Source organism: Oncorhynchus masou, chromosome 9 (assembly GCF_036934945.1).
Source record: "Oncorhynchus masou masou isolate Uvic2021 chromosome 9, UVic_Omas_1.1, whole genome shotgun sequence".
NCBI classification, from domain to species: domain Eukaryota; kingdom Metazoa; phylum Chordata; class Actinopteri; order Salmoniformes; family Salmonidae; genus Oncorhynchus; species Oncorhynchus masou.
The window spans coordinates 62,765,719-62,825,826 of NC_088220.1; the positions used below are offsets into that span (position 1 = coordinate 62,765,719).

The 60,108-nt window shown below is 42.5% G+C and overlaps 3 protein-coding genes and 2 pseudogenes across 5 annotated transcripts; 3 read left to right on the forward strand and 2 right to left on the reverse strand.

Annotated features, from left to right (window-relative positions):
- Positions 1–1,838: 1,838 nt before the first annotated feature.
- LOC135546429 (P2X purinoceptor 5-like) lies at positions 1,839–21,219 on the reverse strand. Its single transcript, XM_064974847.1, has 14 exons — positions 20,581–21,219; positions 20,187–20,358; positions 19,782–19,932; positions 17,592–17,663; positions 17,382–17,457; positions 17,259–17,279; positions 12,041–12,116; positions 11,806–11,901; positions 11,468–11,609; positions 5,795–5,925; positions 5,618–5,711; positions 5,445–5,510; positions 3,358–3,440; positions 1,839–3,232 (listed from the first exon to the last, which is right to left on the reverse strand). Exons 2-14 carry the CDS (start codon positions 20,333–20,335, stop codon positions 3,163–3,165), a joined length of 1,227 nt encoding a protein of 408 aa, XP_064830919.1. The 5' UTR covers positions 20,336–20,358; positions 20,581–21,219; the 3' UTR covers positions 1,839–3,162.
- A 64-nt stretch (positions 21,220–21,283) lies between these two features.
- On the reverse strand, positions 21,284–35,443 carry itgae.2 (integrin, alpha E, tandem duplicate 2). The gene is made up of 31 exons (XM_064974846.1): positions 35,250–35,443; positions 35,044–35,146; positions 34,830–34,912; positions 34,636–34,712; positions 33,545–33,653; positions 33,199–33,309; positions 32,990–33,111; positions 32,703–32,851; positions 31,840–31,996; positions 31,568–31,703; positions 31,316–31,386; positions 31,020–31,146; positions 29,246–29,382; positions 28,941–29,078; positions 28,635–28,859; positions 27,766–27,905; positions 27,406–27,548; positions 27,140–27,291; positions 26,881–26,994; positions 26,698–26,771; positions 26,409–26,544; positions 26,168–26,263; positions 25,957–26,036; positions 25,756–25,836; positions 25,543–25,615; positions 23,279–23,380; positions 23,162–23,188; positions 22,860–22,946; positions 22,655–22,741; positions 22,375–22,485; positions 21,284–22,106 (listed from the first exon to the last, which is right to left on the reverse strand). The coding sequence occupies exons 1-31, from the start codon at positions 35,275–35,277 to the stop codon at positions 22,053–22,055; spliced, it is 3,330 nt and encodes a 1,109-aa protein (XP_064830918.1). The 5' UTR covers positions 35,278–35,443; the 3' UTR covers positions 21,284–22,052.
- A 3,677-nt stretch (positions 35,444–39,120) lies between these two features.
- On the forward strand, positions 39,121–43,568 carry LOC135546430 (uncharacterized). 3 transcript variants are annotated; one of them, XM_064974848.1, is made up of 11 exons: positions 39,121–39,397; positions 39,709–39,849; positions 40,032–40,218; positions 40,642–40,737; positions 41,594–41,671; positions 42,240–42,266; positions 42,376–42,603; positions 42,917–42,964; positions 43,056–43,169; positions 43,265–43,294; positions 43,386–43,568. In XM_064974848.1, exons 1-11 carry the CDS (start codon positions 39,260–39,262, stop codon positions 43,439–43,441), a joined length of 1,143 nt encoding a protein of 380 aa, XP_064830920.1. In that variant the 5' UTR covers positions 39,121–39,259; the 3' UTR covers positions 43,442–43,568. The 3 variants fall into 3 exon arrangements, with proteins under 3 accessions (XP_064830920.1, XP_064830921.1, XP_064830922.1); XM_064974849.1 differs by having other exon boundaries at positions 39,123–39,397; positions 41,594–41,662; XM_064974850.1 differs by having other exon boundaries at positions 39,124–39,397; positions 39,665–39,849.
- A 2,575-nt stretch (positions 43,569–46,143) lies between these two features.
- LOC135545055 (probable ATP-dependent RNA helicase DHX40) lies at positions 46,144–54,972 on the forward strand (annotated as a pseudogene).
- Positions 54,973–55,674: 702 nt separating this feature from the next.
- LOC135545056 (ribosomal RNA-processing protein 8-like) lies at positions 55,675–57,988 on the forward strand (annotated as a pseudogene).
- Positions 57,989–60,108: the final 2,120 nt, after the last annotated feature.

Here is a 60,108-nt window from a genome sequence, read left to right on the forward strand (position 1 = left end):
CTCCAAGAGGGCTGTCATGTGCTTTTTTACTGAGGAGTGGCTACTCAACAATAAAGGGGGTGGCAGGTAGCCTAGTGGCTAGAGCGTTGGACTGATAACCGAGAGGTTGCAAGATCGAATCCACAAGATGAAAATCTGTTGTTCTGCCCCTGAACAAGGCTGTTAACCCACTGTTCCTAGGCCGTCATTGAAAATAAGAATTTGTTCTTAACTGACTTGTCGAGTTAAATAAAGTAAAAAAAAATAAGAAAGAAAGGCCTGATTGGTGGAGTGCTGCAGAGATGTTTGTCCTTCTGGAAGGTTCTCCCATCTCCACAAAGGAACTCTTGGGTTCTTGTTCACCTAATGGGCCAAGGCCCTCCTCCCCCAATTGCTCAGTTTGGCAGCCAGCTCTAGGAAGAGTCTTGGTGGTTCTAAACTTCTTCCATTTAAGAATTATGGTGGTCAATGTGTTCTTGTGGACCTTCAATGCTGCAGAAATATTTTGGCACCCTTCCCCAGATCTGTGCCTAGACATTGGCCCCCCAATGGTGGAACAAACTCCCTCACGACGCCAGGACAGCAGAGTCAATCACCACCTTCCGGAGACACCTGAAACCCCACCTCTTCAAGGAATACCTAGGATAGGATAAAGTAATCCTTCTCACCCCCCCTTAAATGATTTAGATGCACTATTGTAAAGTGGCTGTTCCACTGGATGTCAGAAGGTGAATTCACCAATTTGTAAGTCGCTCTGGATAAGAGCGTCTGCTAAATGACTTAAATGTCTCTGAGATCTACGGACAATTCCTTCGACCTCATGGCTTGGTTTTTGCTCTGACGTGCACTGTCAACTGTGGGACCTTATATAGACGTGTGTGCCTTTCCAAATCATGTCCAATCAATTTAATTTACCACAGGTGGACTCCAATCAAGTTGTAGAAACTTCTCAAGGATGATCAATGGAAACAGGATGCACCTCAGCTCAATTTTGAGTCTCATAGCAAAGGGTCTAAATATTTATGTAAATAAGGCATTTCTGGTTTGTTTTGTAATACATTTGCAGAACAGAAAAACCTGTTTTCACTTGGTCATTATGCAAAATTGTGAGTAGATTGATGGAAAAAATTGAATCCATTCATCCAATAAGGCTGTAATGTAACAAAATGTGGAAAAAGTCAAGGGGTCTGAACACCTTCCGAATGCACTGTACGTGTTTTTCTATCCAACTGGCCGCCTTTGTGGATCACCTGCCTTTTAGGCACCTAACTTCCACTGACCTTATCACAAAACATTGTCATATAAAAGAGTTGTTAAAAAGTGAATTACTTATGTTGTAATTTTTTTTTTAAATTGTACCTTTTTTACTAGGCAAGTTTATTGATACCTGTAAGGTTACTTGAATATCTTAATTTAATTCTATCTTCATATGTAGTCTATTGGTGTGCCATCATCTTTCACTAATTCAGCTAAAGAATGATAACTGAGATTTATGTAATAAGGTGTTACCTCACAAGTGATCAGTGACCAGACAAGAAATACATTTGCTCATTCAATCGATTATTCTCTAATCTTGACTCTAGAGAGATAGATTCATTGCAAAACCGTCAAGTTCATTAGCATATGATACTTTATGGTGTTCTATACTGTACCTTACTATGTATGTGTTGCCATAGTTATTGTACTAAACCCTTACATTGCCCTAACCAACACTGATATGACCAACTGATCTGCCCCCAGAACCATAAATTTGCCCAATTCATGTGAGTCTGCCAACAGCAGTGAATGTGGTTTTTGTCATTAGTCCCATATTTCAAACCCACAGTTAACAAATTAAGAATACATTTAAGAGTAATATATGTGCTTAAATGAAACAAATATTTTTATTAGTAAAAAAAATAATAATGAAATATTCAAACAAATGAACTCATATGGCCATGAAGACGACAGTTGTAACTTGAAAGTAGGACAAAGGTAAAACATAGATTAACTGTATATGTAAACTGAAGATTATACAGGTTATCAGAAATTACAAAAAAAATCGCAAACTATGTATGCTAAAATCACACAATATTCAGTGATAAAACAAACAAGGGTAAAACAAATGTGATAAAACAAACTATCCATCAGTGAATAACACAAGAATAGTTCTACAGAGGAAGCCTATATGCTGTCACACATGATGTCGAGTTTAATTCCATAAGGAGTTGCCACTTTCAGCGAGGTCGAAGGAATCCAGAACCATCTTGTTTTAAGGAGATACGGCCCAATTTTGGACGTGTGCCTCGCTGTTTACAGTCCCGGTGAAACATATAGCAAATGCCTATAGGTCAGTGGAAGCTGGTGAGGGGAGGACCAGTCATAATAATGGCTGGAACAGAGCAAATGGAATGGCATCATACCATGTGTTTGATGTACTTTGCAAGAGGTTGCAAGATTGAATCCCCGAGCTGACAAGGTACAAATCTGTCGTTCTGCCCACTGAACAAGGCAGTTAACCCACTGTTCCTAGGCCGTCATTGAAAATAAGAATTTGTTGTTTAAACGGACTTGCCTAGTTAAATAAAGGTTAAATATTTTTTTTATACTATTCCACTGATTCTGCTCCAGCCATTACAATGAGCATGTCCTCCCCAATTACGGTGCCACCAACCTCCTGTCTTTCCTCGAGATTAAGTTCGTGCCACAAAGTCGACAGACACCACATACCAATTTTGTTGATGTCAACTTTGTCAGAGATTCCATTATCTCTCAACAACGCTAGCTAATATCTGTCTCGTAGCTAGCTACGGCACGTGCTTGCTTGCTCTTTACATTTGTTTCAATCTGGAATATCAACAAGGCAACACTCCATCTTAACTCCCCCTCCACATTTACTGCACTCTTAGGAAAAAAAAGGTGCTATCTAGAACCTAACAGGGTTCTTCGCCTGTCCCCATAGGATAACCCTTTGAAGAACCATTTTTTGTTCTACATGGCACCCAAAAGGGTTCTGCCTGGACCCTAAAAGAGTATGGATTAGTTGAACAGTGAAGAAGAGAACCTCCGACAGTTTCTCTCTCTCTCCTCATGACCAGAATGTGTGGCATCCCGCTCAGGCATGTCTTTTACGTCGGCTTCTTTTGTTTTTCTATTTAACCATTGTTTAACTAGGCAAGGCGAGCTGCTGCCATGGTGTTAAACCTAAACCTCAGGCGATGGGTCAGTGACCTGCTGCTCTTCTGGGGTTTGTTTTATATCCTCTGTAGTATTGCTATGGTAAAATGGGAGAGTGAAAAATAACATTACATTTAAAGTCTCTCTTAATCTCCATTAGCAGAAAAAAATATTTCCAAATGTCTTGTAACTCAAGACTAATATTTATTGTAAATGCCGTACTTCACATTTTCAAACTTCCAGTCCTTATAGAACTCCCTATTTTTCATCAGGTAAAGAAGAATCCAGTCACAGAACCAGGCCCCCTGTAACAAAATGAGATCCATTAACAAATATAATATAATCTTATATAATAAAATATACAGAATATACTACACTGCTCAAAAAAATAAAGGGAACACTTATACAACACAATGTAACTCCAAGTCAATCACACTTCTGTGAAATCAAACTGTGCACTCACATGCTGTTGTGCAAATGGAATAGACAACAGGTGGAAATGGGCAATTAGCAAGACACCCCCAATAAAGGAGTGGTTCTGCAGGTGGGGACCACAGACCACTTCTCAGTTCCTATGCTTCCTGGCTGATGTTTTGGTCACTTTTGAATGCTGGCGGTGCTTTCACTCTAGTGGTAGCATGAAACAGAGTCTACAACCCACACAAGTGGCTCAGGTAGTGCAGCTCATCCAGGATGGAACATCAATACGAGCTGTGGCAAGAAGGTTTGCGGTGTCTGTCAGTGTAGTGTCCAGAGCACGGAGGCGCTACCAGGACAGGCCAGTACATCAGGAGACGTGGAGGAGGCCGTAGGAGGGCAACAACCCAGCAGCAGGACCGCTACCTCCGCCTTTGTGCAAGGAGGAGCACCACAAAATGACCTCCAGCAGGCCACAAATGTGCATGTGTCTGCTCAAACGGTGAGAAACAGACTCCATGAGGGTGGTAGAGGGCCCGACGTCCACAGGTGGGGGTTGTGCTTACAGCCCAACACAGTGTTGGACGTTTGGCATTTGCCAGAGAACACCAAGATTGGCAAATTCGCCACTGGTGCCCTGTGCTCTTCACAGATGAAAGCAGGTTCACACTGAGCACGTGACAGACATGAACGAGACTGGAGATGCCGTGGAGAACGTTCTGCTGCCTACAACATCCTCCAGCATGACCGGTTTGGCATTCAGACCAGTCATGGTGTGGGGTGGCATTTCTTTGGGGGGGGCCGCACAGCCCTCCATGTGTTCGCCAGAGGTAGCCTGACTGCCAGTAGGTACCGAGATGAGATCCTCAGACCCCTTGTGAGACCATATGCTGGTGCGGTTGGCCCTGGGTTCCTCCTGGGTTCTTCCTAATGCAAGACAATGCTAGACCTCATGTGGCTGGAGTGTGTCAGCAGTTCCTGCAGCCCTCCATGTGTTCGCCAGAGGTAGCCTGACTGCCAGTAGGTACCGAGATGAGATCCTCAGACCCCTTGTGAGACCATATGCTGGTGCGGTTGGCCCTGGGTTCCTCCTGGGTTCCTCCTAATGCAAGACAATGCTAGACCTCATGTGGCTGGAGTGTGTCAGCAGTTCCTGCAAGAGGCAGGAATTGATGCTATGGACTGGCCCGCCCCGCCCGTTCCCCAGACCTGAATCCAATTGAGCACATCTGGTACATCCTGTCTCACTCCATCCACCAATGCCACATTGCACCACAGACTGTCCAGGAGTTGGCAGATGCTTTAGTCCAAGTCTGGGAGGAGATCCTTCAGGAGACCATCCGCCACCTCATCAGGAGCATGCCCAGGCGTTGTAGGGAGGTCATACAGGAACGTGGAGGCCACACACACTACTGAGCCTAAGTTTTACTTGTTTTAAGGACATTACATCAAAGTTGGATCAGCCGGTAGTGTGGTTTTCCACTTTAATTTTGAGTGTGACTCCAAATCCAGACCTCCATGGGTTGATACATTTGATTTCCATTGATAATTTTAGTGTGATTTTGTGGTCAGCACATTCAACTATGTAAAGAAAAAAGTATTTAATAAGAATATTTCATTAATTCAGATCTAGGATGTGTTATTTTAGTGTTCCCTTTATTTTTGTGAGCAGTGTAGATACCTGTATTGCAGAGGAGGCTGGTGGGAGGAGCTATAGGAAGATGGGCTCATTGTAATGAATGGAATAAATGAAACGGATACCATTCAATTTATTCCATTACAATGAGCCTGTCCTCCTATAGCTCCTCCCACCAGCCTCCTCGGTTATACTGATACTCAAGTCCATAAGTATAGCCAATACAAATGTCATCTTTAAAAAAAATAATACTTACACCACCAATACAAGCTAGTCCTGAGCCTATATGGATAATGGTGGGTATGATACAGAACTTTCCAGCCTGCAGTAGAAAATAGAAGGAAGTAACAATAAGAGAATGAAAACATCAGGAAACAAAATAGATGCATTTATCCTAAAAAGCCATTAAATAATACATATTTCTCATACCTTCCCATGCACCATAACGTTGATGCGTATACCAAACACTTTGAAATGTGTTCGGTAGCTTTCTCCAGACCCAGTTTTAAAATAGCGAGCATGTCTGTTATGAGAGTACCAAAGATGTGGAAGATTAAAGTATGACTTCAAATTAAGTATTATGTGTCAACCTCGTGTGTGTGTTACCTGAAGTTGAATCCTGAGGACTCTCTGGACACATTAACGGCAATGTGAGTAAAGTCGTACCGTGGCTGGCATTCTGAGGGATCTCTGTCAAGGTCGCACTCCCACCCAATCAGAATTCCAATTGAACCACCCTGGAGGGGGGGGGGGGGGAAGAAAGAAAGATTATTTACTTAAACAATCTCATTTCATTTAAAACTCACCCCCCCCATTAAAAATAAAAAAGCAAATATATATCCTGTACTGCATACATTTACCATACTCCCCTTTCTATCTACCACATGAAACAAACCAACATCACCATACCCACTCCTACAACCGTATATCCAAAACATCTTTCCCAGCTATACAGACAGCCCCCCCAACACACCATATCTCCTCAAACATCTCTACACATTTGATCATTTTATAGAACTCAAACCCTAAGGCGCGCAGAGACCATCCCATTTAACCATAGTAAAGAGTCTGTTATCCCCCCACTTTTGACCCTGTTCCTCCTTGTTAGCTAACTTCGTAGCTGAACAAACAGAAAATTCAACAAAACACATTTGGCTTTCTCCTTACTCAAATACCTGTATCCCATTATAAACATCCCAACAGTAAAAACCACCCCAACCTCTCACACAGACATTCCAGAGACATTAAAGGCATTAACCTGGTGCACACAAAACACATGAATCACAGTTTCTTTCATTTTACAGAAAAGACACCCCTACCCGACTCCTGGTTCAACCCGTGCCAACCAGCTGTTAGTGGCCAGGGCTCCATGTAGAACCCTCCACTGGAGGTCCCCTGACCTCTTTGGTACTGGGGGTTTGTAGAGCCCCCTCCATCCAAAACACACCATAATCTCCACCCCACATACCCCCTGCCACTCATGTGCCTTCACTCCTGTTAGGTTCCTAATGTTCCTAATGTAACAGGGTTACATTGGTGATTCCCCTTGCCACTTTGTTGTTAAGCCAATGGGTTTTTGGTTTGAGTTTTTCTTGCCTTCACCTACTCAACATGGCATCTTATTGGCTGGTTTGCGTGGCTTGCTTACGAGGGGGGATGTTCCAGTGAGAATCGTCCCAGTGAACAAGCACCAAACCAGCGGTAAGTTGTTGGTTGCAAAGCACTGTACATCAAAAGTGATTTTTATACTCTCAAGTGATGATTTAAATCTACAATTTGTATCAAATTGTTTGTAAATGTTATTTGAACATGACACATAAGATGCAGCGGTTTTTGGAGAATATTTGTTGTGCATTTTGTTGTAAAGAATTCCCGCCAGTACTAGCTAGCAACTTACTGTGTCTGGTGGGGGGGGTCATATATTTTGTACAGTGCGTGAGTACAGAGTTGGATGGTGAGATGTGCATTGCATGACGTGCAATTGTGCCGTTCCTATCAGAATAAATCTGCATGACTGGTGCTACATGTTGGAGTTCCGTGTCGATGACTGATTGTACACAACGCAAGAAGAGTACTGTTACACTAACCTTAACGCAGAGGTTGTAGAGGGCTTTACCTCCCACACCCTCAAACATATTCTAGGTCGGAACCATCCAGGGTGGTGATGCTAGTCGGGCGTGCGGGTGCAGGCAGCGAACGATTGAAAAGCATGCATTTGGTTTTACTAGCGTTTAAGAGCAGTTGGAGGCCACGGAAGGAGTGTTGTATGGCATTGAAGCTTGTTTGGAGGTTAGATAGCACAGTGTCCAAGGAATGGCCAGAAGTATACAGAATGGTGTTGTCTGCGTAGAGGTGGATCAGGGAATCACCCACACCAAGAGCAACATCATTGATATATACAGAGAAAAGAGTCAGCCCGAGAATTGAACCCTGTGGCACCCCCATAGAGACTGCCAGAGGACCGGACAACATGCCCTCCGATTTGAGACTCTGAACTCTGTCTGCAAAGTAGTTGGAGAACCAGGCAAGGCAGTCATTAGAAAAACCGAGGCTACTGAGTCTGCCGATAAGAATATGGTGATTGACAGAGTTGAAAGCCTTGGCCAGGTCGATGAAGACGGCTGCACAGTAGTCTTTTATTGATGGCGGTTATATCGTTTAGTAGCTTTAGCGTGGCTGAGGTGCACCCGTGACCGGCTCGGAAACCAGATTGCACAGCGGAACAGGTACGGTGGGATTTGAGATAGTAAGTGATCTGTTTGTTGACTTGGCTTTCGAAGACCTTAGACCTATATCCATCCATTGGCCAGCCGTTGAGAAATGCTTGTTGAAGTTTGATTATCATGGATTTATCGGTGGTGGCCGTGTTACCTAGCCTCAGTGCAGTGGGCAGTTGGGAGGAGGTGCTCTTGTTCTCCATGGACTTTAGTGTCCCATAACGTTTTGGAGTTAGAGCTACAGGATGCAAATTTCTGCTTGAAAAAGCTGGCCTTTGCTTTCCTGACTGACTGCGTGTATTGGTTCTTGACTTCCCTGAACAGTTGCATATTGCAGGGACTATTCGATGCTATTGCAGTCCGTCACAGAATGTTTTTGTGCTGGTCGAGGGCAGTCAGGTCTGGAGTGAACCAGGGGCTATATCTGTTCTTAGTTCTGCCGTTTTTGAACGGAGCATGCTTATCTAAGATGGTGAGGAAGTTACTTTGAAAGAATGACTGGGCATCCTCAACTGACGGGATGAGGTCAATATCCTTCCAGGATACCCGGGCCAGGTCGATTAGAAAGGCCTGCTCGCAGAAGTGTTTTAGGGAGCGTTTGACAGTGATTAGGGGTGGTCGTTTGACTGCCGACCCATAGTGGACACAGGCAATGAGGCAGTGATCCTGATTGAAGACAGCGGAGGTGGATTTGGAAGGCCAGTTGGTCAGGAAAACATCTATGAGGGTGGCCTTGTTAACAGATTTAGGGTTGTACCTGGTGGGTTCCTTGATGATTTATGTGAGATTGAGGGCAGCTAGCTTAGATTGTAGGACTGTCGGGGTGTTAAGCATATCCCAGTTTAGGTCACCTAACAGAACAAACTCTGAAGCTAGATGGGGGAGGGAGGGGGGCGATCAATTCACAAATGGTGTCCAGGGCACAGCTGGGAGCTGAGGGGGGCAACAGTGAGAGACTTATTTCTGGAGAGATTAATTTTTAAAATTAGAAGTTCGAACTGTTTGGGTATGGACCTGGAAAGTATGACATTACTTTGCAGGCTATCTTGACGGAAAATGTTATAGTTGGGTATGGAAATCTCTGAATTTTTGGTGGCCTTCCTAAGCCAGGATTCAGACACAGCAAGGACATCAGGGTTGACAGTGTGTGCTAAAGCAGTGAGTAAAACAAACTTAGGGAGGAGGCTTCTGATGTTGACATGCATGAAACCAAGGCTTTTTCAATCACAGAAGTCAACAAATGAGGGTGCCTGGGGACATGCAGGGCCTGGGTTTACCTCCACATCACCCGCGGAACAGAGGAGTAGTAGAATGAGGGTGCGGCTAAAGGCTATCAAAACTGGTCGCCTAGAGCGTTGGGGACAAAGAATAAAAGGAGCAGATTTCTGGGCATGGTAGAATATATTCAGGGCATAATGCGCAGACAGGGGTATGGTGGGGTGCGGGTACAGCGGAGGTAAGCCCAGACACTGGGTGATGATAAGAGAGGTTGTATTTCTGGACATGCTGGTTGTAATGGGTGAGGTCACTGCATGTGTGGGAGGTGGGAGAAAGGAGGTATCAGAGCTATGAAGAGTGGAAGTAGGGGGTCCATTGTAAACTAAAACAATGATAACTAACCTGAACAGTATACAAGGCATATTGACATTTGAGAGAGACATACAGCGAGGCATAAAGTAATCACAGGTGTTGATTGGGAGAGCTAGCTAAAACAACAGCTAATCAGCTAACACAACAACAGCAGGTAAAATGGCGATGACTAGGCAGAGCGGGTCGGATTAACTACACACAGAGCCTTTGCGGCTGGGGCCGACAAATAAAAAATAAATAAACAGAATGGAGTACCGTGACTAATGGACAGTCCAGTAGGCATCAGCTATGTAGCCAAGTGATCATAGTGTCATAGGGGGCAGCAGTAGATGGAACAGGGGAGCCCCACTACGCTAGCGACACGGCGTTTAAAGTTAGTAGCGTCTGCTCCAACGGAGGCCGGATGAAGGCACAGCAGATGGTGTATTCGTCGGCAGACCAGTCGTGGTGGTGCGGCGGGGTGCCGTGTCGACAGATAATCCAAGCCAGATGGCGAAAGAGGTATTGTGGAATTTAGTTTGCTAGCCAGGAGATGTGCCTGGCTCACGGCTAACTGGTGCTAGCTTTGTGGCAATGGCGTTAGCCACTATATCCAATCCGTAGCAGCGGTGATCCGGTGCCAAGGTCCATAGTTTACAGCAAGGATCCGGTCGAGTTTGTGGGGTTCGGGTGAACAGCTGAGTAGGCCGGGAGGTGGGCCTCGGGGAATAGCTTCGGTACTAGGTGCCACAGTGAGTGAAAGCTAGCTGTGAGCTAGCTAGCTGTGAGGATCAGAAGTAGTGGTCCAGGGATTACGGCAGGAATCCGACATTCCGATATTGGTAGACAGGCGAGTATTATCCAGGCTAAAAACAGGGCTGGTATCTGTGCAGAAGGTAAAAGCCACGAGCAGTAGCTAACAATGACTAAATAGCTTGTAGTGAATGTGAACATGTTCTAAAATTGAAAATAATAGCGATTCCGTATCACAATGGGTGAGGCAGGTTACCGGAAGGTATAATCTAATAAATAAATATCGAGAAGAGATTGAAAATAAATTGAAATATACAAAAAATATGAAAAAATACAAAAGTACACAAGAGGACAAAACAAACATGTCTTCACTGCTACGCCATCTTGGATTCTACACCACCATCTCTAGCCTGACTAGGCCCAGCTTCTGCATCTCCTTACCCCCTGCACTTTGACCTCGATTTCCACCACTGGCACTTGTACCCTCACCTTGTCTACGGGGTTTATGTGGGCACGCAAAGCTCTTATGCTCCAAATCCCCACACTCAAAACACCATAGACAATCTGTGCTGGCAAACCCTGCATAGAGCCCCTCCCCGTGCCTCACTTTAAAATGCACATTTAGTTGTTGTTCAGATTCCGCTAGCAATAAACCTAACAACCAAATTAGCCTTTTTCATGAACACAACCACAGCGCTGTTCATTCTAGGAGCAGAATGTATAAATTCAGCTCCTACCTGTTCACCGACCGCGAGCAGAACCTACTCCACCTTAACTCCATTCTCAGGAACACACCTGAATCCATGCCGTATCGACAGCGTCTCCTCCGCGCTAAACTGGGAAGCCATCGCGCACACCACACCTTACAAACCCCAGGAAAGTTACTCTGTCCTCTTCCACCCTAACTTTGAAAAAACTGTGGATACCGCTAAAACAAATATTGCATTAACCCTCCACCATAGAAAAATACAATTGAAAGAAAAGACCAAGAAAACAATCAATAAAGTTAGTTAGGACAGAGCCCTCGACATCAAACATTAAAAAAAAAAAACTACCAGCATGCACTGCGAGAGAAGTATTGATTGCGAAATGCTATATTATTTACAATATTTATGTATTTTGTGGCTTACTCTTTGATGGTATGGACATCGTACAGAGTATCCATTTAACTGCTTAAGGTAATTGAAATCAACATCATCAATAACAACAACAAATAAACTTTTAAATTGTGAAAACTGACCTTCAAAGCCATGTCCTGAAAGCTGTGTCCAGTTTGGTTAACAATGTCTCCCAGACGGAATATGGGGCAGTAGGGTTCAAGAGCTTCATCGTAGCGACATTTCTTCAGATGGAATTTATCAGCCGTGTCCTGAACGTTGGCCCTGATAATTGGGTGAAACATTTCAAAGTTTTTATTTATCAAAATGCAGACAGCAAACACTTTCTGCAATATGTAATATTAACAGATTAAAAGACTCCAGCTCCAGTTTATACATTTAAACATTTAAAGAAAACTCTGGCAGTTTGAAAACCACATGCCTGTCCATTTTTTAGGTGGTGTTAATATAGACAACTTACTTTGAGAAACTGAATTTGGGGAATCGGATGACATTTTTTATGTAGATGGTGAAGTTTTCAGCTTCTCTTAACATATTATTGTGTTTATGTCTATCCCTGAAGGAATAAAAGGGAATGACGATTACTACTGTGGACACATGCTCATGCGTATGTATTTGCCTGTGTGTGTGTGTTCATGCATGTTTGTTTATGAGTGTGTATGGCTATGTAATTGAAAGTGTGTGAATGCACTTACTGTGGTTGGCATCTTCTCTCAATGGGGCACCAGCTATATATCTCACATGTACCATTGGATTTTCCATTGTCTCTCAAGCAGCTGTCATGTCTTGTTATGTCTGTTCCTGTCCTTTCTCTTCACTCTGTCTCTCTCTGCTGGTCTTTTTAGGTTACCTTCTCTGTCTCTCATTCTTCAGCTGTTCTACATCTCCCCTAACTAGCTCATGCACTCTTTCCCACCTGTTCTCTCTTCCCCCTCTGATTAGGTCTCTATTTCTCTCTCTGTTCCTGCTACTTTCAGTGTCTGATTCTTGTTTGTGTTTTTCATGCCAGAAGCAAGCTGTCGTCTCGTTTGCTTCCACCTTGTCCTATCCTGTCGGAGTCTGCCTGGCAGGTGCATCCTGCATTATACTAACGTTCTTTTTGTTCCATTGACAACGTTGGAAGAGGATTTATGCCATTCCTGTTTTTTCATTAAAGAACTCTGTTTTCTGTTAAAACCGCTTTTGGGTCTTCACTCAAGTACATAACAGAAGAATCAGACCAAGAATGGACCCAGCGGCTCCGGACCCTTTTCACTCCGCCGTCGAGATCCAGGGAGCGATGCTAGGCAGACACGAGGAGGAATTGTCTGCTGCTCGACATGCCGTTGAGACCCTGGCCGTCCAAGTCTCCGACCTCACAAGACGGGTTCACCAACTCCACCTCGATCCACCGCCCACTTCCAGGGTTTCCGAGTCTCCGGAGCCCAGGATCAACAACCCGTCGTGTTACTCTGGGGAGCCCACTGAGTGCCGCTCATTCCTCACTCAGTGTGACGTGGTGTTCTCTCTCCAGCCCAACACTTACTCCAGGAGCGCAGCCCGCATCGCCTACGTCATTTCTCTCCTTACCGGACGGGCGCGTGAGTGGGGCACGGCAATCTGGGAGGCGAGGGCTGAGTGTATTAACCAGTATCAGGACTTTAAGGAGGAAATGATACGGGTTTTTGACCGTTCTGTTTTTGGGGAGGAGGCTTCCAGGGCCCTGTCTTCCCTATGTCAGGGGAATCGATCCATAACGGATTATTCTATTGAGTTTCGCACTCTCGCTGCCTCTAGTGACTGGAACGAGCCGGCTTTGCTCGCTCGTTTTCTGGAGGGTCTCCTCGTCGAGGTTAAGGATGAGATCCTCTCCCGGGAGGTTCCTTCCAGTCTGGACTCCTTAATAGCTCTCGCTATTCGCATAGAGCGACGGTTTGATCTTCGTCGCCGAGCACGTGGAAAGGAGTTCGCGTTCTCCGTTGCTCCCTCTCCACATCACTGCCACCTGCCGCATCACTGCCACCCTCCTCCGCCGGCTCGGATGCTGAGCCTATGCAGCTGGGGGTATCCGCATCTCGGCCAAGGAGAAGGAACGGAGAATCACCAATCGCCTCTGTCTCTACTGCGGCTCCGCTGGTCATTTTGTCACCTCATGTCCAGTAAAAGCCAGAGCTCATCAGTAAGAGGAGGGCTACTGGTGAGCGCAACTACTCAGGCCTCTCCTTCTGGATCACGCACTACCTTTCCGGTCCATCTCCGCTGGCCCGGTTCATCTGCTTCCTGCAGTGCCTTGATAGACTCTGGGGCGGAGGGCTGTTTTATGGACGAGACCTGGGCTCGGGAACATGACATTCCTCTCAGACAGTTAGGGGAGCCCACGGCCTTGTTCGCTTTAGATGGTAGTTCTCTCCCCAAGATTCAGCGTGAGACGCTGCCTTTAACCCTCACTGTCTCTGGTAATCATAGCGAAACCATTTCTTTTTTAATTTTTCGTTCACCTTTTACACCTGTTGTTTTGGGTCATCCCTGGCTAGTGCGCCATAACCCTTCTATTAATTGGTCTAGTAATACTATCCTATCCTGGAATGTTTCTTGTCATGTGACCTGTTTAATGTCTGCTATCCCTCCTGTTTCCTCTGTCTCTTCTTCACAGGAGGAGCCTGGCGATTTGACAGGGGTGCCGGAGGAGTATCACGATCTGCGCACGGTGTTCAGTCGTTCCAAGGCCACTTCTCTCCCTCCACACCGGTCGTATGACTGTAGTATTGATCTCCTTCCGGGAACTACTCCCCCCCGGGGTAGATTATACTCTCTGTCGGCTCCCGAACGTAAGGCTCTCGAGGATTATTTGTCTGTTTCACTCGACGCTGGTACCATAGTCTCCTCCTCCTCTCCCGCCGGAGCGGGGTTTTTTTTTGTTCAGAAGAAGGACGGGTCCCTGCGCCCATGCGTGGATTATCGAGGGCTGAATGACATAACAGTTAAGAATCGTTATCCGCTTCCTCTTATGTCTTCAGCCTTCGAGATCCTGCAGGGAGCCAGGTTTTTCACCAAATTGGACCTTCGTAACGCCTACCATCTCGTGCGCATCAGGGAGGGGGACGAGTGGAAGACGGCGTTTAACACTCCGTTAGGGCACTTTGAATACCGGGTTCTTCCTTTCGGCCTCGTTAACGCTCCAGCTGTCTTTCAGGCACTAGTTAACGACGTCCTGAGAGACATGCTGAACATTTTTGTTTTCGTTTACATGGACGATATCCTGATTTTTTCACCGTCTCTCCCGATTCATGTTCAGCACGTGCGACGCGTCCTCCAGCGCCTTTTGGAGAACTGTCTTTATGTGAAGGCTGAGAAGTGCACTTTTCATGCCGCCTCTGTCCCTTTTCTCGGTTCCGTTATTTCCGCTGAGGGCATTAAGATGGATCCCGCTAAGGTCCAGGCTGTCATTGATTGGCCCGTTCCTAAGTCACGCGTCGAGCTGCAGCGCTTTCTGGGCTTCGCTAATTTCTATCGTCGTTTCATCCGTAATTTCGGTCAGGTGGCAGCTCCCCTCACAGCCCTTACTTCTGTTAAGACGTGCTTTAAGTGGTCCGTTTCCGCCCAGGGAGCTTTTGATCTTCTTAAGAATCGTTTTACATCCGCACCTATTCTTGTTACACCTGACATCTCTAGACAGTTTGTTGTTGAGGTTGACGCGTCAGAGGTGGGCGTGGGAGCCATTCTTTCTCAGCTCTCTCTCTGACGGCAAGGTCCATCCTTGCGCGTTTTTCTCTCATCGCTTATCGCCGTCAGAACGTAACTATGATGTTGGTAATCGCGAACTGCTCGCCATCCGCTTAGCCCTAGGCGAATGGCGACAGTGGTTGGAGGGGGCGACCGTTCCTTTTGTCGTTTGGACTGACCATAGGAACCTTGAGTACATCCGTTCAGCCAAACGACTTAATGCGCGTCAGGCTCGTTGGGCTCTGTTTTTCGCTCGTTTCGAGTTTGTTATTTCTTATCGTCCGGGCTCAAAAACACCAAGCCTGATGCTTTATCTCGTCTCTTCAGTTCTTCTGAGGTCTCCACCGACCCCGAGGGGATTCTCCCTGGGGGCGTGTTGTCGGGTTGACTGTCTGGGGAATTGAGAGGCAGGTAAAGCAAGCACTCGCTCACACTCCGTCGCCGCGAGCTTGTCCTAGGAACCTTCTGTTCGTTCCCGTTCCTACTCGTCCGGCCGTTCTTCAGTGGGCCCACTCTGCCAAGTTAGCCGGCCACCCCGGCGTTCGGGGTACGCTCGCTTCCATTCGCCAGCGTTTCTGGTGGCCCACTCGGGAACGTGACGCGCGTCGATTTGTCGCCGCTTGTTCGGTCTGCGCGCAGACTAAATCTGGGAACTCTCCTCCTGCCGGCCGTCTCAGACCGCTTCCCATTCCCTCTCGACCGTGGTCTCACATCGCTTTAGATTTTATCACCGGACTGCCTTCATCAGCGGGGAAGACAGTTATTCTTACGGTTGTCGATAGATTCTCTAAGGCGGCTCATTTCATTCCTCTCGCTAAGCTCCCTTCTGCTAAGGAGACGGCTCAGATCATTATCGAGAATGTTTTCCGAATTCATGGCCTTCCGTCTGACGTCGTTTCCGACAGAGGCCCGCAGTTCACGTCTCAATTTTGGAGGGAGTTTTGCCGTTTGATTGGGGCTTCCGTCAGTCTCTCGTCCGGCTTTCATCCCCAGTCTAACGGTCAAGCCGAACGGGCCAATCAGACTGTTGGTCGCATTTTACGCAGTCTTTCTTTTCGTAACCCTGCGTCTTGGTCAGAACAGCTCCCCTGGGCAGAGTACGCCCACAACTCGCTTCCCTCGTCTGCTACCGGTCTATCTCCTTTTCAGAGTAGCCTCGGGTACCAGCCTCCGCTGTTCTCATCTCAGCTCGCCGAGTCCTGCGTCCCCTCCGCTCAGGCTTTTGTCCAGCGTTGCGAGCGCACCTGGAAGGGGGTCAGGTCGGCACTTTGCCGTAATAGGGCGCAGACTGTGAGGGCCGCTAATAAGCGTAGGACCAAGAGTCCTAGATATTGTTGCGGTCAGAGAGTATGGCTCTCCACTCAGAACCTTCCCCTTAAGACAGCTTCTCGCAAGTTGGCTCCGCGGTTCATTGGTCCGTTCCGTATTTCTCAGGTCATTAATCCTGTCGCAGTGCGACTTCTTCTCCCGCGATATCTTCGTCGCGTTCACCCGGTCTTCCATGTCTCCTGTGTTAAGCCCGTTCTTCGCGCCCCCGCTCGTCCCCCCCCCATCCTTGTCGAGGGCGCACCCATCTACAGGGTTCGTAAGATTTTGGACATGCGCCCTCGGGGCCGTGGTCATCAGTACCTAGTGGATTGGGAGGGGTACGGTCCTGAGGAGAGGAGTTGGGTTCCCTCTCGGGACGTGCTGGACCGTTCGCTGATCGATGATTTCCTCCGTTGCCGCCAGGTTTCCTCCTCGAGTGCGCCAGGAGGCGCTCGGTGAGTGGGGGGGGGTACTGTCATGTCTTGTTATGTCTGTTCCTGTCCTTTCTCTTCACTCTGTCTCTCTCTGCTGGTCTTTTTAGGTTACCTTCTCTGTCTCTCATTCTTCAGCTGTTCTACATCTCCCCTAACTAGCTCATGCACTCTTTCCCACCTGTTCTCTCTTCCCCCTCTGATTAGGTCTCTATTTCTCTCTCTGTTCCTGCTACTTTCAGTGTCTGATTCTTGTTTGTGTTTTTCATGCCAGAAGCAAGCTGTCGTCTCGTTTGCTTCCACCTTGTCCTATCCTGTCGGAGTCTGCCTGGCAGGTGCATCCTGCATTATACTAACGTTCTTTTTGTTCCATTGACAACGTTGGAAGAGGATTTATGCCATTCCTGTTTTTTCATTAAAGAACTCTGTTTTCTGTTAAAACCGCTTTTGGGTCTTCACTCAAGTACATAACAGCAGCGGCCTGTCCTAACTCCTACAGAAAAGTATATTTCACAGTATGTTTGTGAGCAGACAGTATATGTAATTTCCCGTTTCAATTTGTTTGAATTCAATTTGAGTTTTCAAAGATTCCTACCATGGCCAGCTACCACCAACTCTCCCTCTGCACAGTCTTCATCTCCCTTACAGTGGCCATCTGGCACATTGGGGCTCTGTGGAACAATACCCGACAACTAGTATGGTTTAACAAATACAGACCAAATACGGACCAAATACAGAGTATATTACCGTTTTAAAAGGGTGGTTAATGGTGACAACATAAAGAAATGAAAGGGAATTTCCTTACCTCAGCACAGTTGCCCAACTTCTGGTTTGGTGTCTCTATATAATTGGTAACAATGAAAAAAACTGCTTCCCCCTATAGGAAAAAATAAAGTGGTGTTAAACCAGCCTGATATCAACTGATAAGAGTAAGTGTGGCATGCAATTGCAGAAAGATGTGCATCACGAGACGTGATACATTGCATTCAATCAGCTTTAATATTGCTGATAGATTGTCACTTCCATCAATGTAATTGTCTGCATAATTTCTAATCCCCCGTATTTTTTTGTAAATATATACAGTACCTGCCAAAAGTTTGGACACACCTGCTCATTCAAGTTTTTTTTTGGGGGGGGGGGGGGTTGAGATGGTTTGGGATGAGTTGGACCGCAGAGTGAAGGAAAAGCAGCGAACAAGTGCTCAGCATATGTGGGAACTCCTTCAAGACAGTTGGGAAAGCATTCCAGGTGAAGCTGGTTGAGCAAATGCCAAGACTGTGCAAAACTGTCATCAAGACAAAAGGTTTTGTAGAATCTCAGATATATGTTGATTTGTTTAACACTTTTTTGGTTACTGCATGATTCCATATGCATTATTTCATAGTTTAAACATTGGATTAGCTAACACAACGTGCCATTGGAACACAGGAGTGATGGTTGCTGATAATGGAACTCTGTACGCCTATGTAGATATCCCATAAAATATCTGTTGTTTCCAGCTAAAATAGGAATTTACAACATTAACAATGTCTACACTGTATTTCTGATCAATTTGATGTTATTTTAATGGACAAAAAATTTGCTTTTTCCCCCCCAAAAGGTAGTATATATATATATATATACAGTGGGGCAAAAAAGTATTTAGTCAGCCACCAATTGTGCAAGTTCTCCCACTTAAAAAGATGAGAGAGGCCTGTAATTTCCATCATAGGTACAGTTCAATTATGACAGACAAAATGAGAGAGAAAAAAAATCCAGAAAATCACATTGTAGGATTTGTAATTAATTTATTTGCAAATTATGGTGGAAAATAAGTATTTGGTCAATAACAAAAGTTTATCTCAATACTTTGTTGTATACCCTTTGTTGGCAATGACAGAGGTCAAACGTTTTCTGTAAGTCTTCACAAGGTTTTCACACACTGTTGCTGGTATTTTGGCCCATTCCTCCATGCAGATCTCCTCTAGAGCAGTGATGTTTTGGGGCTGTTGCTGGACAACACGGACTTTCAACTCCCTCCAAATATTTTCTATGGGGTTGAGATCTGGAGACTGGCTATGTCACTCCAGGACCTTGAAATTCTTCTTACGAAGCCACTCCTTCGTTGCCCAGGTGTCTTTTATACTGATAACAAGTTCAAACAGCCATTAATACAGGTAACGAGTGGAGGACAGAGGAGCCTCTTAAAGAAGAAGTTACAGGTCTGTGAGAGCCAGAAATCTTGCTTGTTTGTAGGTGACCAAATACTTATTTTCCACCATAATTTGCAAATAAATTTATAGAAAATCCTACAATGTGATTTTCTGGATTTTTTTTCTCATTTTGTTTGTTATAGTTGAAGTGTACCTATGATGAAAATTACAGGACTCTCTCATCTTTTTAAGTGGGAGAACTTGCACAATTGATGGCTGACTAAATACTTTTTTTGCCCCACTGTATGTAGATATTCCATTAAAACAATCTTCTTTTTCCAGCTACAATAGTAATTTACAACAGAAACACATTCTACATATGTGAAACCAATTTTTTGCTCTGACGATGAAGCTTCTGGGGCGAGGGATGGGGACGCAACAGGACATTACATTCAGAGCCGCAGCCTCAGCCTTTATTATATTTAAGCAATAAGGCCAGAGGAGTTGTGGTATATGGCCAATATACCACGGCTAAGGGCTGTTCTTACGCGCAACGCAAAGAGGAATACCTGGATACAGCCACTAGCCGTGGTATATTGGCCATATAACACAAACCACTGAGGTGCCTTATTGCTATTATATTGGCCATATACCAACCTCTGAGGTGCCTTATTGCAATCATACACTGTTTACCAATGTAAATAAAACAGTAAAAATGGTATGCCCATGGTATACGTTCTGATACACCAATCAACATTCCGTAAAAATTATATTTATTCTTGCAGTCAAGCACAGTGGATGAGATAGATCTTATTTCTAACATTAACATTAAATGTATTAAAGGGGATTGTGGTTAGTCTGACCTGGGGTGGAATGACATAGTCCACAGGTCCCCACACCATCCTTCCGAACTCTGATGTGTTGGTGACCGCCACTCCCTTCAGTTTGGTCATCACAGTACTCTGGATAGATTCCTCTTTGGTCTGGTAGGACTTCTTGCTCAGGAATACATACCTGTGTAGACCAGGAGGACAATATACTGTAGCTATCTCAATGGGGATAATCTGCTTAAAAGTTGGAACAAGTGGAGGTTACTGACTGATAGGGGTTTAAAATATTGGTTGGAATATAGTTTTACATGTTAAGTTTCTGTGAACTACAAATAGATGGACTAGAATGTATTTTATTAATAACATTTCATATGCCTTTAGACTGTTATAAGGGCCTATATCTTGAAAATGTAGAAAGGTATTTATTGAGACCCTTACCCAACAAGGTATCCAATGATGGATAATTGTATAACTCTGTACAAACTGCCGACTCTCTTGCTTCCTACAATTATGAATTTTCCTGTCTTGTAATCAAGATAGGAAAGCACATTCAAAAGAACTTTGCTTTTCCAGCTATTGGAAGCCATCCCACGGCGATGATACTGTAAATCTGAAGACAACAGTCGGTTGGTTATACAGCCACTGCAACTGTTGAACCCACAGAAGTCATCACAGTCCAGTACTTGACCAGGGCAAATAAACTACTTTGGCAAACGTTCTGTTGATTTCAGCGTAATTTCAGTGTGCTAGTGTAACACTCATTATATTCTATATATACATTTGAACTCGCATAAAAAATATGATTAAATGAGATCATAGTTTAGTTTCTTACCCTGGTCTACGAGATTATTGAAATCTGGAATCAAGTTCAAATCTTGTCTCTACCCATCAGCTTTTATACGAACAACAATGTAATGATAACATTGTTTCCCTAGGTCATATTTAAATTCAGCCAATGAGTTTCAAGGGGCATGGATTTTAAATCTTCTGAAGAGACAGTTTGTGCATATATTAACAACAAAAAGCATTCAGTTGACAACCAGTTGTCCAATAGGGGGAGGGATTAACAGCACACTGTAGAGCAGAGTGATTTACAAGAAATGTGTGGCAGGCTTAGAATAAATCACGTGATATAGATGTGCATCTGCAGGTCACAGGTGTAAGTCGATGCAACATTTTCCCACATCCTATGATGTTCTGTACAAAACAACAGTACACAATAGAATGTGAACGATTTCTGCTTTTGCATGAGACCCACGTTTTGAAAGGCAGGGATGCTTTTGTTACTGATTTTACTGGCAATGACATGGAGGAGAAACATGAGTCAATAACAGATCAGTAGGCCTATGTGTGGGTTTCAATCGGAGGCGAAGATGTTAAAGCTGTCAACAGTTTGCAAAATGTCAAAAGTTTGAAGTATTTATGTAACTTCACCTCAAGGTCACAGGTCTAGGTTATTATTTCCATTATGAATATAGTGAAGGAAAGCCTTGCTCTATGTTCTCACTCATCAATCTCAAAATAAAAAAATAAACTTTAACAGCAGCTGAGACTTTATTTAACCTTTTTACAAAGCATGTTGAGATTTATAACAGAAAAATCATGTTTTGCTTTCAAGATAATATTTTTCATTTAATCTTTCTATTTAGTTTTTGGAGCAAACATTTTAAAACAAAAACGTTGAGGTAATTTACACCAAGGTAAATAATAAATCTACACAAGAAATATGAGTAATATTTTATAGTAAACCTTACCGTTTAGAATACTTTAAAAACACAGACATCACAGTGTAAGTCACTTATCTCCATATGTAGAAATATGCAATACATAACAAAATAATTAACAAATTCAAAACAAAGTGGCTCATCAATCATGTGGCTTTGTCATATTTCAAAGTTCTCATAATACAAACATGAGTCAATTTTAAAAAGTGTGCTATATTCTAATTGAGTAATATTTTGTATAAAACCGTACAATATAAAATATTTTAAAACAGTCATCACAGTAGGCTAAGTCAATTATCTGTATATGTATGAATGTACAATACTCAAAAAAATACAAAAAAAATATTTAACAAAATACTCAAAACAAAGCGTCTCTTGGATCACAAGGCTTTATCATATTTCAAAGTTCTCATTAAATCACTCAACAATGCAAATTTCTTATGGGCATTTTGGCTGCTAAGGCTAAAGTTCAGTGGAAAACTGAATATTGTTTTATGGTAAAATCCCCCAAGTTACACAAGGCTCCAGCTTTCAAAAGGCTAATTTAGCATTCAGCACTTATCTTACCAGTGACAAAGCATCACTCAGCATCCATTGCTATATCCATTTGATGGCGTCGTTTGAAAAAGCCACACTGCAATTTCGAAAAGGAAAGATTAGAATAGTGATGCCTTGATACTTTAACCGAAATAATGTACTGTGCACACATTGCAGTCAGACCTGGGTTCAAATTTAAATCTTTCAAGTATTTTTAGTGTTTGATTTAGCCTGTCTTGAGTGCCAGATTGGCGGGGTTTACACTTCTACGATTTCTCAATTGGTTCATGCAAGCTCAATCAAGCCCAGCTAAAATAGTTGAACATGTATTCGATGTACAAAAACATCAAAAAACTCATTATTACCTTAACGAGTATGACAATGATTATCGCTAGAAATAGAAAGCCTCCAATGGAGCCTCCAATGATGACGGGCAATGATTTCTCCACTGCCAGTTTGATAATCATCACCTCCACCTAGGAAGCAGAACCGCAAAGCAGTGCAGACAGAGCAAGATCGTTAAACTTTTCCAATAATGTATGTAAATGAATAAATATATTTTTTCAACTATTGTATTCAATTATTTTAATCTGACCATCTCTATTATCATTATCAATCATCTCTATTATTGAATGTTTAACCCACTGATTCCATCGATCTCAATTCCAGTGCTTCGAATCGGTCTTCATCAAATCCCAGAGTGGCTTTAGCTGTAATCTTCTCAGATGTACCCTGTAATGATTGATGATGGATGGTCACAACAAAGCATTTTGACCATAAAAATCGTAAAACGTGTAAGGATCTTAATCTCTATATTGCAGAGGAAGTCAATAAAGGTGCATCTACAAACCGAAAACTCTTTGATTGAAGCCTCAGCCTCAACCGTGATTTCCTGTACATCTGTCACTGAACATTGAATGAGATACTCCCCGAAGGCCTGGAGGAAGAACACATATTTACTACTCAAAAGGCAACATGTTCTCATTATGTCAAAATAGTGACATTTAACCATTGTAGATATAAGTTACTTTGGCTAATATATTTCTTATTTGTCATTTTTTTGCTGACAAATTAAGGCAAATATGCTGCATAATATTTTGATTTCATGAATCATTTTATATTATAGGTGTAATGAGAAAGGATGGAACTCACTTTTACTTCTGGATTTCCACATCTCTCCTGGAATCCAAACCAAATGATTATGTCAAGGACCGAATACTGGGTACCAAATATTAGAACAATAGAAATGTCTGGATGTTTTTAACATACCTTAGGTGTAATACTCTTGATTGTAATTTTGGTGTGACGTGCCTGTACTGTTATTGTAATGTTAACACGTATAGTTGCATTGTGTTTGTTCTCACCGTGAAGCTGGAAGGGAGAAAATATTTGAAGAAAGATGCAAACATACACATTATAGAATTTCCTGATAAAATGTGTGTGCTTGCTCGCTTGTCTTGAAGGATAATTTGATTGATAGAATAGGATAGCCTGAACATGTGAAAGTTGGTTTGGTGTCTCTAGCTTGAACGGTTCAACAGTTACTATTGTTGTTGGTGGGTTATTTTATGCTAATTTGATCTCATTTGAATTGTTATCATTTATAATGTTTTGAAAATGTTCGTTTTTTAATGTTTTTTATTTGAAATGGTTAATGAGCAGTAGCATTTGAAGTGTCACTGTGTTCTTGCTGTTGACATCGAATTCATGATGGTTTATGCTAATTTATGCAAATGTTGTTATGGCACACAAAGTATAAATAGCATAAACAATTATGTTATAAGTTGGAACAGTCTGGACATTCTAAAGTTTTTTTGGTCTTGATAGCTTATAGGTGGTTTAAGCACTAGAGTGGGCGGAATAGTAATATGTACATACAATTCTAGAGTGGTCTTGCTTTCAGCAAGCACAGTAAAGACGCAAACATGCTTTTGTCATACTTTTGTCACTTCTAGATTAGACTACTGCAATGCTCTACTCTCTGGCTACCCCGATAAAGCACTGAATAAACTTCAGTTAGTGCTAAACACGGCTGCTAGAATCTTGACTAGAACCAACATATGTGTACATATTACTCCAGTGCTAGCCTCTCTACACTGGCTTCCTGTTAAGTGTCCTAGTCCCTGATTTCAAGGTTTTACTGTAAACCTACAAAGCATTACATGTACTTGCTCCTACCTATGTTTCCGATTTGGTCCTGCCGTACATACCTACTCATATGCTACAGTCACAAGAAGTAGGCCTCCTTATTGTCCATAGAATTTCTAAGCAAACAGCTGGAGGCACGGCTTTCTCCTATAGAGCTCTATTTTTATGGAATGGTCTGCCAATCCATGTGAGAGATGCAGAATCGGTCTCAACATTTTAAGTCTTTACTGAAGACTCATCTCTTCAGTAGGTCCTATGATTGAGTATAGTCTGGCCCAGGGGTGCGAAGGTGAATGGGAAGGCACTGTGTGGACGAACCGCCCTTGCTGTCTCTGCCTGGCCGACTCCACTCTCTCCACTGGGATTCTCTTTCTCTAACTCTATTACGGGGGCTGAGTCACTGGCTCTCTAGTGCTCTTCTATGCCGTCCCTAGGAGGGTTTGAGAGTGGGTTGAGTCACCGACGTGATCTTCCTGTCCTGTTTTGCAAACCCCGAGCTCGTGCGGTGGAGGATATCTTTGTGGGCTATATTCAGTAAGTTGGTGGTCTGTTGACTCTCTAGTGTTTTGGAGGCTGTGCTTTGGCAAAATGGGTGTGGTTATATCCTGCCTGGTTTCCCCCCTCCCCCATCTCAGCCTCCATTATCTATGCAGCGAAAGTCTATGTGCCAGGGGGCTAGGGTCCGTCTGTTATATCTGGTGTAATTCTCCTGTCTTCTCTGGTGTCCTGTGTGAATTTAAGTATGCACCCTCTAATTCTCTCTCTCCCCCCCCTCCCAGAGGACCTGAGTCCTAGGACCATGCCTTAGGACTACCTGGCCTGATGACTCCTGGCTGTCCCCAGTCCACCTGGTCATGCTGCTGCTCCAGTTTCAACTATTCCGCCTGCGGCTATGGAACCCTGACCTGTTCACCGGACGTTTTGCCTTGTCTCGGACTGACTGACTCGACCTCTCTCTCAACCTCTCATTGCTCGGCAATGAAAAGTCAACTGAAATTTCTTCTGAGGTGCTGACCTGTTGCACCCTCTGCAACCACTGTGATTATTATTTGGCCCTGCTGGTCATCTATGAACATTTGAACATCTTGAATAACAATCTAGCCTTAATGGCCATGTACTCTTATAATCTCCACCAGGCACAGCCAGAAGAGGACTGGCCACCCATCAGAGCCTTGTTCCTCTCTACATTCCTCCTAGGTTCCTGCCTTTCTAGGATGTTTTTCCTAGCCACTCTGCTTCTACATCTGCATTGCTTGCTGTTTGGGGTTTTAGGCTGGGTTTCTATATAAGCACTTTGTGACATTGGCTGATGTAAAAAGGGCTTTATAAATCAATTTAATTTGATTTGAACACATTATAGAAAGATGAAAACATTGCAAGCATACCTGAAACTTAAATGTCAGGTCTTTATTCTCAATGGTTTGGTCCGTGAGTTTTACAATGTTCGGTGTGGCCTCCCTGTAAACAACAAGGTAGCAGAAAAATCAAGATGAATTGAATGTAATTGAAATCCAGCATTCAACAGCATTAAGTAGGATTTAAAAAACATGATTTGCCTTGAAATCATCCCTCTCTTGTTTCTTTCAGTCTTAACTCACCCAGTCAGTTGGACCTTTAAAGCATTCTTTATTCCAAAGTGGTACGTCTTAAAATACAAAACCTGGGTGCCACCATTCTCACTAAAAACAATGGCAGGAAGGACAAATATAGACAACTTCATTCCAATAAAATACTAAAATGCTACATTTTTACTCAACAAGAAGATCATTTAAGAAGTATCGGTATGGAAAGATTCAAACCATGTTAGGTTTGCTGTGATCTCAGCCTCTCGCATCTCTGATTTCTTGTTCACAAGCTGCCAGGAGATGGAGAAATGTACCTAGGGTATCAAAATAAAAAAGGAACATGTTGACAGGTCAGAGAAAAAGGACATTTCGATTTTGATGGGAGACATTTAGCTTGAGCAATGCCACTAGGCTGTATTAGTGAAGTCATGGTGGGTATCGGTACCTGGGTATTTTTCTTGAAGACTGGATGTAAGAGATGACACTTCAAATAAGAAATATTCTCTTTAACTTGGTTCTCACAAACAGACCCTTCCATTTTCTGTGAATGATTAACAGAACAATAGTCAGTCAGTTGCTGACTCCTTTGTCCAGTCAATGCAACAAAGCTGATCTAATATTTCCAACCCCAAAACTTGTTCTAAGGACTCAACCAATTGATTTCTGTTTCAGTGAGGAGAAATTACCATTGTGAACTTGTTAAAAAGGAGCATGTTGGGATATGCCAGGACAAGTGTTGTCATGTAGGCACTATCCCCAAAGTTGGTCAGATTAAAGTCAATCATCAAGTTCTGAGTCATTCCGATTATGACCATATCCTTGCTGTTACACAAATGACAGGATAAAAAGGACAATAAATCATCTGTTTGGGTATAAAATCAATGACTTATTATTTCCACCTTGTTAAAGATGTTTGTAGACAGGAGAAGACATGATATAGAAAAATAATGACATTGTGATTGAAAACTAATTTACCTCAGCCTTGAATCAGATAGGGATATGTTTCCCCTGCATTTGCCTTTCACCTCACACTCCTTCTCAAATTGAATCTGAAGATTTCAATTGACAGCACATAAGATAGCATAATAATAATTATAATTAAAAATTACTCTTGAACAGTTTTTCACAACTTTGTTGAGTAGGCTACCAAATGCTCACCTTTTCTGTGAACTCTGTGGGAGTACAGAAATCCAGAATGCGGAGAGGTGGTTCAGTGGTATTCAACTTGAAGTTTAGCTTGATCTCTATCGGTGAGAAGCAGTCATAGCAACCCTGAAAGAGAGAAAAAACTACGTGTCTATCCCTCTCTCTCGTGTGATTAAGTTTCATCAGTAAGTCTTACTGGAGACTGTTCATACTTTAAAATAGAGATTTAAAGATAATATTTGTAATGAATGTAGACGCCTCAGAAACCTACCGTAAAAAACAGTATGATGGGGTTAAGGCAGTTTGTATCAGAAAGTATAGTGAAGATGCCTTCCCCATTTGCTTTGTCCTCAAAAGACAGGCGCTTTTTGTTTTGACCTGCATCCAGATCTATGTTGTAAGATACGGAAAGTTCTTCACCAGCTGAAAAACAAGCCAATCATGGAACAAAATAAGTGATTCAGTAGTTCCAAGAAAATACATTTTCTAGTTTATATCAACTGAGACGATGGGTGATGAGAACTGTACTGTACACACGGCCAATATTTCCCCTTTGTGCTTGGAAGCAGATGGTCAGGGTGACCTGCTCCATCTTGGTTTTTGAGTTTGTCTGCGCGGATGTGGGGATGGTGTTAGGCGTCATGATCAGCTTGGGTTTAAACACGATGACAGGGATTGTTCTGGTAGAAATTCAGAGTTTTGAGATTATTCAGTAAATGAACAGCGCATACACTCTTTAAACAAGCTGCTACCTAGAACCGTAAAGCGAACCCCTAGGGGTTCTAGGTAGCACCTTTTTTTAAAGAGCATTCTACTAAATGAAACAGTATACACATCTGTGGTGGACATATACAGTACAGGGCTTCCTGGACAAATATTCCTGCTGTCTATACTCACTTCAGGACAGTGACAATGCCTTGGCTCCCGACACTGATGTAAAGCTGTCTCCTCCCGTCTGCACTTTTTTTGTCAGAGAATGCACTCACAGACTGGCCAAAGTGGCGGAGTTTCATCTCAAACTCTGCAGCTTTAATTCTCTAGAAGTAAGAACAAGAACAACACTATGTGTGATGTCATGTTTGGGTTCTGTATAAATGTCATGTCTTATTATGTCTGTTCCTGTCCTTTCTCTTCACTCTGTCTCTCTCTGCTGGTCTTATTAGGTTACCTTCTCTTTCTCTCCTTCTCCAGCTGTTCCTCATCCTCCCTAACTAGCTCGTTCACCCTTTCCCCACCTGTTCCCTTTTTTCCCTCTGATTAGGTCTCTATTTCTCTCTCTGTTCCTGCTACTTTCGGTGTCAGATTCTCGTTTGTGTTTCTCATGCCAGAAGCAAGCTATCGTCTCGTTTGCTTCCTCCTAGTCCTATCCTGTCGGAGTCTGCCTGGCAGGTGCATCCTGTACACTACTAACTATCTTTTGTTTGCACCGTGTCCAGTTCATCATATGCTACGTGTGATCAGCTACCACCGTTCCTCTGTGACCCGCACCGACCCAGAGCGACCTGCAGCCTGTCGCCGCTACCCAGCTATTCATCAGAGGGACTTTATGTTTCATTTGTCGCCCTCTCTGCGGGTATTCTATTGTGCCATTGACAACGTCGGAAGAGGATCTATGCCATTCCTGTTTTTTCATTAAAAGAACTCTGTTTCTGTTAAACCGCTTTTGGGTCTTCACTCAAGTACATAACAATAAAGTCCTTTCACTGCAGGCATCAGGATCATAGCAAGAGGCTCTTTGTCAGGAAGCTAGACTTCTACTAAATCACCTGAGAGTGGTCCCTCTGAAGTCCTCCTTGGACTCCGTTATAGATATAGATGCTTCCAGAACAGCCACATGTCTCATCTTCCTCCAGAGGAGCTCCAACTGCCACGTCATTGTATCCGTTTCCGTCCAGGTCTCCAACAGAAGAGATGGCCGAACCGAATCTGGCATATATGTAGCTGTCCAGCCCATGCCACTCCCAGGACTCCTTATCAAACTTACCCTGGGCCTGGGACACAACCCTCACAACCATCAGAAAAGTGAAGTTATGAGCACCGAAATACAATTTTACGAGTGCATTTCTACTGACCTGGTTTAGCTTGAAGATGATCACTCTGCCCTCCTCTCCTCTCTGGTGGAAGTACGGTGCTCCTACAAGCAGGTAGTCTGTCTTAGTGTCCCCGTTAAAGTCCAGGGCACATAACACAGAGCCAAAGTATGAGCCCACCTGTAGAGTGGAGATTTGGGTTATTATTTGTAACCTCCGCACGATGGCGGTAAGCATCAGGTTGTGTACTAATAACAGTGGAACCAAAGATGGCTACAGAACCTGTCCAAGTTGATTTCTTAGATTTCTTGGATTTCACAATATATCTGTTATACACATATACCTACCTGGTCACCCAGTAGTATTTCCTGCAGTTTGTGTGAAGTTGCAATAAAGACAAAGACCCCACCAGTCAGGCTGTGACGAGGGGCCCCTGAGATGTACAGAGTCCCTGAGGGGCCCATTGCAGACACAACACTGTAACCTGGGACACACAGACAGAAGTTAACAGAATACAGTCAAGAAGGACTGCCAACTTCTAAAGAAAGCTTGGAGTGAGATATGCTATGTGAATTTCATTGCCCCTTGGCACAACCCCAAGAAAGGGCACTGAGAGTCGTTCCCCAGGAACATTGTACTGTTTTATAGCTAAGTTCCTGCAATTCTGCGTATTTTGACATGGGTTAGGCCTATGAATAGGGTGGATTTGTTTTCAATAAAAACCACAGGTCAGGTGTATTCAGGATGCTTTGAACATGAAATAAACACTCCAAATTCGACGACTTTGTTACTTTTAGATTTTGGGGGGATTACATTTAAAGCATGGTAATATTTTTTAGGAGGTTTGACACTTTATTCAGACGATAATGAAATGAGATTCTAGAAACAGTGGGAAGCTTGGAAGCAGGGACTGATCTCTGTTCTCAGATGGAAAGTTGTATGTGACATGCTGGGGAGTGTTTTCACTGCACCAAGGCTCTGCACCTGGAAATGTTAAGGTTGATGGCAGTGGGTAACCAAATTATATTTTGTCATTTGGGTCAACTCTCACTTTAAAATAGGGCTAATTTCGCAAAATCACCCAACCTTCAAGGAACATCTAATGAATATAAATGTTCAAGTGGTTTATGCCTACTAGTTGAAGATCCTTGCCATCATCTTTCTTTACATAGACAAAATATGGTGATTTGAGAGTCCCCTCACCATTTCTACCTAGCATGTGCACAACACTAAAATGTCAAAAATGATATTTGGTACCTGGAGCATTTAATATCCCATGCTAATTGTTATGACTATTCAAAACTGCCCATGAATGGCTGCAAAAATACAAGTAGGCATATCAGATTTCAAATATGTGATTACACTTTCAAAATTTGGAAGAAGTGGAATAATACAATGAGTGTGGGGAATAACAGTTGTGTTCCTGTTAGATTACATAAATCCATCCCTACACCCTAACCAAATCATTATGTATTGTCCCCCCTCTAGAATCAAACTTACACTTTTTGCTTCAAAATCTGTTTGTCAAAATGATTTTCAGAGTTATAAATCAGGTCACCCTACCAAACATACTGGGGACTAGTGAGGATTAAATCGGCGTTAGTACATGATGTCAAAAGGCTGCATTCTGCAGTAGGGACAGGCGTAACATTGTTCATCAAACAGAGCTCCCATGCTGCTCTTTTTACTGTTTATAAACTCAGAGAAGAACCTTCTCTCTCCTGCTGTGGCAAGACAGGACAATGATAGAAGTTCCGCTCGTGATGTTAAATTGCAGGCGCAGATTCTCTGATTTCAAAACGATTTGGAGCACAGTTGAAAACATAACACGCTGACTATCTAATGGACTAATTGTAAAAATATATGCAGTAGTTTTCAATATTTGAGATATAAGAGGTGTGGTGTGAGAAGAGGGACAAATGTGTGTGTCTTGTGGCCAATGCGTGAGAGTTGGCAGCTCTGACCTTCAGTTATGGCCTCGGGATGAGGATGAGGAATAAAAAAGAGAAACCTTCAGAAGCTTTGCGTTTGAAATGGCATGTCCCATAGTCTGCCGTGGACAAATTAAACTTTGCTTGAATTTTACTTCTGGGTAACCAAGATTACATGTCCATAACTTACCTAAGTAGGAGAACCTTGGCTCTGAGGATGACCCATTTAAGAAGGTGACCTTATTCTCCTTGGGGTGTTTTAAGATCACTCCTCCACTCCAGTCATTGGCCCCCACAGCGCCGAACAGTAAGGACCCCTAGAGAAGGAGGGAAAGGATGTTATAGCCAGAAGCCAATAATAAGTGGATAGAGATACTATTATGATCCTCAAACTGCATCTCATATATGGTCAGACTGCAGACTTTGGTCTTAAACCAACTAGAAAACCAGTGTGTAAAAAACAAAGTTGAAAACCAAACAACTTACATCTAGTGCAATGTGATTACTGAATCCAGCCTCTGCCAGTTGAAATTGAAAGCCATCCCCCTGCTTGATTCCTGGTTCATAAATCGGAGCAACACAAACATTTTGTTATAAAGTGAGTCAGAAATGCAAATTACAGCCTGTCAGTGTTAGACTACCCTAGACCCCTACATTAAATTTCACACATACAGTATATGACGATAATTGGACACAAATGTTAAGGTTACACTGATGATTACAGCCTTTTAGTGTTACCTTCGATTCCTTTGATGATACTGGTCTTTAGCTTGGAGAGGATGCCCTCCAAGGCTTTATAGTCACCAACCAAGAACAGGTTACTCTCACTGTTGCTAATAATCTTCAACTCGTCTATTTTGGTTAGACTACCAACCTGTGATTCATAAATGTACAGAGAAAATCTATGTCTTGACATACCAGAATATGAGCTAACTTTTTCATTGAATCAATTAAACCTGTTACTTTAGTCAGGAAGATGAATTAAAAGATACACAAATGAGAAAACTCACCCCAATAGCAAATCTGGTGATATTGTTTGTTTCAAGCATGTTCTTTGCTTTTTCCAAATGTTGCTTATCCCATAAGGATATTGCTCCATCTGACACCACTATCATGATTTTCTTGGAGTCCTCTATGGACCCATTCTCAGGAACAAAAACATTTTCACTGAAAATACCAATTTAAACAAAGCTCAACAATGTAATGATATTTGCAATCTAAATTATATAAAATATGGGCCTATAGTATGGTACTTACATTGTATAGATAATAGTATGGTACTTACATTGTATAGATAATAGTATGGTACTTACATTGTATAGATAATAGTATGGTACTTACATTGTATAGATAATAGTATGGTACTTACAGTGTATAAATAATAGTATGGTACTTACATTGTATAGATAATAGTATGGTACTTACATTGTATAGATAATAGTATGGTACTTACATTGTATAGATAATAGTATGGTACTTACATTGTATAGATAATAGTATGGTACTTACATTGTATAGATAATAGTATGGTACTTACATTGTATAGATAATAGTATGGTACTTACATTGTATAGATAATAGTATGGTACTTACATTGTATAGATAATAGTATGGTACTTACATTGTATAGATAATAGTATGGTACTTACAGTGTATAAATAATAGTATGGTACTTACATTGTATAGATAATAGTATGGTACTTACATTGTATAGATAATAGTATGGTACTTACATTGTATAGATAATAGTATGGTACTTACATTGTATAGATAATAGTATGGTACTTACATTGTATAGATAATAGTATGGTACTTACAGTGTATAAATAATAGTATGGTACTTACATTGTATAGATAATAGTATGGTACTTACATTGTATAGATAATAGCTGAAGCAGTTATTGTGGCTTTTTTGATCTGTTCAATGTTTTTGACCGTTTCAATAGCTTTTGGCCCGTCTTTCTCATTCAATGACAGTTCAGTTCTGATTTCCGATCCATACTGAACAACAGCAAATTCACACTAAAAAGAAAACACAATTTATTTTGTTATCACAATAAAGCATTATCATTCATTTTATTTAATGCCAATTCAAGAGAAAGCACAGTTTTATTGCCAAATCTTTTGTTGAAGTGTGCATTAATGTTGATCAATACTTACATTGAAACACTTCTCCCAAACATTTTTCATCACAGTTGTGATGAAATCTTTTGCCCTTTTAAAGTCTTCGCTTTCAATGCTACCAGATCCATCAAGTACAAATGCAATCTCAGTCCCAGGATCTAAAAACAAAACAGAGATATCGTACATGAACAAAAAAAACAAACATGAACATCACTTCCCTGTATTTGTAATAAATGTAGACCCACCATCCTTCTCATCATGCTCATCACTGTTGTTGTTGTTGTTGTTATTGTTGTTGTTGTTGTTATTGTTGTTGTTGTTATTGATGGAGATGTTTCTTTCCAGTTGATCTACAACTTAAATTCAGAAAATGTAGACATTCGTTACTAACTTTACACTCCATATATGGCTCGGATGTACAGTGTGTTTCCATAGTCTACATTTCCCTATGTTCATCTGAGATCTAACTTTACACTCCATATATGGCTCGGATGTACAGTGTGTTTCCATAGTCTACATTTCCCTATGTTCATCTGAGATCTAACTTTTCAACAGCTGTGTCCATCGGTTCAGTATCATAGGAATGCCTACCTAGTGTGGCAGGATAATACAACTCAGGCTTCAGAAGGCCAGACAGGAGTGTACAGTTTGCATTAAGATCCTCATTCGTGTTCTTCTTCTTCCTGACCTGTTGGCAGACCTGGTGAGAGGAGAGCAGAGCAAGTCATCAGGCCACATGGCATACTGTTGAGCAGGATAACTCTATGGCCCGATCAGTTTGATAGTGTACAAGATCATTTGCTTACTGACTTAATCCTCTTAATTCCTGGAGCAACATAGGGCCCAAGATAAAGATGATTTGAACTTTATTTAATTCGCTGGACAAACACCTTTCTTTGAAGATAAAAGATATGATGTCTGAAGTGGAACAGGAAACAAATGGGTGACTTTTTCTCAGTCTTGAGACATGACACTGTAATGTTCCAGGGCAGTGTATGGTATTTCCTACACCTTGTGCTCAAAAAGCGGATGTGGATGCCTGCGTGCATGAAAGTGTCTGTCTGAAAGTGACCACAGTGACACTTAATGGTGAGAACACGGCTAATATCTGCAGCAGACACAGTCAGAGTACACCCTCAATAATCTTATCAACAGAGTTTGAGGAAGCATTTCTATGCTAAACTTACAGACAATTATGTATTGTTTTAGACCAGAGGTGTGGTCCTTCTCTGTGAGTCCGTCTAGCAAAAACAATCTAACAGTAGCAGAAAATAATCAGTTACATCGGGAAAAAGTGTTAACGGAAGAGTGGGACCCATTTTTCATGCTGAAAGGGATGTCGTGTGAAAGGCAGACGTTACTAGCATCTGACGCCTACAGAGGAGGAAGCTGTGGCTTTGCTGAGAGACAATTGACTTGGCGACGATTCTGCTGCTACTCTTATGTGATTTACTGCTGTACAAGTACCCATGGCACACACCCTGACCTGCAGCCCCCCCCCCCCCCTAATATTTCACTCCTCACTCCCCATCTCATTTATACACAGAAATGACAATCATGAGTGACTTATTGTGAATGGCAAATTAAATGACTCAATAAAAGGCAACACAGCAGGTTAAATAGAGATAGAGATATTAAATAAATATCTCTATGAATGTAGAAAGCTGTTGTAGAATAAATACCATGTGCCGCTCCTTCTCCCCAGTCAAACTGTTGGTCAATGCCACGATGGGTCGGAGTCCTTTACCTGCTGCATTGGCTACAAATAAAGTTGACTTGGATTCAGCATATGGTTAACAAAAAACAAGCCCTGAAATGTACTAGAATAACTGAACCTACTTCTGAAATGTGTATTAGCAGGAGTGGCATAATTTACCTGAGATATTGAGTTCTGTGCATTTTTCCAGACCACAGCTGAATACTTTCTGGGGTCTAGAATTTGGTGATGTAACCAATACCCTGTTGAATTTCATAAGAGAACATGGATAAGAAGAACATAATCTAGATGTAATACAGTACTCTAGGTCTATATGACATGAACACAAATTAATTTGACATAACATATAACAGATGATGCCATAGTGACTTACCCAGCTTTGGACTGAACAGTAGTTTGCCCAAATAGTTTATCATCGTTCGGGAAATGCTTTACTGGTTTTGTGAAAATGTTGAAGCCTGCTACTGTGCATATCACTGTAAAACAAAGAGATGTCAGGTGTGAAGCGACAATACAGACCTTTTATCACTCTTTATATTAATTGAATGAATGCCTAATGCTCAAAAACAGAATACATACCAGTTAGCAAAATGTGTCCTCGAATCATGTTTCTAGTAGAACATGTTAGGTCTGAGAAAAATAAACTGCTTAAACCAAATCAGTCTGATCGTAACTTGCTTATAACCTATCAAAAGTTTTTTTATAACTTCTGATATATGCTCTTCCGTACACTGCACATGAAAAAAGTTATTCTGGTGTGCTCAATGCTATGAGGTGATGACATCACAACCTCACTGTCAGACAGACAGACGGTGGGGGTTGTGGGGGGTGGTGGCTCTTGCCTTGTTGTCATGTAAACCCTTGGGTTGTGTAAAAGTATGGGATCAATATCATGCCAAATGTTTTGTGAACACACAGCATGCATTTTGTGTTTGTGTATCATGATCTGTACAAATAAGTTCCAATCCACAAATGTATATCACCAATCCACAAATGTATATCACCAATCCACAAATGTATAGCACCAATCCACAAATGTAAATCACTTTCCACATATGTAAATCACTTTCCACAAATGTAAATCACTATCCACTAACAAACACCTTTTGATTTGTATTTGTAAATCGATATATTGCATTAGAATGTTTTTAAAACTGCAGATATGCAGGTCATTTCCAAGGGCCTTAAGTAAAATGAGAGCCATAAAGATTTGTACCTAGGAGAGATAAGGCAAACATGTAACTCCATATTTGGAAGTGCTTAGGTCACCTGACTTTTGGCAGGGAATTGACTACAAGAAAAAAACTAAAAGTTGTCACGTGTAGAAAGCAATTTGTAGTCAATTTGTAGTCATAGTTGTAGAAAAAAGTTTGTATCCGTAGAAAGTGATTTTTATAAATCGCTGACAGCCTCTCATTCGGCCATGTTGATGCCTGCCTTTCAAGGTTGCAGCAAATGTAGTATATTTCACACTCTGATCTGTTTCACCTGTCCTTGTGCTTGTCTCCACCCCCCTCCAGGTGTCGCCCATCTTCTCCACTTATTTCCTGGGTATTTATGCCTGTGTTTTCTGTCTGTCTGTGCCAGTTTGTCTTGTTTGCCAAGTCAACAAGTGTTATTTTTTTCCTCAGTGGCTGTTCACACGATCACTTTGAGGATGGAGTGGAGGAGTGCGGGTCTTGTGCATACCCAGCCTCTCACACATGGTGGCAAACACACGGGACTCAAAGGTTCTGCCTTGGTCGCTCTGGATGGACTACGCAGCTCCAAACCTGCTGAACATCCCTGCTGTCAGGGAGTCGACAATGGTCTCTGCCTCCTGGTCCCAGACTATTTGGTGAAATAGTCCATGGCCATGAGTACCCAGAGGTTTCCACTGTCTGTGGTGGGGAGTGGCCCAACTACATCCCCCTCCCACCGGGAACTGTTGGAGCTGGAGGGCCCTTTTTTGCTGTGCAGTTGTCATAGCTCCGGCAAAAGTCCTCCATGTGCTGCCCCCAGTAAAAGCCCTGATGGAGGTGGCGGAGTGATTTGTGACCCGCAAAGTGTCCAGTCCCCACCCCTGCCATGAGCACTCTGGAGAACAGCCTCCCGCAATGCTTTTGGGACGCCACCTCTCCTCTCCCGTAGCTGTCTCCTTCCATGCCCGCTGTAGCACACCATCAACCAGCGAGTGAGTGAGAGCGCTGCCACCTCTTTCAATGGTGGCCTTGGCTGCGCCTCTATCCACTGTAGCACCGGCTGTAGGTCTGTGTTCTGTCCCTGCTGCTGCCCCCGTTCACCCACAGCGGCAGTCTGCAGCTCACAGCAGACAGGCCTGCTCGCCCGACACTGTGGCACAGACCCTCTCCACTGCACACGCCCTCTCACAGTGGCGGCACCCGTCTGCAGTACAGGGCCGACTTGGAGTGGCGTGCCCCTGCCCTGTGCACCACTGTGAAGTCGAACCAAAAGGTGTTTGTTTGTGGATAGTGATTTACATTTGTAGATTACTGCTTATTTGTACAGATCATGATACACAAATACAAAATACATGCTGTGTGTTCACAAAACATTTGGTATGATATTGATCCTATATGAAAGTGTTTGACATGCAGCACATTACATACAATGTATCATTACAATACAAATACATTACATAATAAATTTAGCGTGAAGTGGAAGCAGTAGGTGTGTATTTTCACTTATGTTTTTGCAGGGAGCATTTTAAACTTGAATTGATATGTTGATATGTTTCCTGTAACTCCTCTCTCTCCCTTGTCTCCAGCAGACCAGCAGAACTGAAAGTGGTTTTCAGCTGTATCCAGTCTGGACCACAGACAGTGACATTACTCTAACAAAGGTGACAAGAGGCCCTCTGTGTACCTCTACAAAGTTGCTTTCTGTCACCAGGGTATGAGAGCTACGAGAGCACATGTCTAACAACTTAGATTAAACAACAAACTAGATTGACAAACATTCCCCATTTTCTATTTAAATTGATGAAAGGTGTTGCATGAGATGTCTGATATGAGCTACTCAAACTGTGTTGGCAGATGTAGCATGGCTATGACGGTTTTATGATTTGCAAAGCATGAACCAGGTTGGAAAAGAAAAGAAATTCAACATAGAAACAATTTCCTGGTTGTCTTCAGTGTCAGTCTTTGGTTTTAACCACAAAGCAGATGATTTGTCTTTCCTTGTTAAAAAGGAAGCAAGTTGCTTGAGTAGTCATGGTGACTGTATTTTGTGACAACACACACAATAGTTACAAAAACTATAGTGACAAGATGAAGAGAGACTCAATTGGTTTTGCTCAACTCCTCACGTCCTGTCCTCTGTCATCCCCTTGCCTGCTTTTGAAAAAGGTCAAAGGTAATCGCGGAGTGAAACGTGAAAACAAATGCGCTTGTATGAAATGGCTCTCCTCCACTTATGCGTCATCAAGCAAAGGACTTCTAGAGGGGTGGAATCCCCAAATAAATGTGTAAAGTGCAAAAACCAATTGAACAAGTTGTGTGCAAGACATGTTATAGATAAAAGGATTAGCGTATCGCTTTTAAATGTGTGCATGCTCTCCTTAGAGAAAACAGCATATGATTCAAAGGGGGGGTGTGTACACTCTTGAGTATTCTCTGCCAAAGTAGGTAATGAAGGAGGTGAGCAGACTCCTGTTTGCCTTCTAACGAATTGACACTCTCCTTGACCACTCTACCCCTTATCGGTTTCCAGTTCATGCAGGAGAGGAGGACGGAGGAATCGAGGAGAGGATGGACTTTTTCCAATTGAGATCCTCCAAAAGACATAAGTAATAATAAATACATTTATAATGATAACAAATATGGTTGATCTTAGTAAAATGTCTTCCTCTTTAATTTCCATGATCAGTCTTTGCAAATAATTTGTATGCATGTATTTTGTATACTTTTCTCTAGTCAACATTGTGTAGCACACAGGGATTCATATTGAAGGTGTGTTCATTACAACCTCTACTTTCTTGTCAAAAGACATGACAACATGAGGATTAGAATAAAAACATACTTTCAACCCAATGTTCATCTACAGTGCATATGCTTGTCTCACTCTTGATTATCAACCCACACCACGCTGCATCCATCCAGTGTGGTTTACCTTTGCATATCACTTGCAACGGAAGGCCCCCTTCAACAGAAAGCTACTGTGGTCTTCTGAGTAAGAAGACCACATCTGTGCTACTGCTCAGAACTTTGTTCCATTGGCTGCAGCTACAAATAGTATTTGGGTGAGTACAGTAAAATAAGCATTTATGAACCTAAATTATCTATATGTGTCATGCACTACAATAACCTGGTTTATGTGCATGAATATGCTTCATAGTTGCTAATAATCACAGAAAAAGCTGTCTACATGAACATAATCTAAGTACTTGTGATTGTTATAACATGTGAATAACATAAGTACCAGTTTAAATGTAACACTATATTAAATGTTTTCAGATATGTATAAAATTACATGGGAAGAATTGAAAGAGGCACAGCTGCTCAGACAGGAAGTGACCTAATAGATTCCCTCTGTGTCTGAACGTAGTTGCAGAGGTTTGCCATTTACCTTGCTCATACAGCAGCTACTGAATGTATGTGCCTCATACTTTCACTTACATTTCTGATACCACTCACCACCATATATTAGGATACAGAAAATGTTCTTGGTCAAAACTGATGGCTGTTTTTTCTGGATGGTATTATGTTATACCTCTGCTGCTTCAATGGGTAAGTGCTTAAGATAATGATAATTTAGATATAGCATTTTACGTAGAGATATGAGAGAATAAGTGTAGAATAGGAGAGTAGAAATTGAAGAGAAGCTTCCTGTCGTGAGTGCATCAGGAAAATAATGGTGTAATTCTTTAAACCCTATATTTAGCTTACAATAGAAAAATGTATGTATGCTGCTGAGAATTGTATATCTTAACCATTACATTGCAACGTTTTGTATATGAGCCTGATAACCGTCCAAACCCAACACTCCTCCTTTAGGTAACAAACATTGCCATGACTCCTGTAACACATCCACCCTCCAGGCTCCACTGGGCTCTGCGGTGCTCTTGTCATGCAGCTTTGGGTCTACCTCTCTGGGCATCAGCCCTGGCGATGGATGGGTGGTGTGGAACCAGATCTCTGGTTCTGGTGCCAGCCTGGTCAACATCACATCCTCTGGGAAGGTTGTTGCCTCCTTTGGTTGTCTGCATATCATGTGCTATACTAGACTTCTTTTTTAGCTTTGAGACTTTAGCCTTTTAAAAGCATTTTTTACCTTATTTTTAATGTACAGCTTTGTAATTTCTGCATGTAATGAAACGCGCTCTTCAAATAATATGTAAATAAAATACGAATGTATTATCAGGTGGACTTTCTGGACCCTAGGCAGGGCAGAGTGAAGGCTTTCCCCAATCAGGGAGCTCTGAGGAACTTCTCCATCAGCATCGATGCCCTTCAGGCCTCAGACCTGGGTTCCTACTGCTGTGAGCTACAGAGGAATGATCTAAGTACTTGTGAGTGCCATCGAGTGGAAGTTAAGGAACTTGATCAAGGTAACACTATGCTAGTATCTACAGTAGTATATTGTTCCAGTGATTCAGTTAGTTGGAGAATGATGCTTGTAACAATACCTGAGTTGTCGGTTTGATTTTTCTTGTGACCTCAACCAAATATTTGTATCAAAAGAAAGTTAGTTTATTGTTACATTAGAACAATAATCTCTTATACTGTTGTATCCGAAAATCTAGGACCCTTTCAAGTCACCTGTAATGAGTCAAAATAATTGGTGTAGGCTTCATACTGTGATGCAAACTGCAGAGATGCACTCTGTACACACAGCATGTGGTCGGTTTTTCCTTACGCATTCACTTTATGTAAAGGCCAACCTATTTCTGTTTGGGTTAGACAAAGTAGCCCTCTTGCATAATGTTTCCTGTAAGGTACATGTAAATAAAACCACCTCTTCCTCTCTTCAGACAGTACAGATCTGCAAGTGTTGTTTTTCAGCGTTGGTGGTGTGGCCGTCCTCATAGTGCTCCTGAGTGGCTGTTTCTGCTGGGTGAAATGGACACGTGAGCACCTCCATGTTCCTCTTTCTGACTCCCTCAGTCTTACTTCAGTACTGGAATGATATTGATGAATGCAGCGAGCATGGTATACTGCACAGTATAGAGTATGCTACACTGAGTACATTGACAGTTATTCAGGCTAATTTGAATCTTCCTATGAGCATTAAGCAGCATCCTTTCTTTCTGATGTAAATGTTATGATGCTGATTGGGCAACTTTGAAAGCTGCTTCCATGTGTCACATGAATTGACACTGGAGAGACGAAGCAGGTACGGGGAATCAAACATTTACTAAGGAACGGACATGGAAGGAGACAGGAACAGCGTCAGCACAAGGGTAACAAAGACAAAAACAATTAATGCATCAGAAGGGAACAGAGCAGGGGAACTGACAAATATAGGGGAGGTAATAAACAGGTGATGAGTGAGTCCAGGTGAATCCAATATCGCTAATGCTTGTGACGAGGGAGGCAGGTGTGTGTAATTGATGATGGCAGGAGTGCGTGATGCAGGGCAGCCTGGCGCCCTTGAGCGCCAGGGGGGAAGAGCGGGAGCAGACGTGACACCATGTCAGTTATGTAGCTATATATCCTACTAAAAAGATGTACATTGCACAGTTTTAACAGGCCTACATGCATTTCTTAATTCCACCCAATATGTGGAATTAAGCAGTGGAATATTTCAAAGTAGCCTAATATGTTTGTGAAATGTGATGAACTTTCAATAAAGACATAACGCCTGAAAAAATGATAATCTTATAGCAGTGCCTTTTTTGTTTTATTACCTCTATAGTATTTGAGCACCCTTTTCAAATCTGATTGAAACATGAAATTAATGTAGAATTCTGTATAATATGACAGGATCCAGTACACTTCCTGAGGACGTTGCGTGTAGTGATGATGTTGGGAGAGACGTGGCACAGAAGAGAGGTAAAAAGCGTAAGCACACATAGGCCACACACACACACACACACACACACACACACACACACACACACACACACACACACACACACACACACACACACACACACACACACACACACACACACACACACACACACACACACACACACACACACACACACACACACACACACACACACACACACACACACACACACACACACACACACACACACACACACACACACACACACACACACACACACACACACACACACACACACACACACACACACACACACACACACACACACACAGGGGTGACGGGTAGCCTAGTGGTTAGAGCGTTGGACTAGTAACCAAAAGGTTGCAAGTTCAAACCCCCGAGCTGACAAGGTACAAATCTGTCGTTCTGCCCCTGAACAGGCAGTTAACCCACTTTTCCTAGGCCGTCATTGAAAATAAGGATTTGTTCTTAACTGACTTGCCTAGTAAAATAAAAAATTACAACATCATTATATATTTACCAAAACAAGACCACAGTACAAAGTCATGGTGCATTTCCAGACTGATGCTCACATCTGTTTTTGTCTTACTTTAGGAGCCGGCAATGAGCGACCTATCTATGGTACTTTATTATTTTAGATTTACCATTTTCATTGAATGGAATTTTAATGTTGTTGTTTTCTTTTCTACATGGACCTAGTTTGAACTGTTCTCTTCCCTCCTTTCAACAGAAAACAATGAGCACGATCCAACCAGAATGCAGCATGAACCGACCAGAATTCAGCAAAATCCAACCAGAATTCAGCAGGATCCAACCACTATTCAGTATGATCCAACCGGAATTCAGCATGAACCACCAAGAAACCAGCACGAACCACCAAGACACCAGCACGAACCAGCTAGATACCAAAATAAACCAGTGAGAGATTTGAGTGAGAAAAGAAGAGGGTTTCATAGAGGTGAGCTATACTGGGGTCCTGTGTGGCTCAGTCGGTAGAGCACGGCGCTTGCAACGCCAAGCATCGTGGGTTCGATTCCCGCTAGGGCCACCCATATGTAAAAAGTAGTGGCCCCAGCCGACTTGTAAGTCGCTTTGGACAAAAGCGTCTGCTAAATGGGATATATTTATTTATTTTATTTATTTATTTATGTAACATACAGTCAACATTCTATAATAATTTTCCCTTGTTCAATGATACCAATATTTTCATCCTGCTTGGTATTTATGTTGCATTCAGAAGTAACTGAACTTAATGGACTTTCCTTCCCCAGAACTCATGAGCAGATTGCGCCAATCAAGTCTCGGACAGCATTACTATGGTAAAGTCAGAGCTTTTTAATGAGCAATTTACAGTATCAGCTTGCAGTGATCCTTTTATGAATTACATTGACTCATCTTGAACTCTGACAGCAAACCATGCAGAGATCAATGAGCAAGCCAGAGCTCAGATCGACAGCCACCAAAGAGCAAATGAGGCAGAGACCAACCAGGAGGGAAGATTCCAAATGGACAACTGCCAAAGAGGTATCTTACGCACTATGTTTTACAGTAATCTCTGATACAAATCAATATGCACTCTAGCATTTTGTTATCAATGCCTTGTCTCCTTCTCATTGCAGGAAGCTTTTGGAGAAAGAATCCCAAAGAGAGTAAGTTTTTTTTCTCCTCACAGCATACTGTATAATCATTATAACTTATCTTACATTGAGACCACTCCCTCTCTCTTGCACTCTCTCCCAGAATGTGAATATAAAAACCCTATCTACAACAAGAGTACAGACCAAATCAACAAATGATGGGGATGATGAGGATACTGGGTCTCAACACCTTGGTCTCCTTTTTGTTTGGGTTGTATTTTTTAAATAAAGTATTGTCTTGAAAGTGAAACAAATATGAAATAAAGTGAAATAATTTTTGCTTCAATGGTTTGAGATTCTTTCACGCACCAATGAATCATCCAATGGGAATCCGAAATGATCTAATCAAGGCCATTAACCCGAATGACCCTCAGCTGTGTCACCTCACCAGTGGATGGTCACCCAGGCCCAATGTCCACTGTTTGCTGACCATCAGAGATCATTTGTTATTCGCGGAGTGAGAGGGATATATTCCATACTTTCAACCGCAGTTTACAAAGACATAAATAACACGGTGGGTGGTCATAATGGGTATATGTCTCTCTACATTCCTAAAGAGCAATTCACCCATTTTGCATTTAACATTTATATCCAAGGTAAGTAACTTATGTATTCAATCCTGATCAATCAAATGGCAACATCATTGGTTATATATGTGTGGTTTTGGTTAATTGATAATGTCCTGTGTATACAAATTCACACAGATGAAAATGGTGGACACTACAGGGCAATAGATATTGCTCTTCAGTGCCACTATCTCATGGGAGAGACAGACCTGTTCGTTGTCTTTTCTGTTCCCTATTATGGCTGTCTCATCAAAAGACAAGTAGGCTAATTATTTCCGCTAATATTCAATCTCTTTCTTTTTTTGCTGTAGCACATAAAGGCTGACGTTAACCTCGCTTGTATTCTAATGTGCCAGGGAGATATTGCCAGCTTGACAGTGATCATCAAGGCTATGCTAGAAGAGGGCCAAGTTGAGATCACCAAGAGTGCCTCTCATCTGTAAAATACATCCTGAAAGGTAAAAAAATCTTTGCCTTAATGTTATATAATGCAAAAGTTGCATTGTGGAAAGAATGTATTCAGCAGCTTTATAGTGTGAGATTATATCAGTTATCAGCAGTCTGTAAACATTCCCTTCAGAGGAAATTAGCAAGGTTGACAATCCACATTGAGAAGTTCTCCTGGGCACTGCGACAAGGACAAGGTTTCTCATCACCATCTTCCAGAATGCCACTTTCTCCCCTCTGAACCTGGACACAGTCCAGATCCCCTCCAGCCACAGCCAGAACTGCAAGTCCAAAACCAGGGCTGACCACTTTGTTACCTTTCGCTTTCCATTCACCTACTGTGGCGCTCAATCCCAGGTGTGTACCATATTGATGGTCTATTTCTTTATCGGATCTCTTTCCCTATTGGGTCAAATTGATTATTTTCCTTGGGCCTACTTTCAGATTGATAAAAAATAATCTAATGGCCTATTCCACATCAGCGTAGGCTGATAATATTTTTGGTATCTCAGATTGTTCTTGCAATTCTCACAGAAAGTTAATTGGTAGGAAAATGTTTGACATGCCTTTTTACATTTGTATCACACAAACAATTTCTTAGAAAATCATGATGAAAGTGGCAACTTCAAGCCCTTTTTAGACCTTTACATGCCTCCTGTAAGACCCTATGATCTGTGAACCAACATTCTAGTGTCATCATACTCCTTATAGTGTACTCTCAAATGTAGAGTATGTCTAGACTCAATTTTACACATTCATTTATTCAACATTTAAAATATGAATATCCTTTTACAGGTACTTCCACTCTCACCGATGGGAACCGCCAGTGACTGTGTGCTCTTACATGTTTACTACCAAAACCAACAACTTCAAGCCAATTGCAATTGTTCACAGATGATCAATCCCTATTGACTTATATTCCAATGGTAAACCACTGGGTTCAGGACTTCTTGTTTCCATTGTCAGGTGTCCCTACAGGGGTGGCAGCCACAGAACTGTGTTTCTGCCAATGGTCCGCAGCAAGGGAGTTAAGTATCCATCACATTACAATGGGTTTGTAGTCAGGCCATTCTCCTTTGTGAAATTCCATGAGTTTACAAAGTCTGAGTGCCTGTTAACTCATATACAACTCAAATTGCATTGTGTGAAAATTATTAGATACTTTTCAGTAACTGGGTGGTATTCATCACCACTTTCTGGGCACAGAGGCTTGAATGCTCCTGTTTACAGTGAAAATGACATAAGTGTTGTAGACACTTATGTCAGCCAATTAACAACACTATCCCCCAGGTATACTTTCATTATGATACAGAAGTCTGCAAAGGAACCGGCTGCTCAATGCCCTGTAACAGAATCATTTATCATAATAATCTTATCTGTACATTTACTGTAATAAAAGACTGACAAAATTGGCTCATTGTAGCAATCGAACCCTTGTGTGTTAATGCAATTGTACGTTTTATCATGAATTATAGCATATTATTCCATTTAATAGTCGAAAATTGCGCATAAAGGCAATACTTCTGCAGGGACTTTTCAGACATGGGGAGCGGCTTACAGTAAACGTCAGGGTATTTGGCCAAGATGGGGACCAATGAAAATGTAGAATGCATTGTATACCCGAAAGTCGCTGTGTTTCATCGTTTGCCGACAGAAACGTGTGTAACATGGAGTCTTTACGACCAAAAAGTTAGAATATTGTGGAGGAGAGTCAGACCTACAACTCTATATAAGTAAGTAAGCAGTTATGTGTTTACTCTTTGTTAGTGTATACGTGTAATATAAATTATTGGAACCAGCTATTGTCATCATTCCCTTTCGCATAGTTAAACAACAATAGAGTCCATCATGTCGAAAAGGACGGAGTGGGATACCAAGGGAGATTCAGACGAATCAAAGAACCTGCCGATCTATCAACATAAGGCCAAACTTCAACAGGCTGTCAAAGACAATTCATTCTTGGTTGTCACTGGCGAGACTGGCAGTGGGAAAACGACTCAATGTCCCCATGGGACCTGTGTACAGAATTCAAAATTGACCCAAACCTCTATTCCCTTTATTATAGCATTTGTCTATGTGATGCCCTTATAGAGAGGTCTGAAAGGTTTAGATAGGTGTAAACTTGTATTAATTATGTATGATTTTGGAGTAATAGCAAGATTGGCATCACCCAGCCTCGGAGAGTAGCAGCCATCACTGTAGCCTAGAGGTTATCACAGGAGATGCACTTTAGTTGGGATAGAGAGGTTGGATATCAAGTGTGCTTCGATGACTGCACGACACAGGTGAAAGAGCTCCAAGACAGCTGCCTACTGGATCAGTGTTTCCCAACGCTGGTCTTCGAGTCACCCAACAGTACACATTTTCATTGTAGTCCTGGACAAACACCTCATTCAACTTATTGAGGGCTTGATGATTATTTGACAAGTTGAATCAGGTGTGCCTGTCCAGGGATACAATCAAATGTTTTACTGTTAGGGGTACTCGAGGACCAGGGTTGGGAAACACTGTACTCGACTGCTCAAAGTGATACTTCACATAAATTATTGGATATGCTCATGTGTTAGGCATCTTGAAAGTGTTCTATGGGTCTACGTATTGTCGCTGAAATGTGAAGGGAATTAGAGTATTGTGTATATCAGCAAATGTGTGTCTCTGAAAGGAGATGTGTGTGTTGTCAGGACACGCTGGTAAAGTACATGACAGACGGCTGTCTGCTGAGAGAGGTCCTGGCAGACCCTGTTCTGTCTCAGTACAGTGTAGTCATTTTGGATGAAGCCCATGAGAGGAGCCTTAACAGGGTCAGTAATAGAGGCACCTACTTCAAAACAGTAATCTGGTTATATCCCCAACTCCATCCCTCAGTTGTATAACCAAAGCAAGTGGTGGGGCTGCTGTTTTGCTGATAAACAAATCCCAGATTGTAAACGGTTGTGTAATATTTGTTTTACTTTAGGACATTTTGCTGGGTCTGTTGAAGCCGACCCTCTCCAGTCCAGATAAGGCCTCTTAAGGGTTGCTCTGTCCCCCTGAAGGTGGTGGTAATGTCAGCCACCCTGGAGACAGACAAGCTCTCTGTGTTCCTGGGAGGCTGTCCTGTCTTCACCATCCCTGGAAGAACCTTCCCTGTCACCCCCAGGCTGATACACAGAGCTCTGTTTACGTTAAAGAGGTAGGGAGTGAGCTTGCTTTTACTGACATAGGCCAACTGTTAGCATGATGTATGATAATGTATAAATTCAGTGATTGTACCACCCCAGGATTTAGCTCATTTAAAATCAGCTAGTGATGCGCAGGTTGGCTCATAACCCACAGCACCGGTGGATATCTGCAGGGCGGATGGGTTTAGGTTAATGAAATATTGTGTGGCTGAAGGGCAGACGGGTTGAATAAAGAGAAACAATACCTTAAAAAATCAATGAATGTATAATTATTGTGCAATTTCTATAGTCTACATTTAGCCTAAAATAATGAAAGAAAAACCTAATCTGGTCTTATGCATATGCATATGTCTAAACGCTTAACTGTATGCACGCCAAATTGCCTACACAGCCAATCACCAAATAATGCTTTTGCGAACTGGCAGAAAAGGTTTGGACACACCTACTAATTCAATAGTTTTTCTTTATTTTTACTATTTTCTACATTCATAGAATAATAGTGAAGACATCAAAACTATGAAATAACACATATGGAATCATGTAGTAACCAAAAAACTGATAAACAAATCAAAGTATATTTTATATTTGAGATTCTTAGTAACCACCCTTTGACAGCTTTGTACTCTTGGCATTCTCTCAACCAGCTTCATGAGGTGGTCACCTGGAATGCATTTCAATTAACAGGTCTGCCTTGTTAATTTGAGGAATTTCTTTCCTTCTTAATGCATTTGAGCCAATCAGTTGTGTTGTGACAAGATGGGGTTGGTAAACAGAAGACAGCCCTATTTGGTAAAAGACCAAGCCCATATTATGGCAAGCTCAAATAAGAAAACAGAAACAACAGTCATCATTACTTTAAGACATGAAGGTCAGTCATTCCGAAAAAATTACGAGAACTTTGAAAGTTTCTTCAAGTGCAGTCGGAAAGACCAGCAAGTGCTACGATGAAACTGGCTCTCATGAGGACCGCCACAGGAAAGGAAGACCCAGAGTTACCTCTGCTGCAGAGGATAAGCTCATCAGAGTTACCAGCCTAAGAAATCGGCAATTAACTGCACCTCAGATTACAACCCAAATAAATGCTTCATAGAGTTCAAGTAGCAGACACATCTCAAAATCAACTGTTCAGAGGAGACTGCATGAATCAGGCCTTTGCGTTTGAATTGCTGCAAAGAAACCACTACTAAAGGACACCAATAATAAGAAGAGACTTGCTTGGGAAAAGAAACACGAGCAATGGACATTAGACCAGTGGAAATCTGTCCTTTGGTCTGATGAGTCCAAATTTGAGATTTTTGGTTCCAACCGCCGTGTCTTTGTCAGACGCTGAGTAGGTGAGCGGATGATAACCGCATGTGTGGTTCTCACCGTGAAGCATGGAGGAGGAGGTGTGATGGAGTGGGGGTACTTTGCTGGTGACACTATGATTTATTTAGAATTCAAGGCACACTTAACCAGCATGGCTCCCACAGAATTCTGCAGCGATACGCCATCCCATCTGGTTTGCGCTTAGTGGGACTATAATTTGTTTTTCAACAGGACAATGACCCAATACACCTCCAGGCTGTGTAAGGGCTATTTGGCCAAGAAGGAGAGTGATGGAGTGCTGCATCAGATGACCTGGCCTTCACAATCACCTGACCTCAACTCAATTGAGATGGTTTGGGATGAGTTGGACTGCAGAGTGAAGGAAAAGCAGCCAACATGTAAGGGAATATGCTGGTGGCAGGGAAGTCAGGCGAAGGAGATCAAACTTGGTATAAAACGGAACAGTTTTTTATAAGTACTCAAAAACTCAAAAAACAAAATATACAAAATAATAAAAGTGGGTACAAAACCCGTCGCACACCAGAACATATCTTGCACAAATCTTACAAACAAACAATCACCGACAAGGACAATGAGGGGAAACAGAGGGTTAAATAAACAACATACAATGAATGGGATTGGAACCAGGTGTGATACAAGACAAGACAAAACCAAAGGAAAATTAAAAGAGGATCAACGATGGCTAGAAGGTCTGCGACTTCGACCATCGAATTCCGCCCGAACAAGGAGAGGGACCAACTTCGGCGGACGTCGTGACAAAACAAGTGCTCAGCATATGCGGGAACTCCTTCAAGACTGTTGGAAAAGCATTCCAGGTGAAGCTGGTTGAGAGAATGTCAAGAGTGTACAAAGCTGTCATCAAGGCAAAGAGTTGCTACTTTGACGAATCTCATATGAAATATATTTAGATTTGTTTAACACTTTTTTTGGTTACTACATGATTCCATATATAGTTTTGATATCTTCAGTATTATTCTACAATGTAGAAAATAGTAAAAAATAAAGAAAACCCCTTGAATGAGTAGGTGTGTCCTAACTTTTGATTGGTATGGTATATTGTCTCTACTGTGTATGTATGGGGAAAAAATATGGGGGAAACTTTGAATATGAACAAACCTCTTGTCTGTGACAGATTATCAAGGTGGAATTGGATGTGAACACAAGTGAGATGGCTGGAGATATCCTTGTGTTTCTAACAGGTAAACCTAATGATAATCTCCAGAATATGAATGTAATGATTACAGGTTCATTTTTTATCTTCGAGACAACTGTTTATAACAGGGCTGTATGATATTGAGAAGGCCTGTGACATGTTGTATGCGAAGGCTTAATTCATAGACTACCGTTACGATTTGCAGGACCGTAAAGTGGAAGGGCTGCTGATCCTGCCGCTGTACAGATCTATGCTCACTGGTAAGATTTCCGGCACTGTCTGAGTACCCCACACTGTGACATTCACATATAGAAAAACAGATGGAGTTCCCTTTTACACACAAGTGGACACAGTTGAGCATGTCATTTGCTTGCTAAATCAAAAGAATAAAGTCATGACATGACTGCATAGAGCTGTTCTTATCCATCACAAAATGCAAGGCCTCAAATTTCATGACTGTAATTTGCTCACTGCAGGTATATTGTTGACAGTGAGTTAGTGAAGCATCTCAACCATAACTCAAGGGTTATGGACATCCTCGAAGTGGTTCTGATTTCAAAGTAAGTCCCGGAAGTCCCTGTTTGTCTGCTTCCTTTCGTTTTGTGCCTAATGAACAGAACTGTGATGTTGTAGGAGCGAGGACCTGCAGAGAGCAGGCCGAGCAGGGAGAACCTCCGCAGGGACTTACTACAATCAGAAGTTCTGGGATAGGTGCATGCAAGAGTACACCATTCCAGAGATCCAGAGGACCAGTCTCACCGCTGTTATCCTCACACTCAAGTGCCTGGAAGTTCATGATGTCATCAGGTAGTTACAACTCCACTTCCTCAAGTGCTCAGAGAAACCAGTGTCCGTTTTTCAAGACTGTGATAATACAATACAATCCAACAAGTCATTTGAGGCCATGGTTGCTTGGTCTGTCCCTCTTAAGGTTCCCTTACCTGGACCATCCAGAGGAGAGGTTCATCCTAGAAGCATTGAAATGGCTTTACCAAACTGATGCCATCGACAGGTGAGAGATGTACACGAATATACAGTATGTCTATATCTGTCATTGCTTATACAAATCTCCACCAGATACATCTACAACCACATAGGGATACAACTCTGCTGTTTTCACCATCAAGAACAGAGGGAACCTACTACATACAATATTGGCAGTTCTTCATGACTATCACGACTCAATCTTTTTAATAGCTCTTGTTAGCTCTTATCAATATCCCACTCCCTTGTGTGGTGTCTGTAGGAGAGGAAAAGTGACCCAGCTGGGTGAACTGATGGTATAATTCCCCCTGCCCCCAGGGCTGACCCGGGCCCTGCTCCAGGCTGTCTCCCTAGGCTTTGAGGAACCTCCTGCTGCCTGTAGCCACCATGCTGTCTGTGGAGAACATTTTCATCAGACCAGGTGGACAATAACGGCATGAGGCCTTGGTTTAGCCAAGGAAGATGTGGTTCTGTCAGAAATACACATGTATACATCACGGCCTTTACCGATTTCTTCATTACATTTACATTTACATTTAAGTCATTTAGCAGACGCTCTTATCCAGAGCGACTTACACACTGATCCACCAAGAGATCCATGAAAGGGAATCTTTCAAAAGGTACACAAGGTCACCTGGCTAAATAATCAGTAGATATGTAACCATGTATTAATCTACTCTTTCTCACAAGGAACTGTGATATACTATATCATGACTGAGAGACAGTACTGAGGGGAAACATAGAAATTCCATGCCAATAACTAGCCAATAGCTTTTCAGTCAAATGCCCTTTGGTGAGTCCATAAACATGAACGACTCAGATATGTACCTACCTGTATTTGCACTCTAAGGTATACCGTATGTATATCTGATCGCTCTACAAGTCTACTACACACTACAGACCTCATCTTCTGCTTACATAACAAACTGTACGGTATAACATCAACTAAAATAAGTCATGCATAGATACATCGTAGCATGATCGTGATGAGAGATGTCAACACTTAGTCACCATGTAGATTTTCAAATGTTTGACAGTGAACCTTCAGAGCAAGGTTTTTGTTTCACCAAATGTACAAACAAGGCAACCAGACTGCAGCAGGTTATTTATTAAGCCAATCTGATAAAACATTCACCCTCAACATTGAGTTTGGAATCTAATGAATAATTGTGTGTTTACCTTCTAGAAGGACTTGCTTGTTTAAAGCAATCTTCAGTTCCAGCTTAGTGACTTCAGCCTCCTTGCCTTTGATTTCTGTCTCCATTGGATTTCAGTCAGACATAATTCCAAGTCATAGTTCTAATCTAAATGTTTGGCATTTCTCTCTCTGCAGGCCATCCAGAGAAGCAGAAGGAGGCAGATCAGAAGCACAGGCAGTTGGGAGTGCAGACGGGCAGCTGTAATGACTTCACCATGTGGCTCAGTGTGTTTGAGAAGGACAAGGCCAGGTATACAAACATAACTCCTCTTGATGTATTTAATAAGCTACATTACATTCACTGCATTCATATTCATGGGTCTCCATCTAACGTGAGCTTGTTTTGCTGCCTACTTGTTGTGATGCCCCGTCAGCGTGATGTAAAGACAACTATATACACCGGAGGGCGCTAAAGTCAGCCTTCAGCGAGGAGACCTAGCTCAGAGAGTTCCTCCTACGAATACAACAGGTCAGTTTGTTGTTTATTTATTTACTTATCTTATTAGTTTTTGTGTAGCTAAAACTATGATGTGAAGCTCTGAGCATGTATGTACAAATTTATAACCAGGGTATGTCCGTTGTTTCCAGAAGAGAGATTTCTCTATATGGAGAAGTTTGATGGTAATAAGAGTGAGCTGTTCAGCAGATGTCTATGCACTGGTTACTTCACCAGGGGCGCTCAGAGATACACATGGCAAGAAGGTACGGCTTTTATCCCAGCAATGTTAAAAAGTCAAGAAAGATAACTGAAATGTTGTGGTTTTCTCTCAGGTCAGTTGGAAAGATGTTTTGGACAATGTATGGGCACGGATCCATGGTTCACATTCATCCATCATCAACGGTAAAGACTTCCAGGACTATATTCTGATTACTTCAGAACAATCCATTAAATCCCCAGAATGCATATTACACATCAATCCCCATCTCTCCTGCACGTTAACCTGACTCCCCCTCCCCCGTGGCTCTTTGACCAGGAGGACCAGCTGGACTGGTGATCTTCCATCATTCCTGTGCTCCATGAGGTGGGTGTGTATGAGCTGAGCAGCGTGGCCAGAGAGGAGGTGGCCAAGTGGGAGACCAAGGAAGCAGCTAAAAGGCAAACAGGTGTTTGATGGGCTCTGGTGATCAAATCAAAATCTAATCAAATCAAATTTTATTTGTCACATACACATGGTTAGCAGATGTTAATGTGAGTGTAGAGAAATGCTTGTGCTTCTAGTTCCAACAATCCAGTAATAACCAACAAGTAATCTAACCTAACAATTTCACAACAGCTACCTTAAACACACAAGTGTAAAGGGATGAAAAATATGTACATAAAGATATATGAATGAGTGATGGTACAGAACGGCATAGGCAAGATGCAGTAGATGGTATAGGGTACAGTATATACATATGAGATGAGTAATGTAGGGTATCTAAACATTATATTAAGTGGCATTGTTTAAAGTGGCTAGTGATACATTTTTTACATCCATTGTTCCATTTATTAAAGTGGCTGGAGTTGAGTCAATATGTTGGCAGCAGCCACTCAATGTTAGTGGTGGCTGTTTAACAGTCTGATGGCCTTGAGATAGAAGCTGTTTTTCAGTCTCTCTGTCCCTGCTTTGATGCACCTGTACTGACCTCACCTTCTGGATGATAGCGGAGTGAACAGGCAGTGGCTCGGGTGGTTGTTGTCCTTGATGATCTTTATGGCCTTCCTGTGACATCGGGTGGTGTAGGTGTCCTGGAGGGCAGGTAGTTTGCCCCCGGTGATGCGTTGTGCAGACCTCGCTACCCTCTGGAGAGCCTTACGGTTGTGGGCGGAGCAGTTGCTGTACCAGGCGGTGATACAGCCAGCCTGACAGGATGCTCTCGATTGTGCATCTGTAAAAGTTTATGAGTGCTTTTGGTGACAAGCCAAATTTCTTCAGCCTCCTGAGGTTGAAGAGGCACTGTCTGTGTGGGTGGACTATTTCAGTTTGAGCATGAATTTACTGGTATAGAATTAATTGTATAACATTTGTTTCTGTAGCTGCTCCTTTATTATATACAGTACAGGTCTCATAAAAACGTCTAATGGGGGCAAAGGTTTTTGAAATGGAAAACGTAATTGAGCATTCCTATTGGACAAGATAAGTTACTGTAGTGCCTTTTCTGATTAAGCCAGGCCCCAAAGTGATTTGTATGCTTTGTATGCTTGTTTTGTTCTTCTAATAGTCATTATGTGTGTTTGGTTTATTCCAGAGGGGTCTGCTGAAAGACGCATTCAAGAAACTGGAGAAACGGAACGATGAAAGCTCAGTGAACGATGCCCGTTCTCGCTACCTACAGAGAAAACAGGAGCGGCAACAAGGCAAAGCACACTTATCCTCAGGGCACTTATCCTCAGGACACTTATCCTCAGGACACTTATCCTCAGGACACTTATCCTCAGGACACTTATCCTCAGGACACTTATCCTCAGGACACTTGTCCTCAGGACACTTATCCTCAGGACACTTATCCTCAGGACACTTGTCCTCAGGACACTTATCCTCAGGACACTTATCCTCAGGACACTTATCCTCAGGACACTTATCCTCAGGGCACTTATCCTCAGGACACTTATCCTCAGGACACTTATCCTCAGGACACTTATCCTCAGGGCACTTATCCTCAGGACACTTGTCCTCAGGACACTTATCCTCAGGACACTTATCCTCAGGACACTTATCCTCAGGACACTTATCCTCAGGACACTTGTCCTCAGGACACTTATCCTCAGGACACTTGTCCTCAGGACACTTATCCTCAGGACACTTGTCCTCAGGACACTTATCCTCAGGACACTTATCCTCAGGGGAAGAAGGACTCCGTTATTGGACTGACCAGGCCAGAAGAATCTCCACTCAGGGGTTAAAAGTCTGACCGTCATAATAAACTGCACAGGCGATGTTCAAAACAATGTTTTACAACACAGGAGTCTGAGAGTTGAGGGTCAAACATTGTCCTTTGTAGCTCAGTTTGTAACGCATGGTGCTTGTAATGCTAGGGTAATGGGTTCACTTCCTGGGACCACCCATGTGGAAAATGTATGTATGTATGACTGTAAGTCACTTTGGATAAAAGTGTCTGCTAAATATTATATTTAAATATACATTAATAATGGACTAGGTGGAGATAATGAATCCTAGTCATATCAAATGTCTAGTACTGAAGATGTTTTATGCTATGTTATCTTTTAGTGGTATATTTCTTTTTTAGTTTCATACCAATCAACGTTTTTGTCATGAGAGTACATTTTGCCAGTGGAGGTCCTCCATTCTCTTCTGGTTCTGGGACAGTTACAGAATTACATAGTTTGTCAATATGTCACCCAGCAGTGTTGTCAAATCAGCACATTAGAAAACAGGAGAACAATCACAGGCACTTTATTTTGTACATCGCTGCCTTTTGTAAAATAAAGGTTAATTTCGTAACTGCTATTGCTCCGTGATTTTTTAAAACGTAGTTTTGTGTCCTCCATTGGTAGTCATACAAACCAAATAAGACTCATGTCCCATCATCCTTTGCGGAGAGACTTGCGTCATTCACATGCGCTTGTTTTGGTCCGTCAATGTGCGAACCAAACGTGGCTAAACAGAAATTGGCAATAGGTGTTGATAGGTCATCTGACAGGTGAGTGAAGTTGTTGTCGTTGTATTGGAATGAATGTTGCTAGCAGTTTTGACGTATGGCTGCTAAATACCATGTCTGATATAACGCTAGCTTGTTCAATCTAGAAGCAGGTTAGCGTTGATTTCATATTTTCTGGAATCTACTGCCAGTACCGAAAAGCATCACACTAATCTATCGACAATTTATTCTAATACACGTGCGTTCTTTTTTTTTAACCTGTTCACGTAATGCATTACCGTTAGTTACAGCGCTGGTCAAGCATGTTCGCTGAGGAGGATGAGTGGAACGATGACCCAGAAGCCAAAGCTCTGACCAAGACGGTCATCAGCCGTTTCAAACTGTCTGACAGCACCAATATCACGGTGAGCAGCCATCTCAATTTTCTTTATAATTAAATGTACCTATGTAGCTAGCAAGCCAGGCGCAACTCACGTTGCCAGTGACCACATATTCAAATAGAGGGCTGAATTTTGGTTTTCCCATGGTATTTAATTTGACACCTTCATTCTCCATTCCCGGACAGACAAAATGTGTTGGGAAGAAGAAGAGTTTGTTACGGACCCTCCAAACACTGGGGTCCGTACCAAACTGGAGCAAGAGCAATGGTGCCCCTTGGGAAGCAGGCAGTGACAGCGAAACAGAGGCCATACTGACACCACACACCAAGAGGAAGAAAAAAAGAAGCAAAAGAGGACGCAAGAAAGTAGCTGTTTCAGGAGAAGAGACCGATAAGGACAATGGAGATTTGTGTGCCGAGGAGACTGCAGTGCCTGTAGCTAAGAAGCCAATAAAAGCAAAGAAACCAATAAAAGCAGGTGAGTTTCACCAGCACAACTGTCAATTGATTGTCTTAAGTTGAAGAGGTTTGAGGTTTTCTTTATTTCCTAGGGTTCAAAAAGGTAAAGAATAGAGAGTCCATTATGGGTGGTAGTAAACAAGGAAAAGCAGCAACAGATGCTGAGATTGAGAGATTAAACCGAAAGCAATGGAAAAACAAGACGAAGAACAAGAAGAAATGTAAAAACAAATAAAAAATAAAAAATGGAGAGAATACCACCCCCCCAAAAACGACAAAAGCAGAGACCACTGTGCAAAAGGATACAGAAGATGGACCAAAAACAGCTTCTGGTGTGAACAGGGAAACCGTGGTCGTCCAGACACACCGCCATACAAAGGGAAAAAACAGCTTCTGGTGTGAACAGGGAAACCGTGGTCGTCCAGACACACCGCCATACAAAGGGAAAGAACAGCTTCTGTTGTGAACAGGGAAACCGTGGTCGTCCAGACACCGCCATACAAAGGGAAAAACAGCTTCTGGTGTGAACAGGGAAACCGTGGTCGTCCAGACACACCGCCATACAAAGGGAAAGAACAGCTTCTGTTGTGAACAGGGAAACCGTGGTCGTCCAGACACCGCCATACAAAGGGAAAAACAGCTTCTGGTGTGAACAGGGAAACCGTGGTCGTCCAGACACCGCCATACAAAGGGAAAAACAGCTTCTGGTGTGAACAGGGAAACCGTGGTCGTCCAGACACACTGCCATACAAAGGGAAAGAACAGCTTCTGTTGTGAACAGGGAAACCGTGGTCGTCCAGACACCGCCATACAAAGGGAAAAATGATGATGATGATAATGATGTATGATTTCTATTGTTGTCCCACCTGTCTGAAGGTACTGCTCAAGGATGGTACTGTGGACATAGCTGTATTCTGTCTCTCTCTTATGGGGACGAACCTTGTGGATTTTCTAGTTGAGGCTAACCGTGTGCTGGTGATGGGGTAAGATATATTGTGCAGAAAAACAAAGCTACAGTATGTCAATATGCTGGAGTAGAAGGTGTTCCCATTTATTTTCCATATTTATGTCATCATTTATTATCATTAAACAATTTGTCATTTTTTTGCAGAGTTATCCTGAAAATTGCAGAGGTGGCAAGTAGATTTGAGAATGTGAGGAACTTCATGGGTGCTTTGTCCAGCCTGGGATTCAAGTTGGTCACAAAGGTAAGGCAGTAATCATAGTAAACTGGGATGGCCATGTTTTTGTCTTTAACTTTAAGAAATGCATCTTTACAATACCCTACCCTATTAATTTTGCTCCCTCCTTAGGACACAGAGAATAGCCACTTTTACTCCTTTGAGTTTGAAAAGATTGCAGAAGCTCCAGAGAGGGTAAAGAAGGCAGCAGGACTGGAGCTGAGGCCTTGTTTGTACAAGAAACGATGAGGGCAACAGTGATGAGAACATGGGAGAAACAGTTCCAAACATATGTTCCAAATGGCACTCTATTCCCTTTATACTGCACTACTTTTGAACAGGGCCCATGGGGCTCTGATCAAAGGTAGTGCACTATATAGGGAATAGGGTGCCATTTGGGATACACCCCCAGGAGAGAAGTCAAGCAGGAAGGGCAGTAACAGAAAATGTATCTTCTACTGGATGTAACTGTAAATATTAAAAATGACTTTCATAGATGAATGAGCTGGTGTTTTTGACCCCCAAACAATGTATCAAGGATTGTTGATATTGTCAATAACCGTTTGTGGGCTTTCAAATGTCTGTTTCAAAGAGAAAACATGTTCAAAAGGGGGAGCAGGCAGGGCTGGAGAGAGAGTGTGTCCTGCAGGGCTCCTAGTCGTGTATCCCACAGTGCCCCTCTCGGTTCTGGAACACACCGCTCAGGGGAAGAGAGGCTGGGGATGTTTCAGCACCTAGTGAGACACAGTAATTCATAAATGGAATGTGATTTTTTTTTTTAGTAGGTCTAATAAGAACGAGTGGTACTGGTAGCTTTGGGAGGCAGTTTAGAGATGTTGCTGATGTCCCTCTGCTGACATGGGCAGCCTCCCTGACTAACACACAGAAAGGCCCTGGCCTTGGAGAAGGCAGTAGGCATTGGTTGGACCACTGGGGGCATCATCACATAGGTACGCCTTGAGCACCTCTGCTCTCTAGGCGGAACAGGCTTGAGATGGTCAGGAGAGAGGAGACTGCAGGCTTTTTTTTTTTACCCTTATTTAACTAGGCAAGTCAGTTAAGAACAAATTCTTATTTTCAATGACGGCCTAGGAACAGTGGGTTAACTGCCTTTTCAGGGGCAGAACGACAGATTTAACCTGGTCAGCTTGAGGGTTTGAACTTGCAACCTTCCGGTTAGTAGTCCAACGCTCTAACCACTAGGCTATCCTGCCGCTTGCTGTTTCGCATGGGCTGGTTGAGCTCAGAGCGCAGGTAGGAAACCACATCAACCAGTCCATCCCACTATGCCTGGAGGAAGTAGCATAGGGGTCCCCGGGATGGAGCTCCTACACTCACGACCCTGATGTCATCCTTGCGTCCCAAGCTGTCCTTCAGGGCTAGTAGTCTGTCCCGGGCCTGGGTGGGTTAGCTCGTTGGTGCTCCTGACCCTGCCAAAGGGCTACTTGGAGTCTTAAAACAGGGTGTTCAAGGTTTGGCTGTGAACCCAGCTCTCCTGCCAAACCAGCACTAAAAACCAACACCAAAGGGTTGTTGGTGTTGGCCAAAGCCTGAACATGTTGCTCCAGACTTTGCAGCAGGCCTGATAAGTCTGCAGAGATGGCAAAAGACAGTCAAAGTAGTGTTCCCAATTTAATCCGAAGAACAGATTCCTATGACTGCTGAAGGTTGAACATGTAAGTAGGGTAATGTACTTCAAATTCATAGGATATGAGTTCTAATCTTTAATGTAGTACATACAAGTCAAAACTTTGGACACACCTACTCATTCAAGGGTTTTTCTTAATTTTTCCTATTTTCTACATTGTAGAATAATAAAGACATCAAAACTATGAATGAAATAACACATGGAATCGTGTATTAACCAAAATAGTGTTCAAGTAGCCACCCTTTGTTAGCTAATGTTTTTAGCATCAAATTAACAGTAGGTGAACATATTAGTCCTTCCCATATCAGATTCAATAAGCATACTAGGTACCTTATTGATCAACAGAGAGGCTATTAGAGTAGAGCAACCAGACAGACACCTTCCTGAAGAGCAGCAGCCTCCACTCTTGGATCTGGGCGATGGAAACAGTCATCAGCTCCCACGGTCCTTTGCGAGCTTCCATCTTCTGCCTGGCTTCGGTTACAAAAGTCAAATTCGGAGGGTTTCCTACAGAGGGGACAAAGATGAGAGTGAGGAAGGAGTGATGTAAACACAGGGCAGGAACTCTCCCTCAGTCCCTCTCTCATCTCACCTCTGAGACTGTTACTGGTCCTGCTGAGCTCTGTCAGGCGAGCAGAGACGCATACACCTGTCTGCACATTGTCTTGAGCTTGTTGCGCATCTGAGCAGCATTCTGAGTGGGGTCCAGAGGTGGCTTTAG

What these genes read in the sequence shown, in the direction of transcription:
- LOC135546429 (XM_064974847.1), bottom strand. Translation starts at nt 20,335, where the DNA reads ATGGCTTCCAATAGCTGGAAAAGCAAAGTTCTTTTGAATGTGCTTTCC. An exon ending in TCCTCAGGATTCAACTTCAG is followed by an intron (nt 5,712 to 5,794) that starts GTAACACACACA and finishes CTCTCATAACAG; the next exon opens with ACATGCTCGCTATTTTAAAA. An exon ending in GACTAGCTTGTATTGGTGGT is followed by an intron (nt 3,441 to 5,444) that starts GTAAGTATTATT and finishes ATTTTGTTACAG; the next exon opens with GGGGCCTGGTTCTGTGACTG.
- itgae.2 (XM_064974846.1), bottom strand. Translation starts at nt 35,277, where the DNA reads ATGATTCGAGGACACATTTTGCTAACTG. An exon ending in AGGACACATTTTGCTAACTG is followed by an intron (nt 35,147 to 35,249) that starts GTATGTATTCTG and finishes TTTGTTTTACAG; the next exon opens with TGATATGCACAGTAGCAGGC. An exon ending in TTTTTAACAAGTTCACAATG is followed by an intron (nt 26,264 to 26,408) that starts GTAATTTCTCCT and finishes AATCATTCACAG; the next exon opens with AAAATGGAAGGGTCTGTTTG.
- LOC135546430 (XM_064974848.1), top strand. Translation starts at nt 39,260, where the DNA reads ATGTATGTGCCTCATACTTTCACTTACATTTCTGATACCACTCACCAC. An exon ending in AAGAAGAGGGTTTCATAGAG is followed by an intron (nt 42,604 to 42,916) that starts GTGAGCTATACT and finishes TTCCTTCCCCAG; the next exon opens with AACTCATGAGCAGATTGCGC. An exon ending in AATGGACAACTGCCAAAGAG is followed by an intron (nt 43,170 to 43,264) that starts GTATCTTACGCA and finishes TTCTCATTGCAG; the next exon opens with GAAGCTTTTGGAGAAAGAAT.